Source organism: Dasypus novemcinctus, chromosome 10 (assembly GCF_030445035.2).
Source record: "Dasypus novemcinctus isolate mDasNov1 chromosome 10, mDasNov1.1.hap2, whole genome shotgun sequence".
NCBI classification, from domain to species: domain Eukaryota; kingdom Metazoa; phylum Chordata; class Mammalia; order Cingulata; family Dasypodidae; genus Dasypus; species Dasypus novemcinctus.
This window is the reverse complement of record NC_080682.1, coordinates 23,624,050-23,696,138: the sequence shown is the minus strand read 5'-3', so window position 1 is coordinate 23,696,138 and position 72,089 is coordinate 23,624,050. Positions and strand designations below refer to the sequence as shown.

Here is a 72,089-nt window from a genome sequence, read left to right as displayed (position 1 = left end):
AGATTAAACAGTTTAATTATGGCTGATTTCCAGTCATGTGCAACCCTTGGGGTATTATGTAAAACTTTTCCAGGTGATGGTGCCCAATTTGTTTGGTCAAGAATGCACTGGCATAATTGTAATACAAGGACATTTCATGGACTTTCAATAATCAGTAAGTGTTGGAAATTGAAGCACAGAGGCCTCTCAAGGAGAGAAGTGCTGTCTCCATGGCTACCCTTGCAATCTAAGGAATGTGGTAATTAAGAGTTCCCAGCAAACAAGATGAAGCTGTGAAAGGCTGAAAGAAAAGATGAACAGATAACATTTGTGTAGTAAATAGAACACTTAAACCTTGAGATAAGATTTTCTTAATTCCTTAAACTATGAGTAATGTTGATGGTTCTACCCATGTGGACTGGGGTATATATAGAGCCTCTTGTGAACAATAAAGTTGTCTGAGGAGTCATCACTCGCAGACCCCTTGATCCCAGCTCTCTCATTCTTTCTCTTTGTTTCCTTCCCCCTTTTCTCTTTCTTTCATTCCTGATTCCCTTTGGGTCCAGATCTCCAGCATCTGGCACCCAACGTGGGGCCCAAAGAAGTTAGTGAGTTTTCCAAATCAGTATCAGGAACTGCAGAAAAGACCTCATTGAGAGTCATGTGACCCCCAAAGCAGAGTGACTCGAGTCTTCTTTTTAAGTAAGTAACATTTTCCACGAAGTCATCATGGTAATGGGTAATCAAACTGGATGTGTGGAAGAATGTTCTCAAATGTTAAAAACCTTATTGAAAGCTAGTGAGGTGCCTGTGAGTTAAAAGAGCTGTTGGCTTTAATACAAAAGCATTGTGGTTGGTTTCAGCGTCAGGGATGTAATGTCTTAAATTTAAAACAGTGGAAATGTGTAACAAAGGCTTTATGGAGAGCATATCAGAAAGAGAAATCCATTCCTTTATCTGCGAGGACTTGTTGCCACATTAGATCTTTTACAATCAGATGAAGATGAGGAAGAAGAAATTATTCTATTTTCAAAACCCATATACAAAAAGAAAATGGAGGGCCATTTGAAAGAACTAAATTCTGAATGGAAAGTTGGAGGAGAATCTCCTGGCTTTACGCCTAATCCTAGTACTAACCCTTTTATAGATAAAAAGACAACTGTCTAATGAAATATCCAATCTCCATATATCTCATCCAGGTGCTTATCCTAGCTTATATCCAGTCTAACCTACTGCGCCTGATGAGCACCTAGCTTATATCCAGTCCAACCTACTGCGCCTGATGAGTTGCCGCTTATGGCTGCCCCGACCTCAGCCCCTGGAATTTTGTCAGATACGTCAGGCACTATACCCTGTGTTAAAAAGACACTCCTCCAATACCCTTGATGCACTGTGTATTGCAAGGATCTCAACAAGAGGATTTGGAGGCCATGCAATTTTTATCAGCTTTTCCAGTTATATCACAACCAATGCCATCGGATGCTAATAATCCTCAAGGAGGTGCTGAGCTCCATCATAAACCAATACCTTTTAAACTATTGAAAAATTTAAAACAGGCTTGTGTGCAATATGGGGTTAATTCTCCATATACATTTGGCTTACTTCAGGGCATGACTCTGGCAGATAGATTGATTCCTTGGGACTGGGAAATGTTAGCCCATACTGTTCTTAGCCCTGCTGAATTTCTGCAATTTAAAACTTGGTGGACTGATGAGGCTAATATGACTTCACAGCAAAATGCTAGTCAAGACCCTCCGGTGCTTATATCGGCAGATCAGCTATTGGGAAATAGGAGCTTGGGCAGGAGTGGGCAGACAAATGCAGTATGATGATGTAGCAATAGTTAAAGTTAGAATATCCTGCTTAGCAGCTTGGAGAAAAATTTCAGCCCCTGGGAGACCTGTACAATCCTTTGCTAAGGTTATACAAGGAGTAAATGAGCTATATGTAGAGTTTGTAGCTAAGCTATCAGATATTATTCAAAAAACTATAGAAATTCTGAATGCTAGAGACTTGATTTTATTAACTCTCACAAATAGTGAATGCAAAAAAGCTATTAAACCCATTAAGGCAGTGGGAGGGTCAATACAAGACTATATTAAAGCTTGCCAAGGCATAGGTTCCACCACCCACCAGATGGCAATATTAGCTGCAGCAGTAAGGGGCAATCAGAGACCCCAGACTAAAAGAGGAAGTTGTTTTCAATGTGGGAAATCTGGTCATTTTCAAAAGGACTGCAGAGCAAATTTTGCTCAGCCACAAAATAATGGGGGAAGAAAACCCCCTCTAAACTGTGCCCTATATGTCAAAAGGGCTGTCATTGGGCTAATGAATGTAAATCTAAATTTTATAAAATTGGCTCTCCCATTTCACCATTGGGAAGTTGCTTTGTGGGCCTAGCTCAAGGCCCTCAGACAAACAATATGAGCCTACAAGAAAGATACCCAGTCAGCAATGGCCAGCAGCATGCATTCCAGTTTCTGAATTAAGGGCTGCTACTCGAGGGAGTGCTGCTGTTGATTTACCTTCTACAGAAACTAAACTTATTACTCCTGCTATGGGTATGCAAACTATATTTACAGGTGTAAAAGGCCCATTATCTCTTGGAACTGTTGGCTTAATTGTAGGTACAGGTAGTTTAACTATGAAAGGACTGCTACAAATTGGCATTATAGACTATAAGGAAGAAATTAAGGTTATGGTGCAAGCTGTTAATCAAGTACAAGTTATTTTGGGGCAATGTATAGCTCAGTTATTACTCCTGCCCTATTACAAACCATGCACACTTCCTTCTGCTAGAAATGGGGGGTTGGGGTCTATGGGGAATGAAATTTATTGGCTAAATTTGTAGGTGATGATTGGCCTGAGGTTACTATTACTATTGATGGAAAAGTGTTCTGAGGATTAATAGACACAGGAGCTGATGTGTCCATCATTGCTAAGTGATATTGGCCTCAATCATGGACATTACAAAAAGTCCCAACAGTCTTTACTGGCATTGGCACTATGACAGATATTTATCAGAGTACCTCTATTTTTTTTTGCCTGATGGGCAAAATCTACACTGCTACCTTATGTGGCTGATGTTGGACTTAATTTATGGGGCTGTGATTTACTTAGTCAGTGGGGAGCTTTTGTTCACATTCCTACATTAACTGAGCAGGCAAAAGCTTTATTTATGGATATGCAGTATAACCCTAACATACGTCAACAAGGGGATCACAGAGGACTTGGTTCTATTACACTGAGACAGGATTCTGAGATGCAAATTTTAACATAGGGGCCATTGCAATAAAGAGCATTACTATTCCCATAACCTGGCCTACAGAAGCACCAGTGTAGGTTGATCAATGGCCCCTACCTTTGGAAAAAGTCAATACCCTTCATAGTTTAGTAAAAGAACAATAATCTCAGAAACATATTGAGCCCTCAAATAGTCCTTGGAATTCTCCAGTGTTTGTAATAAAAAAGAAATCTGGAAAATGGTGAATGGTAACTGATCTAAGAGGTGTTAATAAGGTTATGAGCCCTATGGGGGCACTGCAAACAGGGGTTCCACAGCCCTCTATGATTCCTAAGAATTAGTCTTTGATTATCATAGATTTGTAAGATTGTTTCTTTACTATTCCTTTGTATCCTTCTGATAAAGAGAAATTCACATTTTCTGTTCTTGCTATAAAAAATCAATCCTCTATGCAGAGATATCAGTATTGTGTGTTGCCTCAGGGCATGATGAACAGTCCTACCATGTGTCAATTATTCATTCATCAGCCATTACAAGTGCTAAGAAAAAAGTTTCCAAAAGCTATGATTATTCATTACATGGATGATATATTATTTGCACATTCTTCAGACCACAAGTTACAGCAATTGTTTTAGTATGCTGAAAAAGTATTTCCTGAGTATGGGTTACAGATTGCCCCTGAAAATGTTCAGCAGAATGCCCCCTATTGTTATCTAGGTATGCAATTGGCAAATGGACGCATATGTCCACAGAAAATACAATTGAGACGTGATTAATTAAAAACCTTGAATGACTTTCAAAAACTTCTGGGGGATATTAATTGGATTCATCCTACTCTAGGCATTCCTAACTACATGTTGCAGCACCTATTTCAAACTTTAGATGGAGAGCCTGCCCTCTTAACTCTGAGGAGGCTGTCCTCAGCAGCAGAAAAGGAATTAAATCTCATTGAAGAATGAATTTCACAGGGACAATTGACTCAAATAGATCCTGACAAAACCATAGACTTGGTGATTTTTTCTACCCCGCAATCTCCTACTGCCCTCTTCTGGCAAGATGGCATATAAGAATTGGTATTTATCCCCAATAATAAACAAAAAAGATTGCAAACATATTTGCAAAAACTTATTTCTATTATTGCTAAAGGACGATTACGGTTCATGCAACTTAAAGGGACTAATCCTGATCGAATAATATGTAGTCTGTCTAATGATGAAATTAAACATCTTTATGCTACAAATACACAATGGCAAATTGCTATTCATGATTTTCAGGGAATTATTGATAACCATTACTCCACTTCTAAGCTATTAACATTCTCACAGAGAACAACTTGGATTTCATCAAAAATAGTTAAGTCATTTCCAATTGAAAATGCACGTTCCATTTTCACCAATGGTAGTAGCAATGGTAAAGTGGCTTATGTCACTCCTTTTAAAGAAAAGGTTTGGCAAACACCGCATACTTCTGCACAATGTACAGAATTATCAGCTGTTCTCATGGTCCTAAAAACTTTTTTTAAAGAGCCTCTCAATATTATTTCTGACTCTGAGTCTGTTTGCTTAACTGTTGCTCAAATTGACACTGCTAATATCTCTGTAACTGATGAGCTTTCTCAAATGTTCCTGCAAATGCAGACACTCATTCATCAACGAGGAAATTCTCTGTACATTACCCATATTCGATCACATTCTGCTTTACCTTGCCCCTTATCCACATATGATGCTCAAGCAGATATTCTGGTAGGGTCTATACAGGAGCTGTCAAATATCATGCTCTAACTGATATCACTACTAAGGGATTCTGACATAAATTTCAGATCTGGCAAATGGATGTCACACATGTTCCAACTTTTGGTAAATTGCAATATGTTCATGTTTGTATTGATACTTATTCTCACTTTGTCTGGGCTACAGTGCACAGTGGGGAAAGGTTTTGTCATATTCGTTCACATTTGTGGTCTGCCCTTGCAGTTATGGGATGTCCTGCAAAAATCAAAATTGATAATGGTCCAGCTTATTCTGGCAAACAGTTTGCCACATTTTGCTCTAAATATTCCATTGCTCATGTCACAGGAATTCCTTATAATCCTACAGGTCAAGCCATAGTTGAACGGTCACATCATACCCTTAAGCAAATGTTATTAAAACAAAAAGGGGGAGATGATGGCATGATAGTACCAAAGGACCAATTGGCAAAAGCTTTATTCACTTTAAATTTCCTTAATGTATATGATTCAATAACACCTGCTGAACAGCATTATGCATTGAATAAGAATAAAGAAAAGGTATTGTATGACTCAGCTAAATATCAGCCAATATATTGGAAAGATGTACAACTTAACACTTGGCAAAAGGGAAAGGTTAAAGTATGGGGGTGAGAAATGCTCTTGTCATTACAGAAGACGGGGAACAAATTTGGCTGCCAGCTCAATGGATTAAACTGCAGATAGAGAAGAAAGAGAATTTTGATGATGATTTCTCCTCTTCTGGTCATGTTAATGGTAACTCTGGGTCATGCAGGTGAAAATCATACTTATTGGGCATATATTCCTAACCCACCTCTAGTACATGCTCTAACATGGAGAGACCCATCATTTCCTGTATTTTTGAATAAAACACACATGTTTCCTGGGCCTATAGATGACAGACTACCCTTAAAACCTGATGAAAAGGGAAGGAAATATATAATCTTATCCTTCCTTTTGATATAGACCATTAGGTATTGGAAAAGTTCCCCCTTGCCTGCAAACAAATCAGACTATGGTTACCATGAAAAATAATGGTACAAAATTACTAATAACTTTGTTTCCTTCATATAATTCTTTGGTAACTAAAAGGCAAAATTATAATTGTCCACCCCAAAAACCTGAAAAGAAAAAGGGATGGCAGGAATGCCATATAAAAAGATCTGTCATTTTTAATGATTCCTATGGAATAGTGTGGGAAAGTGCTCCTGTGGAGACCCCCAAAAAATATAACAGCATATTTATATGGTATGGACTTAACAACAAGGGTCAACAAGTTAGTAATATGCAATATCCTTTTACAGAACCTCTATTCTTGGATGAACAAGTGGTATATACTAACAATTTTACTATTTGGAAATGTAAAGGAAAATGGTTGCCAACCCCTTGGATTAATGACACCTATAATCTTAATATACATAAAAACTTGTGGAAAGTATTCCTTGGAATTGCCCCTATTCATGAATGGATTGGTAATTACAGTCAAACAGGTCAATATCTACAATTAAATCAAACCTATCAATTGAAAGCATGTGTCAGGGATCCTTTCATATTCATTACTGGAAAAGTAACCATAAAAGATAATGCCTTCCACTGGATGGAATGTGGGAGAGTATGGGCCATGATGTAGACCATTGACCATGGGGTGCAGAGATGCCCAGAGATGTACTTACCAGGTGCAATGGATGAGTCATGATGATGGAAGTGAGGGTTGCTGGGGGGGGAGTGGTGGGGTGGGGATGGTAGGGTTGAATGGGACCTCATATTTTTTTAATGTAATATTTTTACAATAAAAAAAAAGATAATGCCTTGTTTTATAAGAATGGTGCCTTGTATACATGTCTGTCAGAAATTGTGTTGCAGGATGGAGACACCATCACAATAGCCAGAAGACAATGAGGCATATGGATTCCTGTCCAAATGAACCAAATATGGCATTCATCACCTGAAAATCAGCTATTGCTCCATATGGTATAAGAAATCATGAAATGGACAAAAGGATTATTTATTGGACTCCTAATAATTAGTATAATGGGACTAATTGGAATCATCACAGCTGCTGCCACCGCTGCTGTCACCTTGCATGAGACTGTTCAGACTCAACAATATGTGCATAATTGGCATAAAAGTGCTAGTGATTTGTGGCATAGCCAAGAGCACATTGATGAACAGTTAAATATTCGGGTTAATGATTTAGAACTACTGTTTCACATATTGGAGATCAATTGTATAATTTAAATTTGTTAAGAGGGCTGAAATGTGATTGGAATGAAAGCAACTTTTGTATTACTCCTCTTGCCTATAATTAATCTGATATAGAATGGGGAAAAATTAAGAATCATTTGCTAGGCCATAAAAGTAATATCTCTCTGGAAATAATGGAATTACAAAGAAAAATATCAGAACTGTCTCAAAATCAAATTCATGTAGCCAATGATTAGGATATTTTCTCAGATATGATTTCACATATTACAAAATTTAACCCAGTTAATTGGTGGAAATCACAGCATTTCCTGTCAGCTTTAGGAATAAGGTTAATCATATTAGTTCTGTTGCTCTTGATTCTTGCCTGTGCCGGACAGTGCTTTCGAAGAAAATTGCAAAGCGTAATAGCCATGGGACATGCAAATAATCTGGTGCTAGCAAAAGCACTTCAATAATTTCCCCAAATTGAAGAGCTTGGTCGGTAGTCAATGCCGTGTAAGGCTCTCAGAGGAGGGCAACCTAAGACAGGCATGGTCACCATGACAAAAAAAAAAAGGGGGAGATGTTGGAAACTGAGGCACAGTGGCCTCTCAAGGAGAGATGTGCTGTCTCCATGGCTATGCTTGCAATCTAAGGAATGTGGTAATTAAGAGTTCCCAGAGGAGGCTTTTCGGCAAGATGGTGGCTGCATGAGCTTGCCTGGTAGTGTCTCTGCAGGGGGCGGCTGGGCAGCGTTGAAGGCTCTTTGAAACCGCGCTGTTTCGGGGATTTTTGCTGGTTGGAAGGTGTCTGGACGTCAATTCGGTGGGAAGGTAACAGAGAGGATACATCTATAATATATAAACGGAGGTCCCAGCTGGGCTAGGGAAGTTCCCTCCTTGGGTGGGCGGAGCCGCGGTAGCGGGTGCTCCTGAAGCTCCGGAGCCGCGGCGGCCAGGGTTTTTGTTTTTTTTTTCCTTTTACTAGAGGCTTTGCGGTGCTGAGAAATTCGCGGATACTGGGCTGGCTGGTGAGGGATTGTTGGGACAAGACTCCTTTGCAGATTGATTTGGGGAGACAGACGGTGTTTTCTTGTGAAGCGGGGGACGTTTTTGGTCGCCGGACAGGGGGGGCAGTGCTTCCGCCTGGAGCCCCATCCCCACAGGTCCGGCTGCCGATCTGCAATGGAATTGGATTTTGGACAATAAGGGGACACAATTGGGAGACTGTTGTAGGGTGCAGTGAGGGAGGAGGACACGTCTGGAAGCTGATTGGAGGATATTTTGCGAAGTTTGGGATTTCGGATCTTAGAGTCTGTTTTCGGCGTTTCCAGCTGAAGCCCACCCCACCCAGCGGGGCTTGGGATCTGGGTCATTGAACTGGCCATGGTGTAGAGGCGCCCTCAAGTGGCCGTTGCGAGGGAGCACAGGGAGGGAGCTGTCCAAAGGCTGATACCCTGAGGAGTTAGGTGAATTTCAGGGATCAGAAATTCAATATAAAATTCGCGGATCTGGCTTCCCCCACAGGGCTGGCACCCAGCTACGGGGATCCCTGAGGGCTGTGTTGCACTGCGGGGCTCCTAAGCTTTCTGTGGACCAGATTTGAGCTTGCCAGGTCTGGGTCCCCTGAACTCTGGCGGTCCACACCCCAGACTCACACCTCTTGAGTCTTCAGTGTCTCAGACTTTCCACCCCTGAATCCATCACACTCTGGGATCTACCTGGGGACCTTGAGTGCCCTGGACCTCAACGTTTGCGTTTTATCTTTAATGGTTCATATTGTTTTGTTTTTATTTTCACTTTATCTTATTTTTTACTCTTTTTGACGCCCTGATTGCTAATATTGCATTATCCCCTAGTCTTTTCTCCTAGCGTCTCCCCCAAAGTCCTTTTTTTTTTTTTACAGATATTTAGGGGTTTTTTTGGTTGTTGTTTTAGATAGTGTTGCAATTGTGGCACGTGTATACCTGTATCTCTCTCCCCCCATCTGTTCCCCACCGCTTGCCTATCCTCTTTTTCTTTCTTCCTTTCTTCTTGTCTTTCTTTTTTTCTTTATTATAATTAGTGTTTTTTTTTTTTTTCGGTTCTCTCTTTCCCTCTTGTCCCTCATTTTCCACTTATTTTATTTTAATTCAAGTACACAATACGTGCTACAGGGAACACCTCACATTTGCTGGGTTTTCCCATCCTCCACTGCCTCATTTCTGTGTGAACTGGTTTAGGCTACCTACACTATCCCTCTTCCCCTGCATCTTGATAACCACTATCATCTACTGTCTTTCCTATATTCCACCCCCCACCTCCCATTCTTTGATCCACAAAGTGTCTAACTCTTAATTTCTAATACCTTTGTTCTGTTTTCTGTCTGTTATCCACTCTTGAAACTATTACCTTTCTTTTCTTTTTCCTTCTCTCATGAAAACAATAGCTTTGTAGTTCATACCATATTCCGCCTATATTCAGTCATCTACTTCATAAAAGATACTCTACCTACAGCTATAACTCTATACAATCTACATGAATCTAACCTCCATCCTCCCAGATCTCATATTCTTGCTTTGTTAACATACATTACCAATACCACTTTACACTTTACCCTTGCTGACACAATTGCCTTTTCCCAACACTAATACTTTCTTCTAAAGTGAACTTAACCAACAACAAGTAACTTGAGTAAGAAGAAAAAAGTGACAAAGAGAAGATATAACACCTATGCAAAAATAACAACTAATTAACCTCCAAAAGCAGACAAAGAAGCTAAGGAACTGATTAAATTCGTCAAAATAAAGAGATGACCAGAAAGCAACAAAAATCTACAAACCAAACCAATAATCAGGAAAACATGACTGAATCCAATCAACAAACCAATAATCACGAAGGGGAGCAAAACTTGGCACAAGCAATGAAAGAACTCAGAACATTCATCACCGACAAATTTGATGCAGTAATGAAAGAGGTTAACAACATGAAGACATCACTTGGAGGGGAAATTGCAGACATACGCAAAAACATAACAGATATGATGGGAATGAACACCACAGTTCAAGAAATCAAAAATACACTTGCAGCAAATATCAGCAGACTAGAAGAGACAGAGCAGAGAATTAGTGATGTGGAAGACAGTACCTCAGAAATCAAACAGATAGTAGAAGGGGTCAATAAGAAGATTGAAAAAATCCAATTAGGATTTAGGGACCTGAATGACAATGCAAAACGCTCAAACATACGTATTATAGGCATTCCAGAAGGTGAAGAGAAGGGAAAGGGGTCAGAAGGAGTGTTGCAGGAAATAATGGCTGAAAACTTCCCAAATCTACTGAAAGAGACAGATGTACATATCCAAGAAGCACAGCGCACTCCACAAGTCATAAACCCCAACAGGCCCACCCCAAGACATATACTTATCAAATTATCCAAGGCTCAAGACAAAGAGAAAATCCTAAAAGCAGCAAGAGAAAAGAAAACCATCACATACAAGGGAAGCTGAATTAGATTAAGTGCTGATTTCTCTTCTGAAACCATGGAGGCAAGAAGACAGTGGTATGATATAGTCAAGGTACTAAAGGAAAAAAACTTCCAACCAAGAATACTCTATCCAGCTAAACTAGCATTCAAACATGATGGAGAGTTCAAAATATTCACAGACAAACAGAAACTGAAAGAGTATACCAACAAGAAACCTCCCCTTCAAGAAATTCTAAAGGGAGTTCTGCAGGAAGAAAGGAAAATACAGGAAAGGCAAAGTTGGAGGAGAATATAAGACCAACAACAACAACAAAAAAAAAAGACCAAAAAAATATACAAACAAAATATGACAAACACAAATCCAATCAAAATATGGCTAACACAAATAATTCCTTGATAGTAATAACACTGAATGTCAACGGATTAAACTCACCTATCAAAAGATTCAGACTGGGACATTGGATAAGGAAATATAACCCATCCATATGCTGTCTACAAGAGACACATCTTAGACCCAGAGACGCATGGAGATTGAAAGTGAATGGCTGGAAAACAATCATACAAGCTAACAATAACAAAAAAAAGGCAGGAGTAGCTATATTAATATCAGACAAAATAGACTTTAAATGTGAAACAATTGTGAGAGACAAAGAAGGATACTACATTTTAGTGAAAGGGAAAATCTGTCAAGAAGATCGAACAATCATAAATATCTATGCCCCTAACAAGGGTGCCTCTAAATACGTCAGGCAAACGCTGGAAAAACTAAGTGAAAGAATAGATACATCTACAATTATAGTGGGGGATTTTAATACACCACTATCAACTCTGGACAGAACATCTCAAAAGAGAATCACCAAAGAAACAAAACATCTGAATAGTATATTAGAGGAGCTCGATCTAATAGACATATATAGATCGCTACACCCAAACACAGCAGGATATACATTTTTCTCAAGCGCACATGGATCATTCTCCAAGATAGATCATATGCTAGGCCACAAAGAAAGGCTGAACGAATTCAGAAAGATTGAAATCATACAAAACATTATCTCTGACCACAGTGGAGTCAAGCTGGAGATTTGCAAGGGACAGAAGGCCAGATTTCACACCAAGATTTGGAAATTAAACAGCACACTCTTAGAAAAACAGTGGGTCAAAGAGGAAATCTCAAAAGAAATCAATGACTACCTTGAAACAAATGATAATGATAACACAACATACCAAAATTTATGGGATGCAGCAAAAGCAGTACTGAGAGGGAAGTTTATAGCCATAAATTCATATATCAAAAAAGAAGAAAGAGCAAAAATCAAAGAACTAAATGCACATTTGAAGGAATTAGAAAAACAACAACAAAGTAACCCAACAGGAAGAAGAAGGAAGGAAATAACAAAGATAAGAGCAGAACTAAATGAAATAGAAAATAAGAAAGCACTTGAACAGATAAACAAGACCAAGAGCTGGTTTTTTGAGAAGATTAACAAAATTGACAAACCTTTAGCAACACTAACAAAGAAAAAAAGAGAGAAGATACAAATACACAAAATAAGAAATGAGAAAGGCGATATCACCACTGACCCAACAGAAATAAAGACTATCATAAGAGGATATTTTGAAAAACTGTATTCCAACAAAAATGACAATCTAGAGGAAATGGACAAATTCCTAGAAACACATAAGCAGCCCATATTGACGAAAGAAGAAATTGATGATCTTAACAAACCAATCACAAGCAGAGAGATAGAATCAGTTATCAAAAATCTCCCAACTAAGAAGAGCCCAGGACCAGATGGCTTCACAGGTGAATTCTACAAAACATTCCGGAAAGAACTGACACCAATCCTGCTGAAACTATTCCAAAACATCGAAACGGAAAGAACATTACCCAACTCCTTCTATGATGCCAACATTACCCTAGTACCAAAGCCAAACAAAGACATCACAAGAAAGGAAAATTACAGACCAATTTCTCTGATGAACCTAGACGCAAAAATACTTAACAAAATACTTGCTAATCGTATTCAACAATACATTAAACGTATTATACACCACGACCAAGTGGGATTCATCCCAGGTATGCAAGGATGGTTCAACATAAGAAAATCAATCAACGTAATACACCATATAAACAGATTGAAGGAAAAAAATCACATGATTATATCTATTGATGCAGAAAAAGCATTTGACAAAATACAGCACCCTTTCTTGATAAAAACACTCCAAAACATTGGAATACAAGGGAATTTTTTGAACATGATAAAGAGTATATATGAAAAACCTAAAGCCAACATTGTTTACAATGGAGAAATCCTAGACTCCTTCCCTCTAAACTCAGGAACAAGACAAGGATGCCCACTGTCTCCGCTCCTATTTAACATTGTCTTAGAAGTACTTGCACGAGCACTGAGGCAAGAACCAGAAATAAAAGGCATTCAAGTTGGAAAGGAAGAAGTCAAAATTTCATTATTTGCAGATGACATGATCCTATACATAGAAAACCCTGAGAGATCTACAACGAAGATTCTAGAACACATAAATGAGTTTAGTAAAGTCGCAGGTTATAAGATCAATGCGCAAAAATCAGTAGCATTTCTGTACACCAATAATGAGCAAGATCAGGAGGAAATCAAGAAACAAATACCATTCACAATAGTAAATAAAAAAATCAAATACTTAGGAATAAATTTAACTAAAGAGGTAAAGAACTTATACAACGAGAATTATACAAGATTGTTCAAGGAAATCAAAGAAGACCTAAATAAATGGAAGACTATTCCTTGTTCATGGATAGGAAGACTGAACATTATTAAGATGTCTATCCTACCAAAATTGATCTACACATTCAATGCAATCCCAATAAAAATCAACGCAGCCTTCTTTAAGGAACTAGAAAAACTAACTATGAAATTTATTTGGAAAGGAAAGAGACCCCGAATAGCCAAAGACATACTGAAAAAGAAAAACGAAATTGGAGGAATCACACTACCTGACTTCAAAACATACTATAAAGCTACGGTGGTGAAAACAGCATGGTATTGGCGTAAGGAAAGACACATAGACCAATGGAATCGAATTGAAAGCTCTGATATAGAACCTCACATATATAGCCACATAATATTTGATAAAGCCACCAAACCCTCTCAATTGGGAGACAGTAGCCTATTCAACAAATGGTGTCTGGAGAACTGGATAGCCATATGTAGAAAAATGAAAGAGGATTACCATCTCACACCTTATACAAAGATCAACTCAAGATGGATCAAAGACCTAAATATAAGAGCCAAGACCATAAAAACCTTAGAAAGCAGTGTAGGGAAACATCTACAGGACCTTGTAATAGGAAATGGATTTATGAATATCTCACCAAAAGCACGAGCAGCAAAAGAACTAATAGATAAATGGGACTTCCTCAAAATTAAAGCCTTCTGCACCTCAAAGGAGTTTGTCAAGAAAGTAAAAAGGGAGCCCACACAGTGGGAGAAAATATTTGGCAATCATATATCTGATAAGAAACTTATAACTTGCATATATAAAGAACTCCTATATCTTGAAAATAAAAAGATAAACAACCCATTTAAAAAATGGGAAAAAGACTTAAACAGACACTTCTCCGAAGAAGAAATACAAATGGCAAGAAAGCACATGAAAAAATGTTCCAAATCTCTAGCTATCAGGGAAATGCAAATCAAAACTACAATGAGATACCATCTTACACCCATAAGATTGGCAGCTATGAAAAAAACAGAAGAATACAAGTGCTGGAGAGGATGTGAAGGAAGGGGAACACTCATCCACTGCTGGTGGGAATGCAGAAGGATCCAACCATTCTGGAGGACAGTATGGCGGTTTCTCAAAAAACTAGCCATAGATTTGCCATATGACCCAGCAATACCACTGCTGGGTATATACCCAGCAGAACTGAAAACAAGGACACAAACAGATATATGTACACCAATGTTCATAGCAGCATTGTTCACTATTGCCAAAAGTTGGAATCAACCCAAATGCCCATCAACAGATGAGTAGATCAATAAAATGTGGTATATACACACAATGGAATACTACTCGGCTGTAAGAACAAACACACTACAAACACATGTGATAACATGGATGAATCTTGAGAACCTTATGTTGAGTGAAGCAACCCAGACATTGAAGGACAAATACTACATGACCTCAATGATATGAAATAAACAAGCTGCCCTAGATAGCAAGAGACTGAACAATAGGCTTACAGGAAATCGGAGGGTGGAGGAAGGATATGAGCGGATGTCTGCAGGGGTGGAACTTAAGACGAGATGGTGGTAAGTATGAACACAAAGAAGAGATAAAATGGGGGCAAGGGGTTGCCTTTGGTTGGGGCTTTATGGGTTTGAGGGTGGCTGGGGAGGGACGGTTGGGTAATGTTGCCCAAAAGTGGGGGGAGGGAGGGGTAGCATACGAACACAGGAGAGGGTTAGGAGGTGGTGGAGAGTAAAATGCCGAGAAAATAATATCAAAATATAGTAAAGAGGGTTACCTGTTTAGAATGCTCGGAGGGGAGGGTCTGATGCAGGACGGGCTCCTGGGGAATGTCTAAATGCTCATTCTGCCAGAGTGGGTGACACCATGGGGTAGAATCCCAAGTAGTAAGAGTGGGGGTGGACCCACATCCTGGGGAGGACTAATGCCACCAAATAGAGGGAACTCTATCCCTCGAGAGAAAGTGTGGCTCCCAGGGCATTGGGGCAGATGAGCAAGTTAGGCCCTAAACACTATTCCATCTATCTCTGGAAGTGGCTCCTCAGGAAACGGAGGTTGACTGTCACTGTGGGCACCAAGGTGGAAGGGAAAATGGACGTTAAATGTGTGGAACCAAAGTAAATGGGGGGCAAGGGAGGAGTTTCTTGAGAGTACACAAGGATGGATATAAAACATGTAATATTACACCATAACATATAGGAGACGACAGACTGATAATGTAAACCATAATGTAAAACATAGGAGAACTAAAAATGTAAAGAACTGTGTATCCTAAAGTATGCACCACAATGTAAGCACAGATATTACCATGTTAGAAAGCTAATATCTCAGACTCTGTACATCACCTTAAGTAAATATGATGTGAATAGGGTGTAAGAGTATCGCTGTGGAAGGAAAAAGGTGTTGTGGTGGATGTATGGGAGTGCTGTATATTATATATATGCATTGCTGTGGTCTAGGACTCCTACGAAGAAACGCTTAATAATTAGGGGGGTGGGGAAAAAAAAAGGATAGGATGTGGAATTTTTTCAAGTCAACATTCTTTATCTAAGTTCTTTATCTAACTTTATCCAAGTTCTTTATCTATCCTTTAAACCCATCGCTATATGCCATTCCCTAGTAAGGGACCATGACATTATATTGGGCTTCAAATTTCGGGGAGTTCTGGATCACAGAGTGTTTCAACAATGGCAATGGAGGGATACTGGTATGGGATACCAATGACAGGTGATATATGGCTGACAGGGAGCTGTACAGAACATATGTCCAGGGTGCATGGTAATGATTGGATATACTCATAGTGGCAACAATTAAAAACCCAGCAGGGGGGGTACTGGGTTCCTGGTCAGTGGTGCTCTGTTGTGGTCCCTAGGGGAGCAGCGATAGTCTCCCAGGTACAGCGGCGGGGACCGGGAGGGAGTGAGGGTTCAACAGTGAGCCCCTGATGCTAATGACTATGCTTGTGAGCTGATAAACCTAAAATAAGAACAAGGCCTAGAGCAACATTGTGCCTGGGAATTTCCTCCTGTCAGCCTTCATGTTACTCAAATGTGGCCAGTCTCGAAGCCAAACTCAGCATGTAAATGCAATGCCTTCCCTCCAGCATGGGACATGACACCCAGGGATGAGCCTCCCTGGCAACGAGGGACCACTATCAAATACCAACTGATGATGCAACTGGAAAAGGACCTTATATGGAAGGTTCAATGCGGATCAGCAGAATATCCATGTCTACATAAAACAACATGACTTTAAAATGCTGTTTGACCTAAAGTAAGGGGGAAATGGAAAGGAGAAATGAGTTTATATGGCTACGAGTTTCTAAAAAAGAGTCTGGAGGCTGGCAGAAGGATTGCCCTCATGCACAACTGAGCAGAGTCAGAGAGACAGATAAAGCAGATACAACCCCCAGATATTGGTTCCTATGAAGGCTAAAGAGACCCATGAGAGTTATGGTCATGGCCAATGGGGTTTACTACCAGGGCAGATGGCCCCTCTCTGGAAATGGTGTTTATGTGTGATGAATCTGGACACAGATGGGATCTCCCTTCATAAGACTTTCATACTAATCTGCTGGAGGTGCAGTTAACGTTGGGGTTTAAGATATAGTTAGGGGATTTGAATCTCTGGACTGATAATGTGATAGCCAGGTCCTGAGCCTCAACAGACTCCAGCACCTACAATCTGATTTATTGGACTTACCACACTCAGCTAAGATGGAGTTGAAGAAGGACAATCACCACACCATGGAGCCTAGAGTGATTACAACTGAAAATGGGAGGATGGCAGCCAGCATCCATGTGGAATCTGAGCCTCCTCTTGACATAGAGGTGCAATGGACACAACCAATCCAATGTCCACATAGAAGAGGTGGCATTGGATTGGAAAAAGTGGACATGGTGGACGATGGGTATGGGGAAGGGCAGGAAGAGATGAGAGGTGGGGGCGTATTTGGGACGTGGAGCTGCCCTGGATGGCGCCTCGGGGGTGATCACCGGACATCGTGGATCCTCACAGGGCCCACTGGATGGAATGGAGGAGAGTATGGGCCATGATGTGGACCATTGTCTATGAGGTGCAGAGGTGCCCAAAGATGTACTTACCAAATCCAATGGATGTGTCATGATGATCGGAACGAGTGTTGTTGGGGGGGGTGGGGTTGAATGGGACCTCACATATATATTTTTAATGTAATATTATTACAAAGTCAATAAAAAAAAAAAAAAAGAGTTCCCAGAAAACAGGATGAAGCTGTGAAAGGCTGAAAGAAAAGATGAACAGATAACATTTGTGTAGTAAATAGAACACTTAAACCTTGAGATAAGATTTTCTTAATTCCTTAAACTATGAGTAATGTTGATGGTTCTACCCATGTGGACTGGGGTATATACAGAGCCCCTTATGAACAATAAAGTTGTCTGAGGAGTCATTACTCACAGACCCCTTGATCCCAGCTCTCTCATTCTTTCTCTTTGTTTCCTTCCCCCTTTTCTCTTTCTTTCATTCCCAATACCCTTCGGGTCCAAATCTCCAACAAGTAAGTTGATTGCATGTATAGCTGATTACATCTACAATCAACTGAGGAGATTGCCTCAGCAATTAGTGAGGTCTCATTTAATCATTTGAAAGTCTTATAGAGTAATGATTTCAGCACTCAGAGAATTTCAATCTCTACTTCAGGCAGACAGCATCTCCTGAGGACTCATCCAGGACCTTTATTGGCTGCCCTACAGAATTTGGAGTTGTGTATCCCCACAGTTGTGTAAGATAATGTTATAATATCTCATACCATTTACAGATATCTCCTGATTGCTCTGCTTTCCTAGAGAAACCTGACTAAAACACAGTGGCTATTGTCACATCAACCCAGTTTCTTCTTTTTATGATACTTTTTAAAATAGATTCCTATGGTTCAAAGAAACCTTTAAAATTATTAACCTTCAAATCCATTGATCTCATTTACATTGTAATTTCAAACCCCAAATAACTATAAAACCATTGAGAAGTATATTGTATTCTGTGATATGAGGTTCAAATCTGTAAGGACATGAACTTGAAAGAAACAAATAAGATTTGTTAATAACAGTAAGTTGTCTCTGATAGCAATTGTTCTGTTATTGGGCAAGGGCACCTTGCCTGAAGCACATACAATGCTAATAAGTTAAAATATCCATTACAATAAAAAAGTATAATTCACTCAGTTAACATAAGTTTTCACAGCTCCAATATCAAGTCAGTGAATGGAAATAAGTTAACGTAACAAATAATACTTCTGTAGTCAGCAGTTGCAGTTCTTGACAGTAGAAATATATTCCAGTATATTTAGGTCAAGAACAAGGTATGAATATCAGGTTCAGATTCTAGAAAGTAAAAAGCATGAAAAACTAGAAATTCCAGAAGATGGGACCAAGTTCGTAGAGCTATTGATTTAACTTTGGAGTTCTGCAGATGATATAGGCAAGTAGATGCTCACAGGATTGGATTGTGTTTAATTTTCATTATAGACTTAAGTGAGGTAGTTGAGATTTCTGACATAGCATTTGTTAAATATTTAGACAATGTTGACTTCTTCCATACCAAAACTTGACTCCGAAATTCATTCCTGTCACTTATCTACTGAGAATTTCTTTGGGAATTTAACGGTCAACATCTTTACTTTTGCATGATGACTTTCAGGCATAGTAAAGCATATTGATTATGAATTCATTGAGAAGTTCAAAGAGTTTATTAGGAAAGATGAGATTCTAGAAGAAAATATCATAAATCTCATTGAAACAGGTAATGTGACTACAATTTTTCCTGAATGATGGATATATAAATATATTATCAGGGAATATATTTCTTTCTTTCAAATTTCTTTTTCCAGAAATTATTCTCTATGAAAAATTCTGTGCTGATTGCTTGCATTTTCCCCTGTTGCAAATTTTCCCAGATATTTGTCCTAAAATCTCCAGTTATTAGGTAATTGGAAATTGTGAGTTTGAGGCCTGCTGTATATTTTGTCAGTAGGTTAAACCTTCCTCTTATACCTGCCACTATATAATCTAATTCAATAAACAAATATTGTGATTGATCAGGTGCCATGTATTTAAAGCAACTTACTTTCTTGTTCTGGTAACAGAATTTATGCCACAGGAGAATATTTTCCCTATATCAGCTAGCTTTGCTTCTAGTGGTAATTTCCAAGGTCATCTTGGTTGAGGAAATTAGGGTAGAAGCAGTAATACTGGCAAAGCATTATAATGCACACAATGCTATTTAGGTATAAGTAACAAGTTGATGGATTATGGGAACACTGGAAAGCAGTTAAGGAGACAAAGGTTCAGATCACAGTATTATACACAAAATATGGGACATTTCACAGATCTGTGTGTCACACTTGTGCAGGGGCCATGCTAATCTTCTCTATATTATTCCAATTTTAGTGTACATGCTGCCAATGCAAGCACTGGTTCTCAGTATTTTAAGGGGACTAGGACAATGCTGTTCATGAAAATGATAAATTGTAGTTGCATTGGTTATAGTGGAAAATGGGAGACAAAAAATATACCTTTAAATAATAGATGTGTGAAATTTGTTAGATGTATTATGGAACATAATGCAGAAGCAAGCAAAAACGTGTCACAATGTGGATACTTTTCAAATAGTTAAAGTAATGCAAAAATAAGATTATAACACAATATCATGTATGCATAGTAAAACATATACATACAAATTCTTACATTTTAACAAGGATATTGAGATAATGTAAGCCATATAACAAACACAGTAAAATATGTGTTGAGGTGTGAAAGAAGAATTGACATAGGGTTTGGACAGAATGGAAAACATGAAATATTGAACTGTAAGAAAGTAAAATAAAACAGAAGTTAAAAGAGAAGCCCTAAACAGACAGAGGGTGGACAATCATGAAATGAGAAGTAGGAATAGTAAATTTCTGTCCTAAGGTTAAAAAACCAAAACAATAATTGTTTTTAAAATGCAATCTTATTGTTTTCAAATTTAAGTAATTCAATAAGGCATGTTTAAACCCTTCTCCATAGTGTCATCCATATGAAAACCTTAATGTAGAAATAAGAAAATTGACTAGCATGTGTTTTAGATACAATATTTTCCTTCCAACATTGCATGTTAAAAGGGAAAGTTAACTAAAAGTAAAACATATGTACTCATGAAATAAATTAATAAACATGAATAAATAATTAAATATATACAGATACAAATGAATTAATATTTGCTCACTAGTGAGCACAAATTATCCTGAACAATTACTAGACAGCCCAATGCTTTGTGTGTAACTTGCAAATGCTTCAAGGAAAATCAACAATTTGCTTAATGTCTCCTAAGGGAAAATCTAAAGGAAGAAAAGAAATCTATAAATTGTTCTCACTGTGCCATGTTAAGAAGCACATGGGGGAGTCAATACAAAAGATTAATTACAGGTAAAAAGATAGAAAATTTCATCTGATGTCATATTTTATCATTATCTACAATGTTTCAGTCACATTTTCAAGGTCTCACTTTTATTCAATGACAAAAACATATTAAAATATCAGGATTTGATTCAGTTCTGTAAGCATTCTATTACACAATAGTGCCTGAGCAGAATAAGACTTCTCTTCTTTTTTCTTCATATTTGTTTTTCAAATTTCACTTTGGTTGTAAGGTTTCATTTTTGTATTGGTTGTGAAGCTCCATTGTCATGAACATCTTGAAAACATTATCATTATATTGCTTACAGAATATTTTTGCTTTATATAAATAAGTATATGATAATGGAAGTCAAAACTGAGAGCAAATAAAGCATAATTAAAGAAACAGGAATAGAAGATTTTCACAGATTTCTAAAGGCAAAGGTATTCAGTCCTTCATTTGGAGTCTCTCCAAATTCTTTTGCCAATTCCTGGATCTAATCTCATCAGTGCCCTTCCCATAACTAATGTAATAGTAAATGTACATTGAGATGAATATAAAAAAGATACATCAATAATAAGAATCAAATAGTCAACAAGGATAGTAAAATGGAAAAAAAGGAATTGGTGTGTTCTATAAAGTTCCAAAGCTGGTGAGAGGAAACTTATTTTCTTCCCTTAACTTACAGGAAAATCTGAACTAAACAATGCAAATTTTTTCTTTAATGTTTTCTCATTGCAACTAAACAAGATTTATATTGTTTTTTACAGTAGTCACTGACAATATTTTTTTCTAAGTGTAAAGTCTAGTGATGCTCAGTTTGATGTTTCTGACATAAGGAAAGTGTATGCATGGGGTCCAGATAATATATCAAAAAGTCACAGCCTTAAAGCAATGTTTTGTGTGATATCATTATGGTAATCCTGAATTGTTTTTACACTTTATTATCATAAATTGTATTTTTCTATTTAGTTGCTTGGAGCCTACTCAGAACCTGTTGGCACTGCTTTTTTCATTATACTTCAGTAAGGAAGTATTGATAGTCATAATTACTTAAAACACTAATTCTTTTATCATCATCTGTCATCCTTATTTTGTACTGTTTTGCTTTTAAACCTGTGAATTATTGGGTTTACACTTATAATTTTTTATTTGATGACATTTATATTTATCTGCATTATAGTGCAGAGTGGCCCTAATGTGCAGAAAGATTTAAAATAACAAGTAATCTATGACCACCTAATCCTTTATGTTGTTTGTTATTATATCAAATTTTAACCTAATTTTTCCCACAAAGTAAAGGCTTTCTTTTATCAAAGGGAATTTTTTATGAAGCTTCATTAGGAAAAAACCAATGCCAATGTCTTCACTTTCTCCCTTGCTCAAATTTCCTAATTTTATCTAAGGTTCTTCAATAAGAAACTATATTTGAGGTTTAACAAACAAATTTCCTATATCAGTTAAAATGAAAATGCCCCTAAAGGAGGAGGAAATCTTTTAAGTAAATTTATATTTAAGCAAAGTTATATTAAAATATTTTAAGTAAAGTCAATTGATGGTCCAATTTTTTGGTCATGTTGTGTGAGAGTGGAGGAAAGCTGTGGTCAGTTACATGGAAAACAACATCTCAACCTATTCAACATCATAGACTTTAAATAAATATAATAAAATAATTTCTTTTCTAATGAATTACTGTCATCACTTAAAAATTAAATTAAATTAAAAATCAATATATTTAATATTTGGGAGCTACTTCCAGGTACCTCAAACACATTAAAACATTTAATTCTCACTCATCTTCCCCACAAACCTGCAAGGAAGTATTTATTTTGCAGATGTGATTAAGGAGATTTAAAATATTTCCATCATATTTCCAAAGTTCCAGTTTTTATATGGAATAAATGGTGGTATACAGAGACTTTATCTATCTCTCTGTATCTCCTGGATGTTTCCCTGTTTAAAGATAAGTGATCCCAAATGTGATCTATGAGAGTTTCTTTATCTTAGCCATACATGCCATATACCTATTATGTGCATTAATTGTTTCAACCTGTAACATGTTTCATAAGACTATGTAGTACCAATGGGTTCTAAATGTTTCCACAATATTTTTGGAATTTGTATATTAAAGTTTTATTATATAGTAGATAAATGCATCATGCCATATTATGTAATTATAATACCATAAATATCATCATGTAATTGTCATTATGTCATAATGTCATAAATGACAATTGTCATAAATGAAAAAAATTTATTATAATTATACATATTGCTAATAACAATTTTTTTTCTCTATCTCTATCTTCTCTACCTCTCTCTGTATATGTCTTTATCTCTATATATGTATGTTTTATTTGTGAGTACTGAGTTTATGTTAACATATCTCAAAATTAGAAAATTTGAATTTACTTATTCATACTGCCTTGTATATAAAAATATCTCCTATGTGACACTATCCAAAAGATATTATGTTGCTGTCTCTATCCAGAATAGATTTCCTGATAGATGCTGATGGACAAACACAATCTAACAATGCCAAAGGAATTCATTCTCATGGGAATCACAGACCGCCCTGAGCTGCAGGCTCCATTATTTGGGCTGTTCCTCATCGTCTATGTGATCTCATTGGTGGGCAACTTGGGCATGATCATCCTCTCCAAGATAGATTCCAAGCTACAAACCCCCATGTACTTTTTCCTCAGACACCTGGCTCTCACCGATCTTGGTTACTCAACAACTGTGGGACCCAAAATGCTAGTAAATTTTGTTGTGAATGAAAATACAATCTCCTATCATTTTTGTGCCACTCAGTTAGCATTTTTCATCATGTTCATCATTAGTGAACTTTTTATTCTGTCAGCAATGGCCTATGACCGCTACATAGCCATCTGTAACCCACTGCTCTACCCAACCATCATGTCACAAAAGGTATGTTGGGTACTGGTGGTAACCCCCTATCTCTACAGTACCTTTATTTCCCTTCTTGTCACCATCAAGATTTTTAATTTATCCTTCTGCAGCTACAATGTCATCAGTCATTTCTACTGTGAGAGTCTCCCCTTGTTATCCCTACTCTGCTCAAACACACAAGAAATTGAATTGATAATTCAGATATTCTCAGTTTTTAATTTGATATCATCTCTCCTTATAGTTCTTGTGTCTTACCTGCTCATTCTTGGAGCCATTCTCAGAATGAACTCAGCTGAGAGCAGACACAGGGCCTTTTCCACCTGTGGATCCCATCTAACAGTGGTAGTAGTGTTCTATGGGACTTTAATATTTATGTATGTGCAGCCCCAGTCTAGTCATTCCTATGACACCGATAAAGTGGCTTCCATATTTTACACATTGGTTATTCCCATGTTGAATCCCTTGATCTATAACTTGAGAAACAAAGATGTAAAATATGCCTTAAATAAGAATTGGAAAAAAGTATGCAATATATTTTCTTAAAGTTCCCTGTACCTATCAATTAGGTTATGGATTTTAAGTCTTGTTCTGTATATCTGCAGGTGTGATAGCAATCACACACTAATTCAACACAGGTTCACAGATTGCCTTCTATGTACCAGCTACTCTTCTAAATGCTCTAAATAAATTAATGAACAAAGCAGTAAAAATAAATTTCTTCCTTGAGGTGGATGAATGACTTGTAAATATAATAATGTATGTGATACAGTAGACTACTGTAGAAGTCTATAAACAAAAAAAAGCATCAGAAAGAGTGGGTATGCTGAGTGGAATTGGAGAAGAGTATTAGGTATACAGAGGGAGTTACAAGGACTCTATATTTACTCACCTATTACCTCACTTTAGAATAAATGTTACAGTGCCCTTGCATGTGTATGCATATGTATGTGTTTGTGCAAACACTTTGTTCATTTTTTAACCTTTGTATTCTTCTATGGGGTATCTTGGAGTTGGAATCTATTGTGATTGCAAGGAGACTCAGTGTGAGGTATGATGATTTGAAGTGCTCAGTCATCTGAATTTTCACAAAATATCCCTATTCCAAATCATGGGGTCCACTAGCTTCTCATCAGTGTCTTTACCTTCAAATATGAGCCCTGGGAAATCTGTTAGCTCAATATATAATTTGTAATCAGCAAGCTGCAGATTCCTCTCAGTATCTGATTTTGTCTAAATCAATCAACTTTGTGTATACCAGTTGATATACCAATTAACATCAATTTTTGAAGTCAATGATAGAAGCTTCCAAGTGTAAACATCTGTTTCATTATGATTTGAGTTTCTTTCTCTTTCATAAGGCTGACTTTTCTCAGAACTCTTTCATATTTATATGCAATATCTTTTGATTAGTATCCATTGTTTGACTGCATTGAGAAATCTGAAAATCCTCCTAGATGTAAGCAAAGGAGATAAACCCATGGTTTGGACTACACAGTATAGCTAGTTAAGGTGTATATGGTATGTAGTAATTTAGATGATTGTGATGTCTTCCAGATATATTTGTTCCATATTTCTACCTAAATTTACTTCAGAGTTTTTTCAATTTTTATTAATTTTAGTGTTCAAAGAATTTTATTTACATCATATAGTGATTGGACTGTTTGCTTATTCCTCATCATAAAATAAAATCCTTTGTGTAGTCAATGAAATTTGAATGAAAAATAACTAATTAGAATAAAGTAAACAGTATATTCATATGGTCATATATTTATTAATTGACTTCTAATTATTTTTATAAATTACATAAATATAAATCATATATCTAAATGTACATGTAAATATGCAGAGCTTCTTTTGTTTCCCAGAGTAAGTATTCTGGGCATATATACAGTAAATAATATTATTAGTTAATGGAGGCTGCTGAGAGTAAGAAATTTTAAAGTTTTCTTTTATCTTTTGCTTGTGAGTTTTGTTAAAAATATTTATGATTTATAATAGAAGAAGGTAAAATGCTCTAATGTCTGTGTTTGACCAAATATATTGAGAATAAATATAACAAATTAACCTAATATACAAAAACATGTTTACATGTCTTAACCTTCAAATGATAAAAAAAGAGAAAAAAAATTATTGAGATGGTGGTCACTAAAGCAGCACATATATTAAAATTGGAATGATACAGAGAAGATTATTATGGCCCCTGTGCAAGGATGACATACAAATTAATGAAGTGCTCTATATTTTTTAAAATCTAACATCACATTGAGACAATTATATACTTGCATAAAGTGGGATTTATTCCAGGTATGTAAGAATGGTTCAACAAATGAAAAATCAATTAATGTAACATATAACATTCACAAAATGGAGGCAGAAAACCACTGGATCATCTCAATTGACCCAGAAAAGGTATTTAACAACATCCATCATTTTTTCCTGATAAAAACATGTAGAAAAATAGGATTATAAGGAAACATCCTCAACATGATAAGAAATATATATAAAAACCCACTGCTAATATCCTACTCAGAAAGACTGAAAGTTTTTCTTCTAAGATCTGGAACAGGAGAAGGATGGCCACTGTCACCATTGTTATTCAAATTGTACTGGAAGTTCTAGTCAGAATGGCTAGGTAAGTAAAAGAAAAAATAACATTCAAATTCTATAGGAAGATGCAAAATTTTCACTATATGCAAAAGAAATATTAATATATAAAGTTCTCCCAAATTACACAATGCTGCTAGAGCTAACAACTGAATTCAGCGAAGTGGCAGGGTACAAGATCAACATGTAAAATTCTTACTGTTTCTAAACACCAGTAATGGAAAATCTGAAAAGAAAATCAAGAAAAAATTCCATTACAATAGCACCTAAAAGATTCTAATATCTAGGAATGAATTTATCAAAGGATGTACAAAACTTTGCTAACGTAAATGAAAAAAGATCAAATAAAATGTAGGGGCATTTCATGCTCATTTTGTGGGGAGCCACCGCTGTGAGGTCTGTTTACAGCCTCTCACAACATGGCGGAGTTCACAAATCTGCCCTGTCATTTCCTTATTCTTCTCCTCCCTGCTTCTTTGTTCTCCCCCTCCTGCCACTACTCAGGTGACCACAGCAATATGCATGCACAAGGCGCGAAACTCCGCAGACCCAGTGTGAACTGTTGGCCAATCCTCTCCTTGGACGTCTGCCACCCACAAGACCAGCCTATCACCTATGTACACGTTCCCTTCCCTCTCTATATATCCCCATGTTTTACCCCCAATAAACAAGACTTGATCAGAATCCTGTCTTGTCTCCATTCTTCTCGTCCCCTGCCCCACTCTGCTTCTTCCCACAGGTCCCTGGAATCACACCTGCCAGCTCAGGCATCATTTAAATATTGTTAAAATGTCAATTTTACCCAATATGATTTATAGATCTAATGCAATCCCAATCAAAATCCCAATAGCCTACTTTGCAGAAACGGAAAAGCCATCAAATTTATTTGGAAGGATAAGCAGGTCTTAAGAGACAAACCATGTTGAAAAGGAAGAATGGAGTTGGAGGATTCAGATTCCTGACATTAAAATTTATCACAAAATCACAGTGTTAAAAATAACATTGTCTTGGCACAAGAACAGATTTATAGAACAATGGAATAGAACTGAAATTTCAGAAATGGACCCTGACATCTCTGGCCAACTGTATTTTGTCAAGGCTGCCAAGTCCACTCAATTGGCAAAGAATAGTCTCTTCAACAAATGAGGTTGGAAGAACAGGCTATCCACATGCAAAAGAATGAAGGATGGCCTCCAACTCATACCATATACAAAAATTAACTAAAAATGGGTCAAGATCCTAAATATAAGAACCACAATTATAAAATTCCTAGAAGAAAATGTAGAGAAACCTCTTCAGGATCTGAGCAACAAAGGGAAAAACAGATAAATGGGACCTCAGCAAAATTACAAACTTTTGTGCATCAAAGGACTTAAGCATGAAAGTGAAAAGATATCCTACCCAATGAGAGAAAATTTGGAAACCATATATCCAATAAAGGCTTAGCATTGAGAATTATCAAGAAATCTTACATGACAACAAAAAAGACAAGCATCCCAAATAAAAAAGTGGGTAAAAGATTTGATTAGACATTTCTCCAAGAAGGATATACAAATAACTAAAAAGCACATGAAAATATGCTCAACATCATTAGCTATTAGGGAATACAAATCAAAATCCCAATGAGATACCATTTCACACCCACTAGAATGGCTACTATTAACATTGGAGAGATGTGAAGAAATGTGAACACTCATTCATTGCTGGTGGGAATGTAAAATTGTGCAGCTGCTGTCAAAGAAATTTTGGCAACTCCTCAGAAAGCTAAATAAAGCATTAAAATATGAACCAACAATACTACTACCTGTTACAGACCCCCAAAGAATTGAAACCAGGGACTGGGACAGATATTTGCACACTGAAGTTTATAGTGGTATTATAAACAATTGCCAAAAGATGGAAACAACCTCTGTATCCATTAGCTAATGAGTGGATAAACAAAACATGGTAAAGGCATACAATGGAATATTAACAACATGGATGACCTTGAAGATGTCATCTTGAGTGAAATAAGCCAGGCACAAAGGTACAAATATTTTTTCATCTCATTGATATTAAATAATTAGAATAAGCAAACTCATAGAGTCAGAATTTAGAAAATAGGTAAACAGGAGTTGCATTGGGGATAGGAATGGTAGTAAATGCTTCAATTACACAGAATTTCTATTTGTGTTGATAATAAAGTTTTGGTAATGTGTGGTGGCGATGGTAGCACAAGATTGTGAATGTAATTAACAGCACTAAATAATATATGTGAATATTGCTAAAAGGAGAAATTTTAGGTTGTATATATGTTACTATAATAAAAATTACAGGAAAAAATAAAGAACTGAACAACAAAATAAAATATGGACCATACCAAACAGTACAATTATAAAAATATTCTTTTATGAATTATAACAAATGTTTTACACTAATTCATATATATTTTATTCTTTTATGAATTATAACAAATGTTTTACAGTAATTCATATATTTTTATATATTTTATGCATGATATTTCTGTAAACTTATTAGCAGTTTGACATGAATTTAAAAAAATAGATATTTGATTTTTTGTAAACTGGTCTATTCCTCTGGGTGTGATACCTTTTGATTTTATTAGATTCAGCTGATATGCCTTTGATTAAATTATGTTAAAATTCAGTCTTTTATTCCTCCATGTTATTTGGGTGACTCAGTTTGAGACCCTATCCCACTATATACATATATACTCAATAAAGAAGGGAGAGAAATAGATACACAGAGGAAGAGAGGGAACTCCATAGATGTGGAAGAGGATCCTGTGGGGTGGGAAGACAGATGAGTCATTTGCCTGAGAATTTACAGCTGATCTTGTGAAGAGAACAGAGCAGCTGAGCCTGGAAAGAAAGAAACCCTACCACCTACAGCTTAGATCAGAAGGAGCTGGGATCACAGAGCCCTTAGAGGGAGAGGAAGGCTAAACCCTTGCAGACATAGCTCACTATCTTGCTTCAACAAGTGGCAATGTAGCAACAGACTTTGGGTGAGGAAATACCTCTTATGATACCTTGAGGTCCTTGCAACTGTGAGCTTCTTCTCCAAATAAATGCCCTTTATAAAAGCCAACATATTTTTGGTATTTTGCATCAGCACCCCTTTGGCTAATACAAGCTACAGATTCTAACAACAACAAATAATGAAGTCAGATAATAATAAGTATTTACAAGGATAGGGAGAAACTGGAATCCCCATGCACTGATGGCAGGAATCTAAAATAGCATAGCTACTTGGAAAACAATCTGGTAGTTCCTGAAATGATCAAGCATGTAATTATATAATCCAGCAATTCCACTCCTAAGTACATACCCAAGAGAAATGGAAATATATGTCCATGCAAAACCTTGTTCACAAATGTTAAAACAACATTATTCATAATAGTCAAAAGATGGAAACAACCTACATGAGCATTGAAAGACAAATGGGTCTGGATGGACCTTGAAAACATTCTGCTGAGAAGCCATTTACAAAAGCCCACATACTATATGATTCCTTTAAAGTAAAATACAGAATAGGGAAATCTAAAGAGAGAGAAAGCAGATTAGTGGTTGCTTAGGGTTGGCTGCAGGTTGAGGGGAAGTCAGGGAGGGCATTGCTTTCTTTTGAGATGATGAAATGTTCCAAAATTGATGGTGTCCATGGTTTCAAATATCTGTGAAGCAACTAAATGCCATTTAATTGCACATTTTAAATGGGTGAATTGTATGTGAATTATATCTCTATAAATCTATTTTAAAAATAAAAAATAGATACAGTGAAAAGTAAATATTTTAAAGAATCACTGAGCTCATTTTATTTTATTTTATTTTTTATTGACTTTGTAATAATATTACATTAAAAATATATATATGAAGTCCCATTCAACCCCCCCCCCACCCCACCTCTCCCCCCCCCCCCCCCCCAGCAACACTCGTTCCCATCATCATGACACATCCATTGCATTTGGTAAGTACATCTTTGGGCACCTCTGCACCTCATGGTCAATGGTCCACATCATGTCCCATACTCTTCTCCATTCCATCCAGTGGGCCCTGTGAGGATTTACAATGTCCAATGATTGCCCCTGAAGCACCATCCAGGGCAGCTCCATGTCCCAAAGACGCCTTCACCTCTCATCTCTTCCTGCCTTTCCCCATACCCATCAGCCACCATGTCCACTTTTCCCAATCCAATGCCACCTCTTCTATGTGGATATTGGATTGGTTGTGTCCATTGCACCTCTATGTCAAGAGGAGGCTCAGATTCCACATGGATGCTGGATGCAATCCTCCCACTTTCAGTTGTAATCACTCTAGGCTCCATGGTGTGGTGGTTGTCCTTCTTCAACTCCATCTTAGCTGAGTGTGGTAAGTCCAATAAATCAGATTGTAGGTGCTGGAGTCTGTTGAGGCTCAGAACCTGGCTATCACATTGTCAGTCCAGAGATTCAAATCCCCTAAATATATCTTAAACCCCAACACTAACTGCACCTCCAGCACATTAGCATGAAAGTCTTATGAAGAGAGATCCCATCTGAGTCCAGATTCATCACATATAAACACCATTTCCAAAGAGGGGCCATCTGACCTGGTAGTTAACCCCATCGGCCATGACCATAACTCCCATGGGTCTCTTTAGCCCTCAAAGGAACCAATACCTGGGGGTTGTATCTGCTTTATCTGTCTCTCAGACTCTGCTCAGTTGTGCATAAGGGCAATCCTTCTGACAGCCTCCAGACTCTTTTTTAGAGACTCGTAGCCATATAAACTCATTTCTCCTTTCCATTTCCCCCTTACATTAGGTCAAACAGCATTTTAAAGTCATGTTATTTTATGTAGACAGGGATATTCTGCTGATCCGCATTGAACCTTCCGTATAAGGTCATTTTCCAGTTGCATCATCAGTTGGTAGTTGATAGTGGTCCCTCGGTGCCAGGGAGGCTCATCCCCGGATGTCATGTCCCACGCTGGGGGGAGGCATTGCATTTACATGCTGAGTTTGGCTTTGAGACTGGCCACATTTGAGTAACATGAAGGCTGACAAGAGGAAATTCCCAGGCACAATGCTGCTCTAGGCCTTGTTCTTATTTTTAAAAGTCACTACTTCATTTTTAAGTAGAAGTACAAGTTATATCAAAATGTTAATGATTTTTTCATAGGAAAGAAAAATTAGATAATCATTAATTGGTATATTACTGATATTTTTGATAGGCTGTCTTAAATACTAATATCTAATATATTATATTGAAATGAGTTTGAAAACTGAATAAACACTTTGAATAATAAAAACTAAAATGTAATTTTAGGCACAATGATGGTGTCTAAGAAAAATAGACAATTTTGTTTTCAATAAGCACCATAAAAAGAAGAGTGTGATGTATTTCTATCTATATGGAACCTAAGAAACACACTAGAAATAGCTGATAGACAAAGAGGATAAGAAAATTTAAAATTTTATAAAAATAATCCTGCAAACATTTAAAATTCACATCCAGGCATCTTGATTGAGTAACTCTACTACATGTTTAGGGCAAAATTAAAAAAAAAAAAAAAAAACACAGCAAAACAATTCTGAACAAATTGTTCCAGAAAAATGAAGAGGAAGTTATATTCCCTAATTGTCTTTTTGAGGAGAGCTTTACCATGGCATTAAAAGCAAAGCCATTATAGCTCAACAATAGAGAAATAACAGTGATGAACTTTTATGAAAATTTAACCATAATTTTAGCAAATTGAAACTAGCAATATGTAAAAACAATAATTCAACAGGATTACACAGTAGGTTTAACATTCAAAGTCAATTAATATTATTCCCTTCACTAAAAAACTAAAATAGAACATTCTAGAACCCTCAGGATTGGGGAATAAACTATGGATTAAGGTAGACTTACTAGTATTCTATTATAGACTTACTGTGGTTCTAGCAATGGAAAAAATTATATCACTGCTGTGGAGGCATTATCCACTGGAGGTTCTGAGGGCAGGGAGAGGGAAAAACAAGTTTTATATGGAGGCATTTTTAGGACTTTGGAATTGTCCTAAATGATATTATGACAGATAAGCACCATTACATATCTTGTCAGAGCCTACAAAATTGTGTGGGAGAGAATATAAACTACAATGTAAACTATAACTCATGCTTAGTGGCAATGCACCAAAATGTTTTCATCAATTGTGATGAATCTACCATGCTAATGAAGGATGTTGTTAATGTGGGAAAATGTGGGAGGTAAAGGGAGGAGGGCATATGGGAATCCACTATATTTTTACCTAACATTTAGGTCATCTAAGTATCTTTTAAAAAATAAAACAAAGAATATTTTTTAAAATCTAATTTAAAAAATATATTTTAAAAAACCAAACAATATGGCATGTCCAAACAAGTATTAAAATAGAACTACCTTAAACCAATAAGAGGCATTCGTGAAAACCTACATCTGATATCATAGGTAATAGTGAATGGTTGAAAACATTTCCACTAATATTAGGACCAAACAAAGAGGTCTTTTCTTAACCAATTCTATTTGACATTGTATTTGAGATTGTAGTAAAACTACACTAGGGCAAGAAAAACTGGATAGAAGCATCCAGATAAAAAATAAATTATTTTTTTAATTAAAAATGTCATGATTGTGTAAGTAGAAAATATATTGAAATCAACAAAAAATTACTAGAACTAAAAAGTGAACTTAGCAAGAGGGGTGCACACAAGATAAACAAAATACAACACTTGCTTATTAAACCTTATACAAAAGCTAGCTCCAAAAGATCATGACTTCAATGAAAAATGTTAAGGTACAAGACTTTTAGACAAAAACATAGACAAAAATGAAAATTTCAGGATCTAGGGATAGGGAAAGAGTTCATAGGCATGATGTCAAAAGGGCATCCATAACAGGACAAACTGATATATTTGTCTTCATCAAAATTAAGCCAGCCCATCAATTGCACTCTTGGGCATTTATCCCAGATAAATAACCAATGTTTTTATAATAAACATTATGTGAATGTTCAGAGGTTTATTTATAATAGCGAAAACCTGTAAATACTTCATAAATCATTCCAGGAACAAATCATTAAACAAACTGTAGTACATCCATATTGTCTTAGTTTCCTGGATGCCTGTAGCAGAATGTATAAAAAGGAGGCATTTAGTAGGGATACTAAGAAACGTTGGTGGTAATATATATTTTCATTATTATGATTGTTTGATGGTTTTACAGGTGTGTAAATACGATAAAATTGATTTAATTTATAATTTAGATATGTGAAATTTATTATTTCCAATCATAGCTCATAGAGGTGATTTTTTTCAATTACTAAATATATCAAGATATTCAACCAAACACAAGAGAAAAAGAAATGACAAAAGAAACAGACCTACAGTTAACACATACATAAAATGTTAGCCAAGGGCAACTTGGAGAGAAAAGAGAAGCAATATTGTAACACAGATGAAAGCTAAATAATTCATCATAAATTCTCATTTACAAGAAGGACATAATTCAGATACCTTTCTTGGGTGTTAAGAACCAGAAAACTTCATATATTTACTGTTGGAAGACTATATTGGTACCATCAATCTGAAATAGTTAACAAAATTTAATGTCATACTGAATATCCTTTTAACAAGATATGTCACTACTGATTTGTGTTTGTGTGTATAAATTTTTTTACATATACATAAATACATACCTATGAAAATATACATATATATGCATATTTATAGGTATATCTGTGTAGGTAATTATTTGTGTCTCTGCATATCTATATCTATATCTCCACACGCACACACAAACAGAGGCAGAAATATGATATGTATATCACAGAGAATTGTGTTCACAGAATTCTAAGCGGACAAAGTCAAGGTTGTTCATTAAAGCTTTATGTTTTAGTGGTGTTGACAGATGAAAATTGAAGGATAATGAGTATCTTCCATTAAAAAAATAGATAAGTGAAATCTGCTAGACATATATTGTAGACTATAATGAGGAAGAGGAAAAAAAAAGACACAATATGGAACCATAAATAATAATAAGTGACTTAAAATGCAAAATTAAGAATTACAGCACAATAATGTATATTCATAGGGTATTAAAGATCTCTATAGAAACAAAAAGGAAACAACAGGAGACTTTAGTTAGTTAGTTAATTAGTTAGGTAGATAGGTAGTAGTTTACAGAATTTTCACAAGTAATAGTAGAGGTTGGCAAGTCTGAATTCCTTAAAGCAGGTCAACAGTTTGGAACTTCCAGTAGAGAAATGTTGAAGTCTTGAGGTAGAATCTTTTCTTTGAACCTTTAGTTATTGCTCTTAAGGTCTCAAACTGATCAGATGAGGCCTACCCACATTATGAGAGTAGTCTCCTTTACTTAAAGTCAAATGATTGTAGATACAATTCATATATATGAAATACCTACAAGAAATATCTAGGACTGTGTTTGATCAAACCAGTGGACATCATAATCCAATCAAGTGAACATATACATTAACCATAATACATAGAAAAACATGTAAACCTTAATATTACATTTTTACAAGAATATATTGAAAATGTAGGATATATACAAAACACAGTAGAACATTTATCAAGGTGGTAAAGAAGAATTGAACAGAATGGAAAAAATCATGAATTTTGAACTGTAAGAAGGAAAATATAACAAAAGTGAAGTTTTAAGGAGACAGAAGCTGGCAATTCACTATAAAATGAAAAGTAGGAGAAACAAATTATTGCCCCAGAGTTAAAAAAAAAATAAAAGAGAACAAGAACAAAAACAACCAGAATAAAAGAAAAACAAAATAAATTTAACAACTTAATTTTTAATCCATTTAAATATTTTTAATAATTCAATAGAGTGGCATTTAAATCTTCTCCATTTGAGGAGAGCACTGTAGAAATGGTGGACTATTAGAAGACCTATTTTATAGATACAGTGTTTTAATCTGGATCCCAGTATGTTAAAATGTAAAGTTAACTAAAAGTTAAAAAGTAGGAATGCATTAAATGAATAAATGAATAAACAAACAAATAAGTAAATGAATACTTGCTTCTGGTGAATTCCAATTGTCCTGGACAATTAATAGACACCATCTAGGCATTTTGTTATGCCTTCAAATGCTTCAGGGATAATACCCAATTGCTTAGAATATCCTCAGGGAGAGTCTCAAGGTGAAAAATGTCTATATATTATTCTCACTCTGCCACATTAAAAAGCAAATGAAGGAATCAAGACTGATGATTTATTACAGGTAAATAGATTAGTTCTTGTGATGCAATATTTTGCCAATATCTACAATATTTCAGTGACATATGCAACTTTTATTCTTTTACAAAGTCATAACGCAATATTAGAACTTCTGATTGACTGCTAAGTTTATTCTACTGCACAAGTGTCTTAGCACAATAGGAATTCTCTTTTCCCTTCATGTTAATTTTTCAATTATTTTCACATGGTTTGTATGCTAAAATCTCATAAGCAACTTTGAAATCATAAATTATATTGCTTATATGATATTTGTGTTTTATTAAGTAATTATTTGTGTAATAGAAGTAAAAACTGAGAATAAAGGAAGTCTAACTAAAGAGACATGAAGGAAAAATTTATTACAGAATTATGAGGCCACCAGCATTCAATCTTTAATTTTAATGTCTTTCCATATTATTTCATGCATAGAACTCCCCTTTTATCCTGTTTGCATTATGTAAAACTCATACTTACACCAGATATTTTTTCTTTGCTCTTTCATCATTGAAACTAAACAAGTTTTAAATTGTTTTTATTGCATTCACTGAAAATAATTTTTCTAATTGTAGTATCTCCTGATAGTTCAGTGTTTCTGATCTCAGAAAATTGTGTGCACAGGACAGGGTAAGAGGAGAAATTCATGACCTTACCAGCAATGTTTCAGATATGACAAATGTGAATTTCCTATAATCACTTTTATTTATGTGCTTAGAGTACACAGACTGCTGGCACTGCTATTTTCAATTTTATTAGGATCATTCCTATTTGTTTAGTTTTGTTTTCCAAGTAAATTTTGGCAGTCACAAATTTTAAATGTCTAATTCTTTTTCCATAACCTGTCATCCTTTTCCTAGTCTGGCATTTTTATCAACCTCAAGTTCATTAGGGATATGTATATACTTTTTTTTTTGCTTATACTTGTATTTATTTACATGAAATACTTACATAGAGGAATAATACTGACATTAGTTTTCAGATAAATTTAAAATAACATCCAGGACTCTATGAATATCCATGAATATCTCCTCCTCAGTGTATTTTATTTTGCCTCAATGTATTGTGTAATATAATGATTCTAAAATATTTTTTCTTTAATGTGAGATCTCTTTTATTAATGGGAATTTTTATACGACTTCTCTATATAAAAGCAATGCCAGTGACCTCAGTTTCTCCCAATTTGCTCAAATCTCCTTATATTATCTAAGGTCTTCCATGACAAAGTGTTATCTGATTGCTTACAAACAAATTCTCATCTATCAGTTATAATGAAAGTGCTAAGATACACTAAATGGAAACTACTGATAATTACGTTATCTCTGTCCACAATAGGTTTACTGATAAGCGTGGATGGAAAAACACAATCTAACTGTGCTGAATGAATTCATTCTGACTGGGATCACAGACCGCCCTGAGCTGCAGGCTCTGTTCTTTGGGCTGTTCCTCGTCATCTACATGATCTCAGTGGTGGGCAACTTGGGCATGATCATCCTTACCAAAATGGACTCCAGGCTACAAACTCCCATGTACTTTTTCCTCAGACACCTGGCTTTCACCGATCTTGGTTACTCAACAACTGTGGGACCCAAAATGCTAGTAAATTTTGTTGTGAGTGAAAATACAATCTCCTATCATTTTTGTGCCACACAGCTAGCTTTCTTTCTTGTGTTCATCGTTAGCGAAATTTTTATTCTGTCAGCAATGTCCTACGACCGCTATGTTGCCATCTGTAACCCACTGCTTTACTCAGCCGTCATGTCACAAAGATTATGCCAAATGCTGGTGGCAATCCCGTATGTCTACAGCACATTTGTTTCCCTTCTGGTCACTATAAAGATTTTTAACTTACCCTTCTGTGGCTACAATGTCATCAGTCATTTCTTCTGTGACAGTCTGCCCCTGTTATCTCTGCTCTGCTCAAACACGCAAGAAATTGAATTGATAATTCTCATTTTAGCAGCTTTTGACTTGATTTCATCTCTTTTAATTGTTCTTGTGTCTTACCTTCTCATTCTTGCAGCCATTCTTAGGATGCATTCTGCTGAAGGCAGACAGAAGGCCTTCTCCACCTGTGGATCTCACATGACAGTGGTCATAGTATTCTATGGGACTTTAATATTTATGTATGTGCAGCCAGAGTCCAATCATTCCTTTGATACCGATAAGGTGGCTTCCATATTTTACACACTGGTTATCCCCATGTTGAATCCCTTGATCTATAGCTTGAGAAACAAAGATGTAAAATATGCCTTATATAAGGCTTGGAAAAAATTAAGTAATATATGTTCTTAAAGTTCTCTGTATACTCTAAATCTAGATTACATATTTTAAATCTTGTTTTTGGTGCACAAAGAGAGGATCGGAAGCTCAAATAAGTCCAATACATGTTGATAGGTTGCTTTTGATGTATCACTCACTCTTTGAAATACTGTAAATAAATTAATGAATCAAGAATAGTTATTTTCATTTTTGATAAGAGGTGGATTAGAAACATATAATTAAGTAAATATTAAATTATAATATTAATAGACTAAATTGGAGGATGTGGTGTACTGAATAGTGTACCCCAGTTTGGACATGGTCTTGGTCTTCATTCTGGTGCATGTAGATGCATTGAAAATAGGATCTATGGGAGATGTACTTCAGTTGAGATAAAACTCAAAGAAGGTCCTTTATAAGCTGAATGGTAGAAGGGGTGGTTTGGCAGTAGATGGGGTTGATGGTGGTACAGGGATGTGAGGAGGGTTCCACAGTGCATGAGTGTGAGGGTGAGCAGGACTGGAGGGGTGGTTTGGATAATCCAATGGACCAGAGTGAGGGCTGAAGGAAAGAACTAGTAAACTCTGGGGAGGTGGAAGTCTGTGGTTGAAAATACTAGTGTGGGAATATTCTTCTGGCAAATATGGCAGGGGAGAGTCACAGGTGTAGCGCATTGATGGTGAAGGGATGTGTGGGAAAGAGAGTACCTGGGCATGCTTCTACAGAATATGAATGTGTTCATTTTGTTATAGAGTATTATTTCTGTGGGTGTTGACCCAAAAAATAAACAGGAAAATAATAAAATCCAAAATAAATTTAATTTAATTTAAAAAATAATTTGGTTTATTCATGATCTAATATATGTCTTGATTCTCTGAAAAAACAATTAAAAATTATGTTCCAGTTGTCTTTGGATCATTGGGTAAGACTATTAAAAGAAGAAAATTATTTCTTCTTTTTGCATTGAGGTGACTTTCCTCAGTGTTGGTGAATATTTATTATGCACTATATTTTCATTGACTTTCAGGGTTTGAATAGCCATATGAGAAGGAAAGCAAATAATGAAATAATGTTATGGTTTTCATTACAACATATTCTAATGCCAGTAAAATCTGATATATGGCAATTAGAGAGTCATCAGCTTTGAGGATATAGTTTCATTCATGTCTCTCTTCAAAATTTCCAATGTCTATTTACATTTATTATTTATTATTTTAATATTCCTAGGATTTATTAACATTAATAGAGTCTAGAATATTTGCTTGGTTCACAATCATGAAATAAATTTCCCTTTGTATCTAATGAAATGGAATAAATACACTTTATCAGAAAAAAAGAGAGAGTACATGAAATATTGTCATTTGAGGATAAATAGTATCAAAGTGTAGGACTAGTTTAAAGGCATCTTTAGATGGTCATAAGGACTATCAGGTAATAATACCTCACAATAGACATGTTAATTATCATATAATAATTCTTTGTGTCTTAATTAATGCAATCACCGCAACAGCTCTGTGAGATTGATTCTACCAGTATATCTACTTTTCAGAAGATAAAATAAAGGCAAAGTAAGGATAAGTAAGTTTTCCAAGTTCACAGAGATATTAGACATTAGAACCAGGTTTCAAATACAGGTGATCTAGCTCCAGATTTCATACTCTTAATATTTGCCCTAATCAACTCTTACAGTCTTTTTTTTTTTTTTTTGCTTCACTGATACCATCCTAGATATGGCAGAGAGTAAAACTCCACTTTGACAGGTGTCAGATTAGAAATGAAGAAACATCCAGGGTGATTAATAAAAAAGTTAATAGCTAGAACAGTTTCTGGCAGAAAAAAATGAATTCAATAAAAATGTATTTAATGAATGAATAATTGACTCAGAATAATAAATAAATGGTACATATTGCATGATTGACTTTCTTAAACCAAAAAATAAAAAATAAAAAAGGAAAACTACCATGAAGTGGATGCAGGACACAGTCTGGGCATGTTTATAATAAATTTAAGGATGGGGGCAGAAATTAGCATAAAGTCATCAGGAACATGCTGAAAAAAGAAAGTTTAAAAAGGAATTTCCTGTTCTAAGAAAATATTTATTTCCTGAGAAGTTCAGTCACCATTTAGGAACAAAGAGTGAGGAGAAATAGAATGCCAGACAAAAAAAAAAAAACAACAAAATAAAACACACACACACGGTTATTATCAATGATTTGTAGAAGATCTGCTAGGGCTTTTCCAAGATAGGTGTGCCTTCCTAAAAAATGTATAAGGAGAATATTTCTTCCCATAAGTTTCGGCTTTCTGAATTTTGAATGCTGTCATGTGAGTTGCATTCAGTTAGAGTATTAATTTAAGGACAAGATAATGGAAAATATACTGATTCTGATCTACTGAAACAATAAAAGCCATCTGTCCCATTAGTCCCAATATTAGACTTTTTAAATATATATAAAATTCTCTTGCTTGAGACATTATTTGTTGGATGGTCCATTAATGCATGGGAATCATTCCTAAATGGTACAAAGGGGAAAGGCAGAAGCAACACATGCAGTTGTGAAGGTTGGACACTATGTAATCCTGGGGTGTTATTCATATAGAATAATTTTTGAAAGACATCCCCAACAATGTGCAAAATATTGGATATTGCTATGATTCATGTAAAATCCAAATCTGACAGCACAGTGATTAGACAGATAAAAAGAGAAAACTTAAAACTTAGGGATATCCAAAATTACAAGAAAATAAACATCTCTTATCCACTTCTATAGTTTGTCATTGAAGGAGCTCCTATAAGCAAGGCAGAAAAAATAAGGGAGAAATATTAGTAGAGAAACTTGAGAATGTATGTTGAAAAGTATTATCTTTAGTATTAAAAACGTTCTACAATTCAAGAAATATTTAATGATCCACAAAAATCTTTATAACTCCAAGTGTGAAATTCATCTGAATATTATTTCTTAATTGGGAAAAGGCACCACTAAGGAAGAGGAAGCTAGGGAAAATGGCAAATTGGTACCACATACTACAATATTCCTTGGAGAATAAGTAAACAAGTGAAAAGCTGAACAGGAATTCTATGAGGTAGAGAGATCTCAGAGCAATGAAAAAGTTTTGGTAATGGCAAATATTGATGGCAGCACACATTGTGAGTGAAATTAATACAATTAAACTGTACACTTGAAAGTTATTAAAATGGGAAATTTTATGGTGTATACATTTACCACAATAAAAATTTTTAAAATAAAATCAAGCAATAGGAGAAGCTTTATTTTAATTTCTAGTATATGTGAATGAAACTCTGAGGGAATGGAAGAAACACTGTGATTTCAATTCTCAATATCATGTGGTGTTTTTTCCATTCTCATGATGTCATATATGAGCAGAAATTTGCAGGGCATTTACAGCAACTCTTACATTTATAAGCTTCTTGATGAGAAAGATTAAAATATTTTGTATTGTATATTTTCTAAATCCCCCTAAAATGTGTGAAATAATACATGTACTTATAGGAAAAGGTGAGTACAGAAGGATATATCTATTTTTATAATTTATAACTCAACATATTGGTTTAACACTGAAAGAATAGAATAGAAATCAATTAACCCTGGAGTAGGCAAAGTAAAAATTCAGTTTTTATTCTGTCATAGAAAATGTTGGTATTTTTAAAACTCACTTCTTCATGGAATTCCTTGGCTATTAAACTCATCATTGAGTTTATATAATTTACAGGCTTATTTTTAAAATAAGTGATTTAGAAGAAAAAATTACAAGGACTTTTTCAAGGTTTTATCTTTGTGAGGTTGTTAAATTTTCATATATTTTTCTAATCATAAAGAAATATAGTACTTACATGAATAAATATGGTTTCTGCCTCTTGCACAGTGGATTATACATGGATTAATCTCTTGATATCAGGCCTAGATAAAAACAGACATTTTTTCTTGTTGTTATTTCTATTTTTATAGCATTTATAGAGGAACAATTCAAAGACCTTACAATTCACCCATTTGTAGTGGAAAATACAATTTGTTTTTTTGTATATTCACAATTTGTTATATAACAATTACCACAATTTTAGAACATTTTACTGCCCCTGTAAAGAACCCCATCCACATTAGCAGTTACTCTACAATTTCCTCCATCAGACCTAGAAAAACATCTTGTTTTTCTCTATGGATTTGCCATCTGGACATTCATATGAATGAAATTATAAAATACGGTAACATTGTTCACTTAGTCTAACATTGTCAGGTTTCAACCATTTGGTACAAATATTATATTTCATTTTTTTCCTTAATAATATTCTGTTGTCTGGATAGATTACCTTTTGTTTATCCACTAGTTTAAGTTCATGAACTTTGGAGTTGTCCTCATTTTGTGATTACTATAGCTAATGTTGCTAAGGATATTTGTAAACAAGTTTTCAATTGGACTTATGTTTTTATTTCTCTTGCATATACACTTAAGAGTAAAATTAATGAGATATATCAAGATTGCAGGTTTAATTTTTGGAGGAACTGTCAGATGGTTTTCTAAAGTGGTCAACCATGTTTATATATCTACTAGCAGTCTATGAAGGTTTCAATTTCCCTACATCCTCGCGAACACTTTTTATTTTCTGTTTATTATTTTTGTCATCTTAGAAGATAAGAGGTGGTATTGTAGTTTCATTTGCATCACCCTGATGAAAAATAATCTTGAATATAATTTCATCTTCTTATACCATCAAATGTATCTTGTTTGGAGAACTATTCATTCAATTCTTTGCTAATTTTTAACTTAGGGTATTTCTCTTTTTTTTTTACTTTACATAATTTTTTGTCTTTTTTTTAAAAGATACATAGATCACAGAAAAATGTTACATTAAAAAATATAAGAGGTTTGTTTATACCCCACACCCCACCCACCCGGTCCTCCCACATCAACAACCTCTTCCATCATTGTGGCACATTTTTGCATTTCTTGAATGCATTTTAGAGCACTGCTGCACCACATGGATTGCAGTTTACATTGTAGTTTACAGTCTCCCCCAGTGCATTCAGTGGGTTATGGCAGGATATATAATGTCCTCATCTGTCCCTGCAATATCATTCATGATAACTCCAAGACCAAAAATGTCTCCACATCACATCTCTTCTTCCATCTCCCTACCCTCAGAACTACCATGGCCACTTTATTCACATCAATGCTACAATTTCTTCCCTTGCTAATCACAATAGTTCTATAGTAGAATACCAGTAAATCCACTCTAATCCGTATTTTATTCCTCCATCCTGTGGACCCTGGGATGGTGATGTCCTCTCCACCTCTAAATTGAGATGGGGCTTAGATTCCACATGGCTGATGGATGCAATTCTCCTGCTTGTAGTTAGGCACTCTCGGTTCCCTGATGTGATGGTTGACCATCTTCACCTCTTTGTTAGCTGACTTGGGTAAGTACAACAAACCAGAGAGTAGGAGTAGCAACTCTGCTGAAGCTCAGGGCCCAGCTGGCACATGGAAAGTCCAGAGATTCAAGTAACCTGAGTATACACCAACCCCAGTGCCAACCACATTTTCAGTAAAAGTGACAGAAGAGGCATGTGTAGAAAGGTCACATCTGAGACCAACTCCATCACACTCAGGAACACAAATTCCAAAGTAGGGACCACTGGCAAGGTACCAAACTCCAGAGCCATCTGTGTGACTGTAGAACCTGTGTGTGTCTGTAACCCTCAGGAGTACCAGTACCGAGGTAGTATCTACTTTAGCTGTATCTGGTATCCTGCTGAGATGTGTGTAAGCACAGCCCCTCTGATGACTTCCTGACTCTTTCTTAAAGACTCTTAGCCATATAAACTCATTTGACTTTACCATTTCCCACTTTTATTCAAAGCCTTTTCTAGGTGCATCACCAGCTAGTGATTGGTAGTAATCCCTTGGCACAAGGGAGGCTCATTTCCAGGAGACCTGTCCCATGGTGGGGGGAAGGTAATGTGTTTACATGCTGAGTTTGGCTTATACAGTAGCCACATTTGAGCAACATGGAGGCTCTCAGGAGGTATATCTTAGGCACCTTGCAGCTCTAGACCTAGTTGAAATTTCAGGCACACAGGTTCATAAGCATAGTCATCAGTATCAAAGGCTCATCACTGTACCATCCTTCTTCACTGGTCTTTTCCCTTGCACTTTGGGGGATTGTTGCTGTTCCCTTGTGGAATGTGTCAGAGCTCCCCTGGTTAGGAACTCAGCACTCCCTCCGTTGTTGTTTTTAACTGTAACTTCTATGAAAATACTCAACGAATACCCAAACATTTCTATATACCCTATATACATGCCCTGGAGAACTCCCTCCCAACCAGAGAGGAAGATTATGAGCTGATGCCTGTACAGGTAAAGTCTATTATGGGGTGGAAGTAAGTAGCTGTACAAGAAGGGGATGGGATGGGGGCATGGAGCTACCATTGGGTGGGGTTTTGCAGGCTTGAGGGCAGTGAGGGTTGGGAGGATGAGTCAGATGGCCCAAGGCATTGGGGGCAAGGTTGGAGGGAACAAATGACCAATGGAGATTGTCAGGTTTGTGGTTGAAACTGTAATGTTGAGAAAACTTTTTAGAAAATATAAAGAAAGTTTACCTGTTTAAGGTGCTTAATGGGCACCTTCAACACAGGAACAGACATCTGGTGAGTTTGCGAGTGCTCATCTTGTCATAGTGTGTTATATCTTTGGGTGGAGACCCATACAATGAGTGGGAAGGTGTGCCCTCATCCTGAGGAGATCTGATGTCCTCAAACATAAGGAATGGTGTCTCTCAAGATCATTGGTGGCCCCCAATTGGGGAGGGTTGTTTTGTGTGTCGGGCCCTCAACATTGTTGCAAGTATCTGTGAATCTTGTCCTTCAAGCAGTGAAGCTTGGTTGTCACTGTGGGCCTTGAGGGGAGTGGGAGAGAGGAAAAGAATAGATGGAAGTAGGGTAAATGGGGGACAATGGAAGAGATCCACAAAATCGTGCAATGATGGATATAGGACATGTTAAATTTCACCAAAAGTTTATAAAGGTGTATATGCTAAAAAGTAAACCAAAATGTAAACCATAACGTAACTAAAATTTTAGAAAATTGTACAGTCTAAAATATAAACCATAATGTAAACCAAAATGGAGCCATGTTTGGTAGCTATGTTTCAATATCTGTATATCAATTGCAGCAAATATAACATGAACATGTAAAAAAAATCATTGCTGGGGAAGGGGGAAAAGGGTTTGGTGTTGGATATATGGGAATCTCCTATAGTGTATATGTGGCTTTATTGTGATCTAAAACTTTTTTGAGGACAAAATTAAAAATTAAAAAAGGATGTAGACACTGAGGAGGGAATGAAAGAGATTGACTTGCTACTGTATATACAGGGTAATACCTATTGTAGTGATGAAAGGCAAAATGTCAAAAACAAAGTTTTATGATTTTTTCATTTTTTAATACCCCAATTTATATTTTATTTTATTTTAGCTTTTCTAAATTAGTATGTATTCTATTTGTAATCTTTAAAGCTATCATTACTATTTTGTTTTCCTACTAATTGAATTTGACTATATATTAGGCTTCATTTTTGACGAAGTTTTGAACCACAGATCGGTTTAGCTATGGCAGGGGAAGAACACTGGTGTGGGGTAATTTTCTTTTTTGTTGGAACCCTGCTTACTGCTCCAAACTATTGGCCAGAAAGAGAAATCTATACCTCTTCTAAGGGAGTGTTGCAAAGAGCATAAGAGTACCTGCCACCCGGAGCAACAAACAGTCTTTGGTTCTCAACCTCTTACGGGCTTTGCAGATGTCAAGGTCACCAGCAAATCACAACTCATACCAGTACTAGATGGATCAATGTTTACTCATATAGTCAAAGCAGGATCAGCTTCAATAGTGAGTCTTAGTCTCCCATGGCCAGCCGGTCTCAATATGCAGCATATGCAAGGAGATGTTTATACAGACTTCCTGCCCTAATGCCTTCCCTCCCAGAACAGATAAACCAGCAGGCGTGATATGGATTTCATAAATCTTACATACTTTAGCCAGATTATCTCCAGTGAAGGTTTATATATACTCAGGGCAAAGTGAAAAGAGATATACCAGTAGGTGGCTAATAGCCACTAGGGAGTGTCACATTCACCACCCAGTCCTAAGGAGCTAGAATTACAAAGTCCCAATGACATGATTTTATTTGTGGGCTGCAGGGAACAGTGGCAGCCAGTGTTTGGCCTGTTCTCTACCAAGTTTTTATTACTGAGCTGTAAGCACTATTTATATATTCTCTTAACAGATACAAGTTCATTATCAAATATATGATTGGTAAATACTTCCTCCCATTCTGGGGGTGGTCTTTTTACTTAATTGCTAGTGTCTTTTGAAGCACTTTTTTAAAAAATTAGCTATATCAAAATTATTTTTTACTTCTTGATTGTGCTTTTACTCTCCTGTATGAACCAACATTGCCTAAACAAAGGTCAAAGATTAAAGCCTGATTTTTTTTCAAAACTTTTTCAAGTTATAGCTGTGATATTTAGGTCTTCTTTTATCCATTTTGTATTGATTTTTGCATATGATGAGAAATATGGGTCCAACTTCATTCTTTTGCATGTGAATATTCCACTGTTTAAGTACCATTTGTTGAAAAGAAAATTGTTACTTCATTGAATTCCCTTGACATTCTATTAACACAATTGACCAGAGTTGACCTCAGTGGGCAAAGCTGGAGTCTGTTGTCTCACATGACAGAATCAAATATGGCAATTCCCTTTTTCTGGGTTGATCTGTGTATCTGATAATATCAGATCCAGCAAAGAAACAGAAAATCAACTTGTGTCAAGCACCACTGACACAATCCAGTCAAATCGCTAAAAATATCTTACCAAGTAATCTAATCCCCCCCCACTGAATTTAATGCAACCCAAGGGTCTCAAACTGCCATGGAAGCTAACTGCAATTTAATAGAGATTGGCTCAATTCTGTAGAACAATTTGATAGAATTGTCATTTTAGTCATATTTAATACTCTGATCCATAAACTTGAGGTAATTATCCATTTCCATTCATTTAGATTTTACTGAATTTATTATACTAATGTTTTATAGTTTTCAGTATTTATTAGCACTATTTTGGCTAAATTTATTCTAAAATATTTTGTTCTTTTTGATAGTAAAAAATGGCATTGTCAAAAATGGTATTATATTCTTAATTTGCCTTTTGGTCTGTTTATTGCTGCTGCATAGATACAAAATAATTTTTGTATATTAATCTTTTATCCTATAATGTTGTCACACTTTCTTATTTACTACAATAGACTTGGATGAATTCCATAGGATTTTCTATAAATGAGATCATTTCATATGCAAAAGGATATATTTTTAAATCTTCATTTCCAGGGTGGATTTGTTTTGTTTGTTTATTTGTTTAATCTATGGACATGTGTATACAGGTTTTTATCTGAAAATAGATATCCACTTGTCTGGGATGTTTTTTTTCCTGTTTAAAGGCTCAAGTTTTCATTAACAAGTTGAATGTACCTGAAAAGTCAGCTATAAACTAGCACTGATAAAGACACTTGAACATTTTAAAATTATCAAATAGGCTTTAAGTATCTCAAGTTGTCACCTCTAATCTCAGTAAAAAATAGAGCTTCAAAAATACAGAAAAATGAATTTAATTCCAATTAATTTAATAATAATGTAAATATATTCCAATTAATTTAATAGTAATGTAAATATATTTTCCACAACATTTTTTAAATTATAAAGGTTGGCATTAATGGAAACATAGAATCATGAAATTAATAATTACAGAATAATTCAATAAATATATGTTAGTCTTCATAATCTTGTTTGAAAGTGAATGCAATGGGATTCCTATAAAGGAAAGGTTTATTTAATGTGAAACATTTTCTTGGCATTTTGTTTTTTAATCATGAATGAAAAGAAAGGAGATATTTAAAAGGACAAATGGGGTGAATTTTAAATTTTAAGTATTCCAAAATTAAACTTTGAGGCATCCTATACATGTAACTAAAATTTTTAAATCTTAGGGGCAAATAATATAGGGTTCCTTTTACAATCTCAGAATTAATTACATGTGACACTATCCTCTCCCTTCAGAAATAAAAAAATTAAGGCCTAGAAAAAGGAATAAAATTTGGTCAAAAGAATTTTTTGAGAACACAAAGTGGAAACAACCTTTATTTTTATTTGTATGGTGATCTCTCACTCTTCAGAATATGTAAAATTAAACTTCAAACTTAAAAATGAAGAAAATTCCATCTGTAAATTATATCAATTTCTTGTAATTTAAGGACATTTTCCTCCATTAGGAAGCACTCTATTTCTTTATGTGCTTAAAGGAAAACCTTATGTATACATTTATTTTCTCCAAATAACAATGAAATATATATGCATAATACTGTATTTCTACTGTACTATCTATTGATTTAAAGATTAAGGCTGGAAAGCAGATATGGCTCAAGCCATTATGCTCCCACCTACCACATGGGATATCCTGGGTTTGGTTTCTGGTGCTTCCTAGAGAAGACAAGCTAGACATCTAGCTAGAATGACAGGCTGGCATTGCAAGATGATGCAATAAGATGATGCAACAAGGTGAGACAAAGAGGAAATACAATGAGATACACAGCAAAGCAGGAAGTGGACGTGTCTAAGGCGAGTAAGCGCCTCTCTCTCACATGGGAGGTCCCAGGTTCAGTCCAACGTGCCTCCTAAAGAGAAGACGAGCAGACAGAGAGAGCACACAATGAATGGACACAGAGAACAGACAGTGGGGACAAACAACGAGGGAGGAGGAATAAATAAATAAAATACATCTTTAAGGAAAAAGAATAATAGCCAATAATATCAGAAGAGTTGTGTGATAAGCTATCCATTTTATGATACAGATATCCAAATTAGATAACTTTCATTTCAGGTCTGTTTCCTTATATGTGAAGGAAGTGTGAAGAAGGAATAGCATTCATGAAATTCTTGTGACTATTAATAAATGAGACTAACTGAAAGAATGCTTTAGGATCAATAGTGATTTAAAATCAACAGAAAAAATGTTTCATTTCTGTTGCCTTTTTCACAGCATCCTTTACATCTTTGTTTCTCAAACTGTAAATCAAGGAGTTTAACATGGGAATCACCAGTGTATAGAAAACAGACACCACCTTCTCCTGTTCTACAGAATACTGGGAACTTGGTTGAATGTAACTAAAGCTTAGAGTACCATAGAATATGGTCACTGCAGTCAGGTGAGAGGCACAGGTGGAGAAGGCTTTTTGTCTGCCTGCTGCTGAGTGGATCCTCAGAATAGCAACAACAATGAACATGTAGGAAATGATCACAATCAAGAAGGTGGCCATGGCAATGACCCCAGAGAAGGTTAACAGCAACAGTTCATTCATGGAGGTATCAGAACATGACAGCTTTAGCAATGAGGGAATATCACAGAAGAAATGGCTGACAGCATTTGGTCCACAGAAGGACAATCTACTTAAGCTTATTGTGTGTACTAATGAGTTAATTATTCCACATACCCATGACCCAATGACCAGCACTACACACTTTATCTTGGACATAACTGCAGTGTAAAGCAAAGGATTCACAATGGCCACATAGTGGTCATATGCCATTACTGACAGCAAGAAACCTTCTGTGGTGACAAATACCCCAAAACACAAATGCTGCACCATGCAGGCAGGGAAAGAGATGGTTCCCTGGACAGCCAGGAGGTTGATCAGCATTTTGGGTGCAATTGCAGATGAATACCAGGCATCTACAAATGATAGGCAGCTGAGGAAATAATACATGGGTGTGTGGAGCTTGGGAGTGACCCGGATTAAGAAAATCATGCCCAGATTCCCCACCAAGGTAATGAAATAAATCACCAAGAACAACACAAAAAGCACAACTTTGAGTTCAGCAAGGTCTGTCAATCCCAAAAGTATAAACTCAGTAACAACCGTGAAATTCTCTTCAGTCATTATTTGGCTTTCACAAAATCTGTTGTGAAAGAAGATACAGGGATTATAAATTATTAGAGGATCATAGAAAATATATATTAACATAAAATGCAGAGAATGAGTACTTTTTATTTTTGGATAAAAAATATTCTTTTTTGATCTGAGTTTTGTTATCAACAAGAATAGCAGGTGGATCTAGATGGTCTCTATTTTTTTTTTCCTGTGATGATCTTTCATCTGCTTATATTCCATAGAAACCAATGGTTGAGAGAACAGTTTGTCTTTCACAGTTTTAGTTTGTGTCTAAACTGCCTACCTCAATAATAAAGTCACACCAACACTAAGGAAAACACTAAGGGCAACTGAATTTAATAGGAGTATCTACAGTATATAGTTGCAATATTGAATTGTCACTCAAAGAAGTTCTCTTCTCACCTCTTTTAAATATGAAATTACTGTCTTTAAATTTTCTCTATCATGAACTTAGATGTGGATTGATCTACCATGCTTTATTATAGACAACCACAGTGGCCACAGCTACCTACAGTGATAATATACCAAGGACACTGATTGTTAGCACCATGGGAAGCATTTAGGGCATCACCTAAGTCTGAAAATCATGACAAAAAACCTGTCTATTTCATGATACATTTAGCAAATTGTCTGGACTGTGGCTTCAGGGCAATCTTCCACATTGTTGTGTAGAAGAGCAGCCCTGAAAAATCACTAACTCTGAGGCTGAGGACACAGAAATCATATCTTGCCTATCTGAACCAGATAGAGGTTTTCTGTTTTCATTGAGACTGCAAAAAAATTCAGACTATTAGGCTGACTGATTGTTGTCTGACCCTTTTCATATTCTTCATCCTATAATACATACACTATACAAGTTAAGGCTTTCTCCTTCTAAAACCATATTTTCCATTGGCTGCTTGGTTAACTATATCTGATATTCAAAATGGTCTATATTTTCTTAAGATTCAACTCTCTTTTTCTCTTGTCCCCTATTAAATTGGGTATTATTTTAGAAATGATGAGATACAAATAATGATCAAATTAGCTTATCTACATTTTATAATACTTATTTATCTGAATTAAAATATTTCAATTGCCACATGGGGAGAATGTAGGACAACATTAGATGTGAGCCAAATCTTATCACAGCCAAAACTTACCTTTATTTGATTCTACAATTTATTTAAATTCATAGATCCAGGATATAATTATATTTACTCCCCCAAGATTGCTTTATGTATTGAAGAAGGTAATTCCAACAAAGAATTTTCTGTTGCTTTGACAAAAGCAAATCCACTGTTGCTTTGACAAAAACAGGTAAGCACTAATAAATTATGTAGACAGGTATATAGTTGCATGAGCTATAGCTAGCTAGATAAGTAAAACAGTGATGTTCTGATGTCTTTTGGTTCAAGAGATTGGTATAAGTTTGAAAACTCTGTAATCAAGAATGTTTCAATTTCAGAGCATTTCCATAGTATTTCAGCACAGTGACTTTATCAATTATCATTATTAGTAGAATTAATTTAAGCAATCAAATTGCCACTTCAAGTGACTGTTTGAGAATTTGCTTTGTTAAATGTGAGATAATACATCATATAAATATTTATATATGTTTGTGATTTCTTGCATGCTCTTTAGAGATTGCCAATAGATTTGACAACTTTGATAATGTATTCAATGTATTTAGTTGACTTATTCATCTAAATGAAAAATCAGCTCTTATTGATATGAATTTGATTGAAAATTATAATTTCAGAAATAGTGGGCTTAAAAGGAATTAAAAATTAAATTACATTAAATATCACAATGTAAGCTATATACATGCCAGAAAATTTTGATGGCAATCATGAAACAGAACTAAAAAGTAAGATAAGAATTTGGATGAGGTCAACTTCAAACTTGAAAACACTGGTAGTATTCTATCATATTTAAAATTCTTTATCTGCAGAATGGAATCAAAATGCGAGAAAATTTAAAGAATTAGGAAGACAATAAATGGAATTAAAGTTACTTACCAAAAAGTAAAAAAAATTAGGATATTGGCTTATTTAGAAAGCTTATGTCCATGTCCATGGTTTCTTAAACTCCCCTCAGAAACACAGTAGATATTATATATTTCTCACTTTCAGAAAGTTCAACATTTAAATAAGAGCTAACAGAAGGGACTCCAGGTAAAATAAGTTAAAATTTAGACTTAAATACAACACAAGATGTAAACAGCAAAATGTAGTTTTTGGTTTTTAATTATTTCCTCATAGAGGACAAATTTGAAGAAAGGGACTAGTATATAGTACCTTATATATAAACTCTGCTCTAATTAAGCCTGAGTACAGATAGTTCAGAGGTTGATTAAACTAGCATAATCACAACAACGAAATTGTATTTTGGATTGTGTTCTGATTTCTTCGGAGACTTTCTCAAAGTATTCCCATGGAACTGGTTTCCTCTAAGGTTTTTAATACAAAAAAATAAAACTTCAAACAATGGAGGAAAAATGGAGCTAAGTATGAGAAAGTATTAAGACATTGGTTGTAAATATTCTGCATGAATGGCATAGAATTCAATTAAAATTTAATGTGAACTTGGATACACATTTTAAGGGAGAAAGACAAATGAAATCCAGCTTTATAAAAGGTTATTCATTCTAAAACTTCTTATACAGCATCAACACACTATCAAAAACCCAAACACTTTTCTTACTAGTCTAAATCTGCAATTTGATACAACACGACCACCATATTATATTTAGTTTCAATATTCTCATGTATATAGTAAATATTGCTTGAAGGACAAAGACAAGCAAGACATTTTGTTAGATATTAGGAAGATAGGGGTTATTAAAAATAAATAAACAAAAAATATGGTTGGACTTCCACTTCTAGCAAGATGGAAGACTCGATATAATTCCACTCCTTTTTTTAAAAAAAAATCTGAGAAAATAATTTCTTGAAATACTAGATAAAAATCCAAAAGAATATAAAATCTGTATATTAATTTATAAAATAGAAGTTAAATTGACATTGGGTTCAAAATGTAGAAGAGAAACATAGGTAAAAACTGACATTGACAACACCACTCCCATGGGGCTTTTGCAAAACTTTATAACTGAACATGTGAAATCCAATATGTTCAAAAAGTACTCAAGCTTTAGACTCATGAAAACAATTCCATTGAAACACACATATAAATCCTGCAACCTTTGAAAACTGGCATTCTCACTGTGAGCGCTAACTAAATTATCTGCTTATTAGCAAAATCATAAATAAACCCTCAGTTTATATATGCATGGATAAATGGTTACCAAATGTTTTCTCCCTCCCATTGATTAGACTTCCATTTCACTTTCTTGACTAACTCCTTTAAAGGACAAAAGTTTTTAATTTTAAGGAGGGCCCATTTATTTTATCTTTCATTGATAGTTCTTTGAATTTAAAGTTTATGAAACCATTTCCAACTACTAGTTCTTTAGATGCTTCCCTACATTAACTTTGAGGAGATTTATGGTCTTGGCTCTTATATTTAGGTCTTTGATCCATCTTGAGCTAATTTTTGTAGAGGACTTGAGATGGGATCCTTTCATTCTTTCTGATATGGATATCCAGTACTCCAAGCACCATTTGTTGAAGAACCCATTCTGCCCCAGTTGACTGGGTTTGGTGGCCTTGTCAAAAATCAATTGACCATGGAAGTGGACTTGGCCCAATGGATAGGGTGTCCACCTACCACATGGGAGGTCCACGGTTCAAACCCTGGGCCTCCTTGACCTGTGTGGAGCTGGCTCATGCACAGTGCCGATGCAAGCAAGGATTGCCCTGCCATGCAGGGGTGTCCCCCACATAGGGGAGCTCCACATGCAAGGAGTGTGCCCCATAAGGAGAGCCACCCAGCATGAAAGAAAGTGTAGCCTGCCCAAGAATGGTGCTGCATACCCAGAGAGCTCACACAACAAGACAATGCAACAACAACAACAAAAAAAAACCCCACAGATTCCTGGTGCCCTGATAAGGATGGAAGTGGTCACAAAAGAACATACAGTGCATGGACACAGAGAGTAGACAACTTGGGGCGGGGGGGAGGAGAAGGGGAAAGAAATAAATAAAAATATAATAAATCTTAAAAATATATCAATTGACCATTTTTGCAAGGATCTGTATAAGAACTCTCATTTTGGTTACATTGATCAATATATCTATCCTTGTGCCAATATTATCAGTTTTTAACCACTGTAGTTTTGTAGTATGCTTTAAAGTCAGGTAGCATGACTCCTACAATTTCGATTTGCTCTTTAAATCTGCTTTTTGGCTATTCAGGGCCCCTTACCCTTCCAAATAAATTCCATAATTGACTTTTCTAATTCAGTAAAAGAGTGCTATTGTAATTTTTATTTGGATTACGTTAAATCTGAAGGCCAATTTGGGTCAGATAGACATCTTAATGATGCTTAGTCTTTCAGTCCATGAACATGGAATATTCTTCCATTTATTTAGGTCTTCTTTGATTTCCTTTAACAATGTTGTGTAGTTTTCTGAGTAAAAGTCCTTTACATCTTTAGTTAAGTTTATTCCTAGGTACTTGATTCTTTTAGTTGCTTTTGATTTCCTCTTCAGTTTGCTGTATAAAATGCTACTGATTTTGCATGTTGGTCTTATACCTTGCCACTTTATTGAACTTGCTTTTCAGCTGTAGAAGCTTTGTTGTAGATTTCTTAGGCTTTTCTATGTGTATGGATCATGTTATCTGCAAATAGTGAAATTTCTACTTCTTCCTTTACAATCTGGGTACCTTTTAAGTTTTCTTGCTTAAGTGCTTGAGCAAGTACTTCTAACACAATTTTAAATAAGAACAGTGACAGTGGACATCCTTGTCTTGTTCCAAGTCTTAGAGGGAAATACTTAACATTTCACCATTGTACATGATGCTAGCTGTGGGTTTTCATATATAACATTTATATATTGAGGAAGTTTTCTTATATTCTTATCTTTTGAAGGGTTTTTTGTTTGTTTGTTTAATGAAGAAAGAAAGCTGTATTTTGTTAAATGCTTTATCACCATCAAAAGAGATGATCAAGTGATTTTTTTTTCTTTCAATCTGTTAATATGATGTATATATACTACATTGACTTTCTTATGTTGAAACATCTTTGCATAGCATGGATGAAATGCACTTGATCATAGTTTATAATTCATTTTATATGTTGGTGAGTATGATTAGCAAGTATTTTGTTGAGGATTTTAGCATGTAGGTCCTTTAGAAAGATTGGTCTATAGGTTTCCTTTATTCTGGCTTCTTTGTCTTCGGTTTTAGGGTGATGTTAGAAAATACATGCAATGGAATATTACTCAGCTGTAAGAAGGAAAGAAGTATTGAAACATGGGACAACATAGATGATCTTGAAGATGTTATGTTGAGTAAAGAAAGCCAGTCATTGAAGGACAAATATTACTTATATAACTCAAGTAAATTGTGCATAGTCATAGAGCTAGAATCTGGATGATAGGTTATTAGGGGACAGAAGGGGAATAAAGGGTGGGGAGTCAATGTTTAATATGAGCAAAATCTATGACAAAGTGGAAAGGTGTGGTTGGGTAGTGGATGTGGGTGATAGTGGTGCAGTGATGTGATTGGTTTCATTGGTGCTGGAATGTGAGGGGAAGCAGGGTAAAGGAGTTTGGTTGGAATATCCATGGAACTAGGGAGAGGGCTGGAAGAAAGAAAGATGAACCCAAGATTTGTAGGTCTGTGGTTAAAACTACAATGGTGGGAATATTCTTTTGGTAAATATGGCATGGGAGGTTTTTTGGTACAGAGCATTGGGGGTGGGGGTTATGAAGGATAGGGTGCACATGTTGCTACTTCTGTGGAATATGAAAGTGTTCATCTTGTCATAGTGTGTTATCTCAGTGGATGGAGACCCACACAATAAACAAGAAAATACTAAACTCCCATCCTGGGAAGTTCTCCTATATTTTCTTTTAGCAGGGCAAGAATCACACAAGAACATATGTAGTGCCTAATAAAAGAGAACAGAGCAATATGTCAAGCTCTCAGTATTATTGCATGTCACTATGAACCTTATTCTTCAAAAATTGCAGCTTAAAAGTTATTATAGGTTCCGAGATGAGAGGATGGAACATAGGGCATTCTTAGGGCATTAGAATTGTTCTGCATGATCTTGCAATGAGAGATACAGGTCATTTTAAATTCTGTCAAAAACTGTAAAATTGTGTGGTGCAAAATGTAAACCATAATGCAAACTACTGGCAATGGTTAGTAACAATGTTTCAATTTTTATCAATTTTAACAAATATAACATACACATTTAAAATGTTAATAATAATGGAAGGGGGAAGGGAGAGGTTGTTGGGTGTATGGGAATCCCCTATATCTCCTATATGACTTTTCTAAAACCTAAAGCTTCTTTGATGATAAACTTAAAGAAATAAGAGACTGACAGGAAATAGGGAAGAAATGATCACTTTACATAAAAGATAACACATTTTACAGTGATAAAAGACATAATGAAAGAAAAAGTTTATTTTAAATTTTATTTTTGTATTTTATATGTTATTTATTATCATTATTATTTGATTCCTATTTCTATTTGTTTATTTTTCAGTTTTATTTTGGGGGAAGTTTTGGATCACAGAAGGGTTACAAGTATGGTGGGGGAGGATCACTGGTGTGGGATGTCAGTGATGGGCTGATGTGTGGGAACGGGTACACCTGGGAATGCCGTTATGTCTTATTAATATGTTCATGTGGTCATGGAGCATTGTCTTTGTGGGTAGAGACCCATACAATAGCCAAAAGAATCTTGAACTCCCATCCTGGGAAGTTCTGCTACATTTTCTAATAGAGTAGCAAGAATACCATGAGTATATGGGCAGTCCCTAGAGAAGGACAGACCATTAAGGCAGGCTTTTGATATTGATGGTTGTACTTATGAACCTTTTTCTTGTGAAATTGAAATTAAGCCTAGTATTATACATTGCTTAAGAGTTACCTCCTAAAAGCTTCCTTGTGCAAATGAGGCCTCTTTAGGCCAAACTCCGCATATAAATATACTATCATCCTCCCAGCATGGGACATGAATCCCAGGGACCCATGAACCAAGAGGTTACTACCAAGCATCAACTAGTGATGCATTTGGAAAAAGACCTTGACCAAAAGGGGGAAATATTAAATACAAATGAATTTTTATGGCTAAAAGATTCCAAAGTGAGTTGGGATGTCATAGGGGTCACACCTCTGCGAGGCTCAGCAGGATCTCATTGACTGCAACTGTAAACTGCCTCAAACAGTGGGGCTCATGAGGGTTCTAGAGCATGTAGACACTCACTGTAGGCAAGGCAGACAATCTTGGGAATTTGGCTCCCTGTCAGTGGGCTTTATTTTGGAATATATGCTTCCCAGTGTAACAGAGTTAGATTCATTTTTAATTTTCCTACATAAAGTTCTTCTGCCTCTTTTGTTTGAACATATAAATAGCATTATGCTCATTAAATATATGTCCAAGAGACTTAAATTTTTGGTCTGTTAATATGCCAGTTGAGCTCTCAATCTCAGCAGAATTGCAAAACCTACTCTCTAATTCATTGGACTCACCTAGGACAACTAACAAAAAAGATGATGATGGAAAATGCCCATCCCCCCAAACGGAGATTATCTACAACTGCTAGCAAGACAGCTGCATCCATCTGCTCCACGAAATCTGTATTAGTCAGCCAAAGGGGTGCTGATGCAATGTTCCTGAAATCTATTGGATTTTATAAAGTGTATTATTTGGGATAGAAGCTTAAAGTTACAAGTCCCTGAAGAGTCCAACACAAGGCTATATCCTCAACAAAAGTGTGTTGCCACATTTTGAAGCAAGATGGCAGATACCTCTGCCTGGTCTCTCCTTACTTCTTCCTCTTAAGGCTCTTAGGGGACCAGCTTCTTCCAATCTCAGCTGTATGCTGGAGGCCTCATTTTTTTCCAGGAATTTGCAGCTGCTCAGGGCTCTGTTTTCTTCAGTTACAAACTATTGGGTGAACGGTTCATCGCTCACAAAGACGTTAGTTGTTTGAGCTTTCTCCTTTCTGTCCCCTGGCTGGGACGAAATGAACAAGTTCTCTATCCTTCTGTGTCTGTGGCACTCCCTTTCTTCTTGTGAATACTTCTGTATATCTTCTTGGGTGTGTGTCAATTTATATAGTCCATTAAGGGGGCAGAGAATCAATCCTGAGTTACACCTCTACTTACATGGTCGAATAAAAGTCATAATCCTAACATAATTTAATCAAAAACATCTCAGCTGAATGTAATGCAATCAAAGGGGATCACACCCAGAGGATTAGACTAGTTTACAAACATAATCTCTTTTATTGGAATTCATAAATAATATCAAACAGGATCTAAACCCCATCTCAATCAAAAACAGTGGGCATCACCATTGCAAAATCCTCAACATTAAGAAATGAATAAACCTAAGAGGAGAATGCAACTATGGATTGAAGTAGACTTATTGTATTCTAACAATGGAAAAATTTGTGTCATTCCTATAAAGGCAGTGGTCACCAGAATTTCTGAGCTGAGGGAGAGGAAAGAATTGGTGTCATATGGGGTATTTTGGGTGCACTGAAATTATCCTGCATGACATTGCAATGCTGGATATGGGCTAATACATATTTTGTCAAAACCTATAAAATTGTGCCATGAAAAGTGTAAATTATAATAGAAACTATAGACCATGGTTGATAGCAATGCTTCAATATGTGTTCACTTATTGTAACAAATGTACCACACTGAAGAAAGATGTTGTTAATGGAGGAAAGTATGGGGGGGGGCAGGGAATGGTTGGGTATATAGGGATCCCTTATACTTTTGATGTAGCATTTATGGAACCTAAAGTTTCTTTAAAAGTAAAAAAATGAAAAAAAAATAGACCAGTGAAGGATTGTCCAATGATGGGCCCTTAATACTGATGAAAATGTTTATGAGCCTGTGCACTTGAAATTTCAACTAAGCCTAGAGCTGCAGGGTTCCCAAGAGTTACCTCCTGAGAGGCTCCATGTTGCTCAAATGTGGCCACTCTCTAAGACAAACTCAGCATGTAAATGCATTACCTTCCCTCCAGCCTGGGACAGGACTCCAGGGAATGATACCCCCTGGCAGTTTACTACCAATCACCAGATGGTGATGCAACTAGAAAATGATGTTGAATAAAAGGGGGAAATGGTAAAGACACATCAGTTCATAAGGCTAAGAGACCTCAAAATGAGTCAGGAGATCATCAGAGATGTTGCACTTATGCACATCTCAGCAGGATCTCAGAGACAGCCAAAGTAGATACTACAACAAGTAGAGATGCTCCTGAGGGCTACAGAGACACCCAGTCCTATGATCATGCCAGATGGCTCTGGAGTTCAGTGCCTTGCCAATGGACTCTACTATGGAACTTATGTTCCTGAGTGTCATGGAGGTGGACTCAGATGTGACATCTCTGCACATGCCTCTTCTGTCACTTTTACTGAACCTGTGGTTAGTGCTGGAGTTAGTGCATGCTCAGATGACTTAAATCTCTGGACTGTCCATGTGCCAACTGGGCCCTGTGCCTCAGCAGAGTTGCAACTCCTACTCTCTGATTTGTTGGACTTACCCAGGTCAGCTAACAGGGAGATGAGAATGGTCAACCACCATGCCAGGGAAATGTGAGTGCCTACACCTGCAAAGCAGGAGATTCACATCCATCAACCATGTGGGTTCTAAGCCCTCTTTCGATTTAGAGGTGGAGTGAACAGTGCCATCCCAGGGTCCATAGAATGGAAAAAATGAAATATGGATTACAGTGGACTTACTGATAATTACTACAGAACTATTTTGACTCTAGCAATGGAAGAAATTGTATCATTCATGTGGAGACGGTGGCCACAGTATTTGCTGAGGGCAGGGAGAGGGAAGAAGAGGTGTGATATTGGGGCATTTTCGGGACTTGGCATTGTCCTGAATGATATTACAGGGACAGATGCAAGACACTATATATCCTGCCATAATCCACTGAATGGACTGGAGGAGAGTATAAACTACAATGGAAATTATAAATCACGCAGTGTAGCAGTGTTCCAAAATGTTTTAATCAGATGCAATGAATGTGCCACACTGATGAAAGAGGTGTTGATGTGGGAGTAGTGATGGACTAGGGAGTAGTGTATGGGAATCTCTTATTATATTTTTTAAGGTAACATTTTGTGTGATCTATGTATCTTTAAAAATAAAGATAATAAAAATGGAGGAATAAAATATGGATTAGAGTGGACTTACTGATATTCTACTATAAAACTATTGTGATGAGTAATAGAAGAAATTTTAGCATCTAGGTGGAGAAAGTGGCCACAGTAGATGCTGAAGGCAGGAAGAGGGTAAAAGAGATGTGATGTGGTGGAATTTTGGGGATTTTGAGTTGCCTTGAAGATATTGCAGGGTCAGATGCTGGACTTTATATATCCTGCCATAACCCACTGAATGTACTGGAAGAGGGTACGAACTACAGGGTAAACTATTATCTGTGTAGTGCAGCAGTGCCCCAAAATATGTTCACTGAGTATGATGAGGGTGCCGCAATGATGACGAGGTGGTTGGTGGGGGGGAGTGGATTGGGGCGGGGTGTATACAGGAACCTCTAATATTTTTTAGTGTAACATTTTTGTGCGATATATATATCTTCAAAAAAATATACGCTTTACAAAAATGATGTGGTGGGGAGTAGGAAGTGGGTTATATGGTAACCTCTTAAGTTTTTTGTTTTTTTATGTTTTCTAATGTAACATTCCTTGTAATCTATTAATTTTAAAAAATTAAAAAAAGAAGAGAGGCAAAAAAAATCTATTTCAAACTAACAAAAAACTTCACATCTTGATCCAGCACCCTGATAATTAAAAAAGTCCTTCTTCTGGGCAGCAGTATCTATAGACTTGGCCTCACATGCATTGAAGCTTGGATTGTGCTGCCTTCCCAACTAGCTGATATCAACCTGAGAAATTAATCTTAAGTTCTAAGCATTGGTAGCACTATAGGACCCCTGACAGAAGCACAAAAAAATTCTACGTAAAGATGCAGTCACAACACAGCCTTCTAGGATTATCACAGAGAGTTTCTCTTAAATATGAATTAACCATTCATTTGGAAAACATGATGAGGAGGTACATCTCCAAAAGTTAGAATCCAGAAAACAATAAAAGTATTTAAAATGTTTAAAGAAATAATGTCATGAAAAGGTTAAAAAAAATTAAAGGAAAAAGTCCTCTTCCAAAAAAGACTAGAGTGACAGGATGCTTGAACTGGTACTGTGCTAAGCAATGGATCTGGATAAAATCAATAATTGATAAAATAGTAGAAAAAATCAGTCATACATGATAGGTAGGTAGGTAAATAAATAGATTGATAGATATGACAGCTATGATAGAAGATAGATAGATAGATAGATAGATAGATAGATAGATAGATAGATAGATAGATAGATAGATAGATAGATAGATTAAAAATAAAACAATCACATAAATAATTGAGGAAACCTACCTAGACAGAAGGAAATTATCTTGGTGTGGGAAGTAATGGTAGCTTAGTGTTTTGAGAGGGATTAGATTATAGTAAGGAACTATTTGGGGAAAGTGATGTTAACTTGTTTGTTTTTTTCTCTCTTCAACACTGTCCAAGTATGGATATATCACTACAGGTCAACCTGGCTCTGCCCCTGAAGTCAGTGGAATCTTTAAGTTGTGGATAAAATAAGAATACATGAAGAGCTTTGGATGACCACTACATATTCCCTCTTTCTGATATTCCTCTTACCTGCTCATTACCTTCAAATTCAGGACTAAAACTTTTTGAAAGTATGGCAAATTGCATGTTCTTTGCAGGCAGATTGCCTTATGGGGAATTTACAGTGGCATGGCACAGGAGGTTAATGGGAAGGGTGTTAAATTACAATGCTTTGCCTTGAGGAATATTCTTCTTTCAATAATTTACCAAATTGAATTGTGCCTCTTACCCTTGGGGAGTCATGACTAGCTAAGGGAATAAATTATCCAGAAAGTAAGAGTTCATCTCGGAAAATTAAATCTAGATAAAAGAATTTCTTTAACTATACTTTCTGTAACAGAAAAAATAATTTAAGAAACAGATGAATAACTTTAAAAATATGCTCAATTAAATCCTCAAAATGGTCAGAGAGAGATGCAGTTACTATGGAGAAGTATGCTGGTACTAATAGTATTCTGAAAGAGGCATCTGCTTACTCTCTCATTGACTAAGAAATGGAACACTGTTTCTGAATTTGTAGGAACGTTATGGTTGCAGGCAACCCCAAGAAAGTTGACAAACAGAGAAACATTCCTAATTTAAGGCTTTGGACAAATATCCTGATATGGGGGGACTCCAAATTTTTTTTGCGCTATATGTAATCTTACACTTTGAGTGGAAAGGAAAATATTCTGGAGGTAGTAGCTGATCTGCTAGGTTAGACAACAAAACTTGGGGCTAAATTTTGGGGAAGGATTAATATTATTATAATCTGGAAATAGTGTTGAAAGTATTATCAACATATGTAATATCAAGTAATTGTCCATTTAAAATAGCTAAAATGACTTTTATATTATGAATATATACTACAATTAAAAATATATTTAATGAAAGAAAAAAGGAACTAAGGAGAAAAAATGTATAAAAGAGAGGGTGTAACTTTTCGATGACTTTTAAAATGCAATTAAAATGAGGAAATTGAAGCATTACTACCAGAGTTTTCAGAGGGCACTATTGACATTTAGAAGATACAATCTGGCTCCAGCTCCAACTGTGAACCACAACTCTTAAAGACCCTGTCAAATTAACTCCATAAATATTAGCTTGGGTAAATATAAACCCAACCAAAAGGATTATAATTAATAATGGAAAAACATGAAGATCGACTGAATATATCCACCAATTAAAACACAGAATTTAAATAGTTTAACTAAAGGACCTGGTCATGATCATTCTCCCATTCTTTCCCTACGCAGTGGATCCAAATTCTTATGTAATGTTTTGGATGAAATGACCTATAGGTGTGGTACACAAATATTTCAAGATTACTAGAAACTGGTGATCAATTTTAAGTGACTCCCATTGTGGATAAAGAGGGCATTATGAAAAGCCCAGGATTTGGAAATACCGTAGAATAATAGGCAAAGGTAATTTTTGAACTTCAGGTTGGAAACTGCATCTGGAAGAAATAGCCTGGTTGTATCACCATTACCTATGTATATAATTTATATTGTATATTTTGTGTCAATTAGGCACAATACCGCTATCATTCACAAATGGACTGTTGACCAAGGATAGCCTTTGCATGGCTTTAATTGAACATATAAAATGAGAATCCTTGGAATCATCCTAACACTATGGTGTATTTAGAGAGTTGGAGAGTCAATATAAGAGCAGTGATTTGATTAAGAAAATGGTTGGAACAGGAATACTTATCCAAAGAGAACTAATGCAGGAAATAAGTTCCCAGCTAAGTCTTCCCCATACTCCTGATATACAGAATCCAAGAACAAAATTAAGTGGTTGTAATTTTAATTCATCAATTGTTGGAGAAGTTTGTTATCTAACAGTAGTAACTGTATAAAAATCAATTGATAAAAATATTAATTAAGTGAACTTTATTGGAATTAAGGACTACTATTCAAAGAATAGTGTAAAAAAGACAAGGATGAGCTTTGATATTTTTTACAACCATTCCCCTATTTCCCCACCCCACATGCCTCAGTAATCTTGTCTGATTTCTGTCTCTGCAAATTTGCCATTTTTAATCATCCCAATAAGTGATTCATATAATATTTTCCCTATGAGCCCTCCCTATTTCACTGAGCTTAAAGGTTTCAAGGCTTTTCCATGATATAGTATGCCTCACAATTTCTTTCTTATTGCTGAATAATATTCCATTGCATATATGTATCCCATTTTTATCCAGTCCTTTGTTATTTGACATTGGATTATTCCTAAGTATAGGATATTATGAAAAATGCTTCTGTAAACAAATACTTTTGATACCCTGTTTTTACTTTCGCTGGGTATTAAGCTATAAATGGAATTGACAGGTCATATGGCAATTCAATATTTAGCTTTTGGAAGGAAAAGCTGCTCCACTGATTCCTCCAGTCTCTCCCTCAGACTCTAGGGACTTCCTTAGTCCTCTCTCATAGCCCCTCAAATTCCTCTGCCTTTCTGTAGCTGTAGGCAATTCTGGAGTCCTTTCTCACACAGCAGGGTAAAAATGGCAGCTATCTTTCTGTATGCTTCTGCTTTACATCTCTGTTTATATAAGACTCAGCAAGAGGGCAGAGATCTAACCTGGGTCATGCCTTACTAACATCAAAGGCCCTAAATTGATCTAATCTAAAGATCTATTCAAAAGGTCCCATAGTGAATCAAATGCAATCAAAGAGTCTCACACTTACAGGAATGGATTAGTTGCAAGAACATGATCTTTTCTGTGATTCACAAAACTTCAAACTGTCACAAAGGGAAATGTTAGATTTTATATATAATGAGAGAACAATAAATTTTTAAAATCCCTGCAACTACTTTACAAATACCAGTGAACTCTAAGTCAAGTCATGAACTTTGGTTAATAGCCAATTATAAATATTGTCTACCATCAATTGTAAGAAATGTTCCACACCAACACAAGGTGCTGGTGGTTGGATTGGGTATAGGAATCCTATATTTTATGCTTCATTGCTCCATAAACTGAAAACTTCTTGAATGAAGAAAAATATATAAAGAGAAATACATATATACATATATATATATTTAAAATATATAAAGAGAAATATATATATATATATTTAAATGAGACTTCTGCTGCCAAGTAAGGAAACACAAGTTACAGGGAGGCAACAGCTACATAACATTGATAACTTTTTAAAATCATATTTTATGGCATCAATGAGCGTGAAACAATTTTATGAACTCAAATTCCAAATCAGAAACTTTATTACAATATAACAGAGAATTTCCAATCATTTCTTCCAGGGGGTATTTGCCTATTCTGGGGTAGACTATAGTGTAAAACTTGCCCAGGTAGCTGTGCCTGATAGGAAAAAAAACCCTGCAAATCTTTGGTGATATACACTAATTGGACAAACATAAAGTTTAAAACCACACAAATGCATGAATGGTTCTCAAAATGAGGTGTTTATAAAATGAGAGTAGGCTTAGTAGACAAGCCTATAAAATACACAGCACAATCTTCTTCAATTTGACTAATGTACTAGAAAGGAAAACCTTCCAAAAATTTATTAATTATAAAGTTTATATGAAAATATTATGGATCAAAATAGTGAAAGTCCTCTAAAAAAAGTACTACCTCTCTTAGATCCCAAGACATATTAGGAAGTTAGCATATTTACTAGAGTGGGATATTATCACAGGAATCAAAAATAGATGAATGGAACAGCAGAGAGATCAGATTAATTGAAGAGAAGAGTGATCATTGAATCGGATCATTTTTTTTGGATACATAATGCTGGGTTTAATGAGGAATTGAGGCATAGCAGTTGAGAACACCTGGCCTTTTCAATCAGTGGTGCTGGTATATATATATTTGGATGTTCATAAAGAAAGGTAGGGGCACAAAACCAAACAATTTTTTGTAGAAAATATATCTCTTATTAATACCATGTTAGAAAATATTAATAAAAAGAAAAATGATCATTTTAACTATGCTGAAATTTTACATTGTTTTATTAAAGGGAAAAAATTGTGGAGAGACAGCATACCATGAAATAGAAGATATTTGCAACAAATTAAACAACAAAAAAAGAGTTCGTATAAAATATTTCAAACACTTTAACAAAGGAGCCATATCAAGAATATTTTTAACCCTAAATATCAATAATAGAAAACTAATTTCATATATACACATGTATATATGCTATATATATGTATATATATACATATGTAAGCAATTATATGTATGTACATATATAGATAATATTTGCTATCTTTTTCACAAAATAAGATAAGCTTATGAAAATTTTATCAAAACTTTAGTAATGGTTGGCAGTGATGGTAACACAACTTTGTGACTATAATTAACTGCTCTGAATTACATATTTGGATATCATTGAAAGGTGAAATGTTAAGTTTTACATATGTTATTCTAAAAATTAAAAAGCAAACTAACAGTATTGTATACAACAAAAATGGAAACAATATAAACCATGAGTTAGAGTTAATAGTACAGTTACAATTATATTCTACCATCTGCTGTAACAACTGTCCTTCATTAACGCAAGGCTTTAATAACAATGGGGAATGTAGGACCTCTTGTCAGCATGATATTTCTATAAAATTACAACCACTCTAATAAAATAAATATAACCTTACTACTAATTAAAGAAGAATGAATTAGATTGAAAGATAACATAATGCTTTACACATTTTCAGGTTGACAGTATTTTACAAATATAATAAACTAAATATAGGAAAGGATGTGCAGTAACGTGAGCCCTTAGGCCAGCTAATGGGAGTGGAACTTGGACAACCACTTTTGAAAGCAATTTGATATTATCTATTGAACTTGATATATGCATAGCATATTGACCAGATGTTCCATATCTTCTCAAGATGTAAAAACCTTATAGAATCTCATGTGCAAATGAGTCAGGATGAATAAATAAGAATTCCAGAATATTGTTTTTCCATTTAACCGAAATAATAATCAACACTAAAATGAGAAAATGAACTTTACCAAGGGATATATTATAACAATAAAAATGAACTAAGCATCTGCATGCAAATTATAGATATGCAATATTGAAAAAGTTAAACAATATGTGTAGAATTGCATATAATATGGTTTCACTTGAATAAAATTCTAAAGCAAGCAAATCTAAACAAATTTCAGGGATGCATTCATGAATGACAAAATTAGAAAGAAAATCAAAGACACAATTACAAGAATGTTGCCACATCAACAAGAGATAGTGATAATACTATAACAGAGGATAGACACATGCAGCATTTCTGAGGTAGTGCTTTTTTTTTTTAATCTGGAGGATGTAAAATGATTAGCTATAAAATTAATTAAATTATAAAATGAACTCTATTTTAAATTCAGCATGTTTAGTTTTTTGTTCAAAATTATGAGTATATAACACATTCACATCATATAATAGATGTATAGATGCATTTGGTTCATTCATATTCATTACTAGGTATTCCAGTGAAAATTTTATTGTATTTTTCAAAAATATATATTTCATGAAGAAAGAAAAATGCTACTACTTGACAGTATTAGAATGGTAGTGCTATTAGAAAATATTCCATATGATGACCCAAAATCTAACAAATTAAGTGTGAAAAATGAAAAGTTGTAATCTAAACCCATGTCCTTTATGTTATAAAATGTATATGTGAAGTTAACTACTTTATTTATATATATATATATGAGAAAGATAAAATAACATTTCCTTTTCTAAATCTTGCCATTCTTGTTAGCACATAGAATGTGTCTGTATTCTCATCTATGAAAAGGCATATGTAAAATAATTTAAATATTTTGAACATGTTCTCATTAGCCTTAAATGTCTCAGGTTATCTCAAATTATATCAGTGGTTCACAGAGACTCAAAAATGCAAAAAACTGTAAATAGTGTAAATACACTTTATTTGCAATATATCCAATTATCCACACCAAGTTTTGGCAAAAAAATAAGCATTTTTGGATATAAAAAAGTCTTTGAACATGAAGGGAAGTCACACAAGTAAGAAAGTCACCATTATAGGACTGTTAACACCATCCATCATGAGGTTTGAAGATGTCTGGATAGGCATATATGTAAATATATAATCTTGGAAAAGGGTAAAGGGGACTAGTCAAAGGAGAGACGGGAAAAATACTACATTTACCAATTCCAAAATAATATTTGAAGTCATTTTATGTATGAATATGCACATTTTAAAAGTGATTTCTCATTTCAAGCTTACAATTATAATATGGTCGTTTTCCTTGAATCTTTCTTTTGTTATTGAAGGCATTAAGGAAAACTGAAGAGGAAAAACAGAAGGAAAATATCTAGTAAGTAGGAAATTCTATTTAGAATGAAACTATCAATTTCACTTAACTTTTAGTTTTATCAATATAATTAAAATTAAATTTACATTTTTGAATAAAGACAATTTTGAATAAAGAAAACACTTTCCTTAAAAAGATCCTAACCTCATAGATCTCTAAATTGATTTGTGTTCATTTATTTTCAGTGTTCCAAATATTAGCAAATATGCTTTAACTTCTATGTGTTGATTGATTTACTCATATATTAATGGCATAGTTTCTCAAGAAAGTTGAACTTCAAGCTACTGTTTTAAAATGCATCTGCTCAGAAAGTCATTCCCACATTCTAGGTGTGTTTCCCTATGTGAAAAATAAGTATGTAGAATAATATTATTTGCATAATTCTTAGCAATCTTAGAAATCACAGGATTCATGTGAATGTTACTAACTGGAAGGTTGATTGGCAGAATGCAATAGGGTCAACAGTGACTTGGAATTTACAAGAGAAATGCTTCATTTCCAAGGCCCTTTTAATAGCATCCTTTACATCTTTGTTTCTCAAACTGTAAATCAAGGGATTTAACATGGGAATCACCAGTGTATAGAAAACAGACACCACCTTCTCCTGTTCTACAGAATACTGGGAACTTGGTTGAATGTAATTAAAACTTAGGGTACCATAGAATATGATCACAGCAGTCAGGTGTGAAGCACAAGTGGAGAAGGCTTTTTGTCTGCCTGTTGCTGAGCAGATCCTCAGAATAGCAAAACCAATGCACATGTACGATATGATCACAATCAGGAAGGTGGCCATGGCAATGACCCCAGAGAAGCTTAACAGCAACAGTTCATTTGTGGAGGTATCAGAACATGACAACTTTAGCAGAGATGGAATATCACAAAAGAAGTGGCTGACAACATTCGGTCCACAGAAGGACAGTCTCTCCAAGCTTACTGTGTGGGTCAAGGAGTTAATCATTCCACCTGTGTATGACCCAATGACCAGCACTACACACTTTCTCTTGGACATAAGTGCAGTGTAAAGAAAAGGGTTCACAATGGCCACATAGCGGTCATATGCCATCACTGACAGCAAGAAGCCTTCTGTGGTGATGAACACTCCAAAAAACAAATGCTGAACTATGCAGGCAGAGAATGAGATGGTTTCTCTCACAGCAAAGAAGTTGATCAGCATTTTGGGTGCAATGACTGATGAATAGCAGGCATCTACAAATGACAGACAGCTGAGGAAAAAATACATGGGTATGTGGAGCTTGGGAGTGACTTGGATTAAGAAGATCATGCCCAGATTCCCCACCAAGGTAATGAAATAAATCACCAAGAACAGCACAAAGAGCACAATTTTCAGTTCAGCATGGTCTGTCAAACCCAAAAGAATAAACTCAGTGACAACTGTGAAATTATTTTCAGCCATTTCTTAATTCTTTCTCTTGAAATCTGTTGTGAAAATGATAAACAGATTACAACAGCTACAGGAGAATCAACTATATAATAAAATCATATAATAACATTTAAAGACATATTCTTGGATAAATACTTAATTTTCTGAACACATTTCCAAATTAATAATGTTAGGAGCTTGACTAGGCTGTATCATTTGTTCAGAACTAGTTATATTGCTACTCCATTAAAAGATGTCAAAAAAAGCACTTTTGCCCTCAAATTTTCAGTTTGCCTTTCAAGTTTCTGTCTCAATAGCATGGTGATGCCAGCATTAGGAAAACTCAAGGGAAATGATATGAAGTTGAAGAAATAAATGTTTACTCTTTTATGAACTCTGTTCATTATGAATATAAGAGGAGTAAATGGCATAAAGATTGAAAATCAGCTTTTCTATGCAGTTAATCCACAAATGATTATTACATAGCCAGAGAAGCAGCAAGAATTATAAGTCAGGCAACATGACCTCCACAAGTGAGGTCGTGACACTTGTAAAAGTGCCAAAATCTCTGGTCTTTCTTGATTCTTCCTTGTGGGCATAAAGGAGGCAGACACTCAGGGATATCATGGAAACCCACACATTTTGGAACTAATCTCATTTCAAGGGCCCAATAACCAGCATTGTTACTGACCATCATATTGAAGTGAACAGATTATAAAATGTTTTTCACTGTAGAAATTTCTCAATGTTAGTGCTATCTCCTGACACTCTGCCATATATTTTAAAAATAATAGTTGAATAACATTTCCCAAGAAAAATTTTTATTGTAAATAATTTTCTTTGTAATCATTTAAGGAAGTAGAATATCCAGGTGGAATTTAGAAATTTAATTTTATTACTTGTTCAGGGCTGGACCATCCTCTGAAATACATGAGGTGAAGTTTTATACAGAATTGAATGACAGCTGGAGGAGCTGTAGTAAACGATCTCCAATATTCTTAACACTCACATTATTCTATCAGATTTAAAGGTTAACTTGATCTGCTAAATATGAAGAAATTCAAATAAATATGGGAAAAAAAACATTTTTAAAGAGTAAATTAAATTTACCAAAGGAAAGATTTTAAAATTCAAGCTTTAGGACCTCCATGTATATTTCCATAATTTCTTACCTTTACTCAAAAGCAATTTCAGTTACTGATTATGTGCTATGCTGAGTTAATAAAACTTTTAGTAGTATGTAGCTGAAGAATATTTCAGGTAAAATAATTGAAGGTAGATCTATCCATTATTACATGACAAACAAAATAAAACTAACAAATATGTCTTTTAATACACTTAATTATTTCCTCTCAGAGGACAAACTTGAATAAAAGGGACAGCTTTAGGTATATATATATACACATACACACACACATACATACATATATTACAAACACATTTTTTTTACAATACCCTCTAATGAGCTCTATCACTGATTAAACATTAGATAGTACAAACTGAAAGCTTGGAAAGCACACCGTTTCTTAAGGGACTACATATTTTCCCATGAATCCTCTATCTCCCTAAAGTATATAATTAACCAGACCACTATAAAGTGTTGCACAAAACTTAAAGCAAAACTGTGGGATTCTTGAATTCAATAAAATGCCATGAAAAAATAGTCAGAAATAATTGGGTTTAATAGAACAGAAATAATAAAAAGTTAGACAGTACTATGATAGTTCTAAATTTGTCTTTACGGTGATATGAATGAGAAGTATTCATGAAAAGTACTACTATTTTTAAAGGCTTATTTAGAATCAATAGTGACAGAACAAGTAGATAAATTAATTTCTGCCAGTTGTGTACCTCAACTTTTAGTTCAATGTGCAATTTTGCTTTGGATGACTCCTGTAATAAATCTGCTTGAGAATCAATTTTTGCATTTGTTAAACTAATATTTACTGAAAAATTCTATACTCAATGCATCATGTTACCTAAAATAAATTTTAAAATGTATGGGCATTTGTTTTTTGAAAGATTAAAGAATCAATATACCCCTAAACATTTATGTAATGTATAAAAAGTGGAATCATATTTTACGTTTAATAGTTGAAATCACAAGAGAAAAATGAATAATGACCATGGGGGAAAAAAGTCAAATGTTAAAAATTAGGTTGATAAGGGCATTTGTTAATCTTTGTAAAGGGTTTTGCAATTTAATATCTCTGATGCTGAAAGCAACTGGATAATTGGAGAAAACGAATAAAAGCATCAAATGTTCTTAAACAGTTGAGAAATGGCAGCACATTATCTCATATTACCTATGATAGGATTTAAACATTCACTGGTGACTGACAAGGGATGGGGATGGATTACAAAGATAGTACAAGGGGATATGAGATGAACAAGAAATCTGGGAAGATGGGGGTACCTGGAATATATGGAGATGAGTATGTAGTGGAGAGAACTAGTCAAGGAAAGATGGAATATTTAGTCAGACAGAAATTAAAAGAGAGCAAAAATTAAGTCCTGGTAAATTTCTAATGTTCAAATTTTTACTGAGTCCCACATCACAGAAAATGGCAGACTCAGAAGCTCCAGGAACCAGTCCCTCCAATAAAACAATTATTGAGCTGTGAGAACCAAACATTTTAGAATGCTGGAGTATAGTCTAGCACTTGCAGTGATGAGGGAAGGGCTTGATGAAGAAAGAACCTGGTAAATTTCAGGGAATGTTGTGGTTTCATGTAACAGCTGCTATCCTCAACTCCCAGACCCAAGGCAGGTAGCAGAGCGGATAATGACCTGACTCCTGACATGGTTTGTTGGTCCT

At 35.4% G+C, this 72,089-nt stretch overlaps 4 protein-coding genes and 2 non-coding genes across 6 annotated transcripts; 3 read left to right on the top strand and 3 right to left on the bottom strand.

Moving 5' to 3' along the window:
* Nucleotides 1–19,705: 19,705 nt before the first annotated feature.
* On the bottom strand, nt 19,706–19,812 carry LOC111762216 (U6 spliceosomal RNA). The gene has a single exon (XR_002795385.1). It is a non-coding gene; the product is annotated as a U6 spliceosomal RNA (small nuclear RNA).
* Nucleotides 19,813–23,290: 3,478 nt separating this feature from the next.
* Nucleotides 23,291–24,232, top strand: LOC101435533 (olfactory receptor 8K3-like). Its single transcript, XM_004484649.3, has one exon. The coding sequence runs from the start codon at nt 23,291–23,293 to the stop codon at nt 24,230–24,232; it is 942 nt and encodes a 313-aa protein (XP_004484706.3).
* Nucleotides 24,233–25,827: 1,595 nt separating this feature from the next.
* On the top strand, nt 25,828–25,934 carry LOC111762215 (U6 spliceosomal RNA). The gene has a single exon (XR_002795384.1). It is a non-coding gene; the product is annotated as a U6 spliceosomal RNA (small nuclear RNA).
* Nucleotides 25,935–36,884: 10,950 nt separating this feature from the next.
* Nucleotides 36,885–37,826, top strand: LOC101423377 (olfactory receptor 8K3-like). Its single transcript, XM_004484684.1, has one exon. The coding sequence runs from the start codon at nt 36,885–36,887 to the stop codon at nt 37,824–37,826; it is 942 nt and encodes a 313-aa protein (XP_004484741.1).
* Nucleotides 37,827–48,857: 11,031 nt separating this feature from the next.
* Nucleotides 48,858–49,796, bottom strand: OR5J2 (olfactory receptor family 5 subfamily J member 2). The gene has a single exon (XM_004484683.1). The coding sequence runs from the start codon at nt 49,794–49,796 to the stop codon at nt 48,858–48,860; it is 939 nt and encodes a 312-aa protein (XP_004484740.1).
* Nucleotides 49,797–68,299: 18,503 nt separating this feature from the next.
* On the bottom strand, nt 68,300–69,304 carry LOC101422497 (olfactory receptor 5J3-like). Its single transcript, XM_004484682.3, has one exon. It carries the CDS (start codon nt 69,302–69,304, stop codon nt 68,300–68,302), a length of 1,005 nt encoding a protein of 334 aa, XP_004484739.1.
* Between the last annotated feature and the right edge of the window lie 2,785 nt (nt 69,305–72,089).

Coding starts and splice junctions, on each gene's coding strand:
- LOC101435533 (XM_004484649.3), top strand. CDS start 23,291: ATGGACAAACACAATCTAACAATGCCAAAGGAATTCATTCTCATGGGA.
- LOC101423377 (XM_004484684.1), top strand. CDS start 36,885: ATGGAAAAACACAATCTAACTGTGCTGAATGAATTCATTCTGACTGGG.
- OR5J2 (XM_004484683.1), bottom strand. CDS start 49,796: ATGACTGAAGAGAATTTCACGGTTGTTACTGAGTTTATACTTTTGGGA.
- LOC101422497 (XM_004484682.3), bottom strand. CDS start 69,304: ATGGCTGAAAATAATTTCACAGTTGTCACTGAGTTTATTCTTTTGGGT.